The sequence below is a fragment of the Bidens hawaiensis genome, unplaced genomic scaffold (genome assembly GCF_021521415.1).
Source record: "Bidens hawaiensis isolate Kalapana, Puna unplaced genomic scaffold, B.hawaiensis_p1.1 tig00000820_1, whole genome shotgun sequence".
In the NCBI taxonomy this organism is placed as follows: Eukaryota; Viridiplantae; Streptophyta; class Magnoliopsida; order Asterales; family Asteraceae; genus Bidens; species Bidens hawaiensis.
The window spans coordinates 4,400,300-4,471,844 of NW_027491048.1; the positions used below are offsets into that span (position 1 = coordinate 4,400,300).

A 71,545-nucleotide genomic window follows, 5' to 3' on the forward strand; every position below is an offset into this window, starting at 1 on the left:
ATCACCAATTCGATCAGGTACCACATGTAACCTTTCGGGCCATTTTGGGACTGTTTGTAAGCTCAGTTTATTGTGGTTTAAGTTAGGCACGACCACACACGGTCTCAATGGGGTGTACCACACAGAATCGGGCTCGGTCCCATCATCGCATTTTGTCGGGTAGTTATCTGGTGCATCCAGCTGTTTGTAACAGTTTTTGTCTGATGATTTCTGCCAAACTGCTATGTCACCTTTCTTGTTATATATTTTAAAGCACATTGATGTTAAAAGTTTTTCTAGTTTCTCGTAATCCGACTTTTGATCGTCTACTGTTGTGTTCCAACCTTGCCATCGCTTCTCGTAGTTTATCGGTGGGCCAGAAAGGACCCAAAAGCCTCCTGGTCTTAGAATTCTGTGTACTTCTAGAAGGTAAATTCCACCTGAAAACGTCATTCAACAAATCAATCAAGAATATAAGAACGAGTTAATTCGGGCTATATTTTAAGTTTTAACTCAAATATGTCAAATCATAAAAGTTATCTGAAAGGGGAACGGGTCAAACAAGACAAACGCGAGCCACAAGTCTTTCCCGTACAACTTAAAAATCATCTTTTTACTCAAGTACTAATTTTGTAAGTATATAGTTTTTGTGACTAAAATAACACATTTTAATCTGACCCGTTATCCTATCCGCATACCAAACCCCGTTCACCCCCCCCCCCTCCCCCCAAAACGACACATTTTGTCATCTCTACCATAACATCACTAGTGTGAAGATTTGACAAAAAAATATACCAAATTCTGCCCACGGGATTAGGCATCGCGAGCAATGTGCCATATCGAATGAATTCGAGGGGAACGGAAGACGCTGCGTGGATATGATTCCAAGAATTGCGGGTATCCCTCGTTCCAATGCAAACTGGACTTGGGCCTCATGGTTATCTCTCGGGGCAAGAGAAACGGTTAGGATGCGACGATCAAGCAAGTCACCTCCCCAACTAGCAACCTAGAAAATATTAACTTTCAAAATTCAAGTTCTACAATACTAAAACTTAAACCAATTTAGTTACGATTAATTTTAGGAAACTTACACCACAACCGGTATCAATGGCGGTACGAACAGTTCCATCTTTCATTCCCGGGATTAAATTTTGCATTAGATCAACATACGCGCTAACGCCATTGGGGAACATAGTACCACCACCCGGAAAGTAGAACTTTTCTCCTTCTTTCCTTAGCCAATGCTGGTTTGACTTCTGTTTGTTGATCCAGTCATACGGGACATTCCTAAAAATTGTTAAATATACAAACATTAGGCAAAAGGACAACAAGTTGATTAGAAGTAGAAATTTTAAACAAAATATGGATGTAATTGTATCTCATCTCAAAACATGTTAAGTTAATAAAAATTAGCTTGAAGAGAAACAGGTCATATACTCAAATGGGTCAACCAAGATTGACAGAAAGAGATACAAAAGATTGAAACTTTACCTATACCAACATTCGTCTTTGCTCTTTGGCCACCTGATCGGCTCCTTGTAGCCATCGGGTGGCGGTATCAAACACTCTTTCCTATCAAACACAGGCGGACAATGGCGTTCCATAAACGTAAGCCTATGCCGCCCGTATTTCATCCATCTCTGATAGACACAAACAATCACATTAATCATTAATCACACAATTCAGCCACAAAACAAAGCAAAATTTATAATTTTGACCAAGCAAAGAAACATGATAACTGATAAAGATTTTCCAACTTCAAAAGTATGTACCTTTGGATCGGTGCAGGGCGTGTAGTCTTGCAAGTCAGCACTGCATTCGGGAAAAGAAACCGATTTCACCTGGATGATCCCGGAATCTATGGGGTCAACTGGTTTAGAAACCTGGTCAGCAGAAATAACTTTGTTCTTCTCAGAACAAAAGATCCCACCAAGATAGAATGAGAGCCCACATACAACCACAAGCATTATTCCTAAAGGCACCACCCTTGAACTTTTTTCAGGTTGTCTTCCAGACTTATTTTCATCTTTATACTTCATTTCTTGCCCTTATAAATTGATGCACAATCTGTCACACAAAGTTCAAAATTTGTAAGAAAATATGCAACGGGCTGGCAGCTCGTGTTTTAACGCGATTAACACGTGTAATATTTAAACAACTCGTTTAACACTTGGCTTTGTGGTTTTAGCAAAAAGATATGTATCAAACATGTACCAAATTTTGCAAAGCATTTTAATTAAAACAAAAACATTCAACTTAATTGTCATAACTGTTTTCAAGACTTACCTAAACAAGAAAGATTTTTGAGACAAACCTAGTTCAAGGACAGATCTTGATGATCAAAAAAACAAAAGTCAAAGTCAAAATAGACAAAATTAAAAAAATATATAAAAAAATAAAAAGAAAAAAAAAACAGGAAATTAGTGCAGATGTGGTGGCATGATAAATGGAAAAATCAAGATCATTTGTCAAACTCTGGTGCCAATACAAAATTTCCAATTTCCCCAATGAATAGTCATAATTTTGATTTTTAGGTTCAATTTTCATGAACTCTGGTTAAGGCCCCCCTTAAGATTGTGCCTTAAGGAAAAAGAAACTGGTTCAATTCACACTTTTATTATTATTATTATTATTATTATTATTATTATTATTATTATTATTATTATATTTTTTTTTATTTTTTTTACAATAAAACAGAGTAAAGTTCCAATATTCTTTGATCGCCAAACAACCAACCAATTTCCACTTTTATTCTTCTCAAATATCAACAATTCATCAAACATGAAACAATTTACTAATAAAGATTAAAACATAACATAATTCCAAACAAACCCCACTTCTAATTTAGCTAAAAAAAAACAAAACATCAATTCAATTCATCTAAATATTTCATAAAAATCCAATCTTTTTGCATAAAATTAAAAACCCATCTTTTATATCGGATCTACAACACGAAAAACAATTGGGTATCGAAAAAGATTTGGGTTTCGGGTAAAGATTGAATAGCTGATGAGCTGAGAAAAACTGGGTTGAAATTGGATTACCTGTGATGACGTATGCAATTGATTCTCCGAGAATTAATGAACAGATTTTATGAAGCCTTGACGACGAACACGGATCCTGTAAATTGGAACCCGAGTTCAAAGAGAGAGAGAGTGAACAGAGGATGGTAAAGGAATATATATATATACGGCAACATGCAATATATAATATATAATAATATAAATATTATATATGATTTATGATACTATATAGAAAAAAAGTATATATGGTATGTGAATATTTGATATTAAAGTTACAACATATTAGTTTTTTTTCTTTTTCAAATGTTTATTTTATTTTATTTTTTACATTTTAAAAGTTAAAATTATCATCACATAAAGTAAAAGGATAGCTTATGTATTTAGTATGGAGAAATTAGGGAAATTTATTTTTATCGGTTTATCGGATCGGCTTTTGATTATTTGAATTATTCAAATTTAAATATTTTAAAACTGAATTCGAACTCGAACTCGATTAAGATAGAAAAAGTTTGAATATTTTTTTACGAAATCTTTGTTTATTAAATAAAATTACGAGGTCACTACAAAACGATTACAATAAAGTAGCAGGCAAACGAGCAACAAGCTGCGCCGCACCTTTTTTTTTCTTTTGAATTTTGAGCAAAAGTTAAAAAATATCAAGATAACAAATTAAAAGTAGAATTTAAAAATAAATATATGTGCGTCATAAACAAATTTGTTTATTTTATTATTATTATTTGATCACTATGTTCACATATGTCATAGGCGTGGTCAGGTACACATAAACACATGTTTTCCCAGGCTCGTACTTTTGTCGATGTTAAATACAAAGTAAAGTAAAAAAAATAAAGTCATTAATTTCGGTCATGTATGAAACAAACTAATTATTAATTAAGTATATTTTATTATAATAAATATTAACAATAACTGGTTTCATTTAAATTTATATTATTATTTTAAAATATGTTTAACTTCAGTATTTTTTAAATATTATTATGGATAGTTGGATGCCATCAATCAAGTATCTAAATTTCACGTTCTTTGTTAGGACAAAATAAAAATATTAATTTCAAAAAGATATGTTCCTATTATGGAATATTTTATTTAATCTTACCAATCAATCGCGTATCTAATAGATTGGTTTAGTGACAAAGTATATGACTTTCAGTCAAAAGATTAGTGTTATAAATTTTAATATCACTTGAGCATGGAGTAAAAAAATGACAGTTCAACAAAAAATCTAAAAATGTTTCTTAAATTTTAATACTCGTTGACAAAAATCATTAACAAAGTTCCTGTTTTGCTATGATATAATAATGAAAAGAGTAAAATTAAATCATCTATAGAATGAACTTTTGGCATTAATCAAGAAGATTGAATAAGTAAAATGATAATTCATAATTTATAATGATTTATTACTTGTTTTATGATGCATTTATCTTTTCAGATTTGTTGAGATTTATTGGAGTTATGCACCAACTTTTATTAGAATTTCTAGTTTTATTTTCAGGATTATTCTATATTTTTTTAAGTTTATCTTTATGTTTACTGAACTTATTATGTAACCTCTAAATATAAAATAACATGTAAACATAAAAATAAAAATAAAACATGAAATTTTAAAAATCCTAACAAATCTGGAAAAAAGAAAATTAAATAGAAGTAAACAGATCACAACAAACTGTGAATTGTCATTACGCTTCTTAATCAAGATTTAATTAACTTCACATGGTAACCAAAGGAATTATATATGTGGTTTTCAGCTGTATCTCATTTTAATTATCTATTATAATATTGAAAATAATAACAGTAATAGTAACAATACTAATATATAATAATAAAAATGGTTTTTTTTTTAAAAAAAAAACAGATCTATAATAATTGAGCAAATAAAGTCATTCTCACTTTAATTGGTGGTAAGACGGTGAATGTGTAAAATAGAAGCTCAATGATTCAACCATTTTAGAGTGTAACATTTAGCTAGTTATAAAAAATAAAATAAAATAAAATAAAAATTTGAGCATAAAGTTGAATGTTCTTTGCTTCTTACTTTCATGCATGGCCATATCTCTTGGCTCCCGTTTGGGATCAAACTTTATAGCAATTAGCAAGGTCACAACTGGATAAAGATAGTTACTTTTGTGACTAGCAGTGTGTGAAATATCAAATAGACGTTTGCCTAATAGTGAAAATAAATATGAGAATGATAGATATGGGTCAATTGGGTAGTTTTCATCTATGTCTTAGGGGGTGTTTGGGATTCCTTATTTTCATCAACTTATAATTTATAAACTTTTTGAAAATTTAATAAGGGGTATAAGTTGTTTGGCAAACCATAAAACCTTATGGATTTTAACTTTTGGATAAAGCAAAATAAAGGAGTTTTGAAAAATTAGGAATGTGTAACTTATTAACTTAATGGGTTTGAATTACTTATTACACCCCTCTAACCCTCAAAACTCGTTACACTCCTTTTAAAAAAGAATGTCCTTTTTAGTCATTTTGGTTTCTCTCAACACATGAGCTAATCCAAACATATTTTTAAACATTTCTTTTAAAAAATTCATAAGTTAATAAATTCTTTTAGCAAAAAGTTCTTTTTCACTTAAATAAGCAATCCCAAACACACCCTTAAATCAAGTAGCGCAGACTACAATTAAAAAAGTATCGTCTCTATTAGTCGGGAAGGCATTAATACTAATTAAGGTGAATTCATCGGTGATTAGCCGTCGAAAATATGATCATGGCTAATTTGAATTGTGACAAATTACTGACAAATATTATAACGGATCACCGTCTCACTGACCTAATTAGTGACAATCACAAACAACTTTTGTATTGCCGTTTACTACCGTCTATAGACATTTTTCCCGATAAATTACTGAGGATCCATTAATGACATAAATTGGGTTTCATGATTTCAGCTTATTTGGCGTAACTTATAGCATGAGTTTAGTTAACCTGAAATTTCTATGACCGTGTTGTGTTTTCACTTTGCACTTATACTAATTTCAGAGAAAATACAAATTTTAATTAAGTAAACAATAATTGTAAACAAGTAAGACGGTAAAAACCAACAATTGAATTACCTTGTACAAATTATTGGCAATATTGGAAATAATTATCAATTTAACAAAAAATTAAGAAAAAGAAAAAATTAACCTGTGAAAGGGTAGCCACTTTTAATGGTTTCACCGATTAAAATCGAACCGTATTAACGGGTCGAATATAATATAATATAAGTACCTAATATTTGACTCCATGCAATTTAAAATTATTATTGTTTAACGTGCCGACAAGTAAATGGCACCACCCGGTTTTATATATACATTTAAGTATTTAACTGAATTGATGATTTATTGAATCTTATTCCTCAACTACCTCCCGTTACCATAACTACTAGTTTAGGCACTACGTTTAATAATTACCCATACAATCAATAGGCTTGGTCATGAAGAAGAGTGAGGGAATTAACTTAATTAACTAAACTAACAATTAATGATTTATATGTATAGGTATAACTTTATTGTTTCAAGTCTTACGCCCCTTAACCAACTGAGCTACACGGCGGGGACATGTATAACTTTATCACCTAAAGACATGGTGATCATGAACATCAAGGTTTCACCTGTAAGAATGAAGACGCGACAGACTTACGTAAGATCACGTCGTCTTTCTAAGTCTCAAACACACCGATGGGGTGGGAATATACAAAGCTTTGGATATGTTCAATGAGTATGATCAAATGGCGGATTGTACTTTGGTAAACGATTTTCACAACTTGATAATAGTAAATGGAATAAATAAAGAGCTTAAGTGAATGTTAACTAATCAACTCCCCGATCCTTTAATTGAGAATTTTCTTCACTTATAGTTTCCTTAAATGGTAGGGATCACCAAGTACAACGTCTCACTAGGCATGCAAAGATGGTGATTACCTTCTTAAACACACTGCATCAAGATCATATGTCTTTACAAGTTTTCAAACATTCGCTACTTCAAAATAATGAGCTCCCTGGAACAATATATCAAGATTGTGCGTCCTCATAACAATCATCACACTATATCAAGATAGTGTTCCTAATCTAAAATTTCTAAATGCATGTCACACCGGGCCTAAGGGCCTTGAGGTATGACCAAAAGTTTGAACCACTTTTGTGTATTAATCAAAGTTTAATTACGCAACGAAAAATATTTGATTAAAATATTAATTTATACAACAAGAACTTAAATATCCTCAATTTGTTTACAACTTCTTTTGTTCAAAATGAGTTACAAGGATTAAGTCTTCAAATTTTGTTGAGCCATAAACTATTGTTAATGTCTAAGGATCTTCAATCTTCCTTCGGTATCTAGGAAAGATTTATATAAAAATAAATCAATTATCCAATTATTTCCTTGACTTTCTAGGTTGTAAGCTATGTTCTTGATTGTTGGAAAATTCTTTTGAATATATGTCAGCTAACGTTAGTGAATAACGCTGAGTTGACTCAAAAGAATTTTCATAAACCATTCTGTCACAACACAAACAGTTTCCAACAACTTAATAGATTCCATTATAAGTGATTGCAACTAAATATACACACAGAACCACACGGAACCATCACGAGGCATTCCTTATATTCTGTGGCCAACATGACTGTATATGCCTTACCATATATGTAAATATCTAGGCGCGTGTGTATTCTAGTCTGACTGCTTAATAATTAGCTACGTTGTATCAACAATGTTTTAAGGATTATATCAATTCTTTGCAAATCTTTTCTCACCCTTAAAAACGGATAAACATCCATAGTTTTAAAAGAGCAACACTTGTAAAAGATTGGGCGTGTTCATCTTATTATTAGTATTTAATAATTTTGGTATTTCACTTGACACTTGATTATATTCCTTGATCTAATGTCACAATTAGTTAATACTTGGATAACTTACATGATCTAGTCTCAGACCTTTACATCGGGTTTTATAGTTTCAAACCTTTCTTTAAAACGTTAACCTTGTTTTCTAGTTTAAAACTATTTTGTATTTTCAATAAATATTACTTGGGAGATTATCCCATAGCTAGACACCCTAGACTTTTAGCCTTCTGTTTGACTAGTCTTTTTATTGAAAAAAAAAAACGTTTCTTCATCATAAAGAAATGTGTGTTTAGCAAAACTTTTATGTGATAAACTAGTGAAGATAGTTTAAACTTTCAAAGGTATAACTATAACCCCATCTAAGGTATTAGTTTAGATAAGAAATTCACATAAACATGGTGCATCTTAATGAGTAAAGTTTAGAAGAATGTTTAATGATTTAACACATGACTGTCATTTGCCGAACAACCCCAAAGAGGTAATAAGAACTTTGAACCGTGTATAAATTGACACTGAAACAAACATTAAAGACTGTTAACGCTTTGGTTTTTGTTATTATATGGACTAGAGTCATGATCAAGCTTACAACCCTAAAATATGCGGCAAGTATTAATTCGATCAAGCCTATAATCATAGAGGAGCACCGGACTCCTTGAAATCTTAAATGTTGCTTGGGGCCATGTAGATGCCTTCAAAAAATATCAAATCAAGCCCATAAATCCATAATCATAGATGATACTAGAGGTGCACAAATCGGGTATTATGAAAAACCGGGTTCGGGTATAGAACCAGGTTCAGGTATGATCGGGTATTCAAAAATCGGGTATTAACAATAATCGGGTCGGGTTCAGGTAGGGTATTGGCTTGAAAAACCATACCCTGTGTACCGGGTTCGGGTAGGGTATTGAACCGGGTCTTCAATACCCGGGTATTTGAAGACCCTATTTCCGGTATTGAAAAAAAACCCGTTTTATGGTTTTGAATACCCTATTTTCCGGGTATTAAAAAAACTCATTTTCTACAGTTTTCTTCTATTAACGGGCCTGCTTTATTTTTTTATCATAACTCCATTTTTTTTGCATACAAACTTCAAAGTTCATTCAAACATACATAAACAACTAAACAATGATACAAAAAACCATATATTTTATGTGTTTTCAGTTGTTGTTTGGTATATCAAAAGGTGTTGCTCTAAACAAGTATTTATATCATATACGTGCTCCAAAAAAGATTCGTTGGAGAACGACTATAGATCTGTGGACAGCCACACAAAAACATGTGCACAAACACTAATATCCTGGCATGCAAAAAATCCGGTTTGGGTATGCAAAAAACCCGGGTTTCGGTATAACTAGAACCGGGTTTCGGGTATAGTTTAAACCGGGTTTCGGGTATACCTAGAACCGGGTTTCGTGTATTATCGGGTTTAGATCGGGTACGGGTTCGGGTTTGGGTTCGGGTTTCAACATTGAAAGTCATACCCTATCCGTACCCTACGGGTAGGGTCGGGTTCGGGTTCGGGTATTAAAAACCCGGGTTTTAGAAAAACCGGTTCCGGGTTTTTTTTTCAGGTCCGATTTCGGGTTCGGGTTTTTTGTGCACATCTAGATGATACCTTTTAATGTAGCTTGAACAAAAGGCAACCCTCATTTACATTTTACACAATGAAACACACAAAACCATGTTTTCAACTTAAATTTTTTTTTGTTACCATGAGGCTTAGTAACTTTCTTTCCCCTCATATGAATTGATGATGTCATTCATTCTTCTTCTCCTCCTCTTATACAAACATTTAAAACATGATTAGAATTTGTTAAATGACGGTAGAAAATTATAAATTAAACCTAAACATCATTGTTAATTCAAAAACTAACTATTGTGATTCAGTCTGATTTCTTTGTCGTTGCCCTCATCATGATCTTCTCTGGCACACACCGCCATTGACGCTCCTATTTGCTCTGCCTTTCCATCTCTCCATTGTCGAATTTTGTGATTTTGACGCTCCATCTTGATTTAGAGTTTTGTTAACGGTAACTACATGCTTGCATTCATAACAATAGAAATATTCATAAAATATTTTGATTTTTTAATTTTAAAATTTTCCATAACCTCACTTCCCTCGGTTAAAACAAAAACAATTATAAAAGTTCTAGCAAAATAATTAATTTTACAAGTAAAATAATAACAATACCTTGACTTTGTATATGTACATGTTCACACCGTTTCAACCTTGCACCACAATAGCGACATTTTATTAAATAAATACATTAAAATAAATAAACAAAACAGTTGCAATTTTAAATTGTCGAGTCCTGAAGCATATACACCCTAGATCAATCGATTATATAACTATTTATCGTTTCATAACATATAGTTGTCTGCGAATTTAATAGTATAAAGAAGGATTTAACGGAAACATACCATGTCGTACACCCTCACTAACATCTTTTTATATACTTTTGTTTGTTTCTAATAAAATATTCTATCATTTTCACAAGTGTAGCCGATGAGATGCTCATGTTATATACGATATTATAGAGAAAACCATTTTAATCCCATAAAATACAAAACTAAGCATCTTATGAGAATCTATATCTATACTCTCTAATAAAAAGTTATAAGTTTTGTCACTTGTATCTCCTACATTAAATTTCACATTTTTTAATAAAAGTATAATAGCAAAATAATATATAGTTATCATTCTTAAAATTTATGTTTCAAAATTTGTTAATTTAATATTTACTTTCTGTTTTTTTTTTCCAAATATTTGATATTTATAATTATTTTTTACTTTAAAATTGTTTTTACGACTTTTGTACAACGACTGTATTAATAGTGTTTAACGGGTTTATTGTTTCTTGTATACTGATTATTTATTAAATATTGTATTTTCAAGAACTACCCGTGTAATACACGGGCCTGAAACTAGTAGTTAAATATATCTTGTAAGATATAAAAAAAACATAAAAATGAAGTGCTTCACCACCTCAGGAAAATTCAAATTATCTCACCCTAAAGTCAATTTTATTGATTTTTTTTTGTCAAATCTATTAATGTCCTTGCACCTAACTATTTTTTTCGCCAAAATTTATTTTATGGTTTTTCTTTAACAATTTGTCTTGTAAAAACTATTCATATCCAATAAAATTGTTCATCTCTTAGAGCATTTAGTTTTAGAAGATATTTAAACACCTTTGTATGAAGTATATGAAATCGCTTGGTTAGTTGTTTGATGTTGGTGTGATTGTTTATCAAAATCATATGAAATTTTAGAAACTATTGTGTAATTAAACAATATTTACTTGTGTTTAGAAATATCTAATGTTGAAATACATATCAAGCTAAAAATACAACGCAAAAACTAAAAGGCTTTTCTCATTTTATAATATTTTATACTTTAAGCACGAATATAAAGTTGTGTTCTCAAACCCCCAATTCTTAATGCCGAACATTGAAGATTGAAGTTCACGCTACATTGAAGTTTACACTTGATTGCCAAATGTCGCATGTTGATTCTTCTTTGAAGAAACAGGTATTCTTTAATTTGCTTACCAATCATTGAATATTTGAATGACAAACAAATGATTATGAAAAGGTCATACCGAGTTGGTGAGCTGTCCATGTACGAAACAATGTGCCTGTATATGAATTTTAAGTCACCAGATACAAATAGATGCGGATGGCTTCTTAATTTCTTGTATTTTTTTCTGTCTTTGACAATTTTCAAGTTATTCTTACAATGGTTAATTTCATTTCGCTTGTCATCTTTTTATAGTAAACACCATCTTAATAAAAAATATATAATCTAAACGTTTATGGTCAGTTAGATGGTTTATAACACATGAAGAAGACATAATACTTGATCCCGATCCATCTTCGATTCTGAAGAAACACTAATCGACCCCGGGCAGATTACGGATAATCTGGGGGTTAAATAGATGTTTCCCACGAGGGGTTATGTCCGGCAAAGATGGTTCTTCTGGTGACCTGCAAAACAGACACCGTGAGCTCGTCACTGAGAAGGGGGGGTACCTCCTTGTGACCACCCTCCGGCGTGAGAATCAGACTATATTGCTCTTGAATATAAGTGTATATTAAGAGATTGCTAGAGAAGATAAGATGTGATAAGGTAATGTAATGTAATGTGTCCATACCATTCCAAGGTGTTGGAGTATTTATTGCCGAAGGTAGGTTTCCAAGAAGGTACAGCCAGCTGAATAGTATTCCTGTTCTGCCAACTGTGGGCTACGCACATGCCATGCTGGCAGTTGGTGGGTAGGCAGCGGCTGATAGGGATCAGGCCGGCTGTGTACTATTCCTTTTCCACCAACTGCAGGCTATGCACGTGCTACGACAGGTTGGTGAGTAGGCAGCGGCTAATAGTGACAGGGGTTGGTGAGTAGGCAGCGGCTGATAGTGACCAGGCCGGCTGTGTACTATTCCTTTGTCACAGTGAGCTGTCGCTGCTTTGGTCGGACATTTTGTCCATACCTCGTCAGGTACAGTACAAAAGGTCCTCCAGTAGCGTACGGACTGGCTCATTTGGGCGGGAGTATTCCCGGCTTTGGGCGGGAGTGTTCCCGGCTTGCTCACTCCTTCTTCAGGTGACATTACTGAATTATTTAAGAGTTAAGTGCCTTGTGCGTGTAGCCTTGCTGCGCAGGTAGCCTTCCCTGATGGCTTGTATCCGCAGCTGCGGGAACAGGCGGGGTACTTCACCATTGGGAGGCTTTTCCTGCGGGAACAGCTTGCGTACTGCGCGTAAGGACGTCACGTCTCTGAGCATGGTGGGTCATGCGGATCCAGTTGGTTTCTGCGCAGACGTCCCTCTTCAAGGTGAGTCTTGCGAGTTTAGCCTTTGCGCAGACGTCCCTGTTAAAGGTGAGTCTTGCGGGTTCAACTGCGCAGACGTCCCTCTTTGAGGTGAGTCTTGCGGGTCCAACTGGGCTCTGCTGGGACCTACCTCTTCAGATTCCAATCTTAATGAGATAAAATCGACCACGAGTATAGTTTTGATTTTGATGCAAATAATTAAGGGGACTTATGGTTTGAAATATAAACAAGTCAAGTTGAACTTGATAAATATCTCAAGTTGATTTTGTTCAAATCATTTGCGTTTTTTTTTAACTTTTTATGGTGTTTTTTTGAACGATCAATGAATAAAACCGGGCTACCCAAGTAACCAAATGGTAAAATGTGACCCTATACACCGGGGATCGCAGACAACTCTGGTTACTGGTAGCCTAAGCCGGTTGTTCCAAGAAAACCCGTCGCCCAAAGGTCAACTATGGTAAAACCTGGTTAAGATCATATTCAAACTTGAGACCTTACAACCTCTAACCTAAAGTCGTTTATTCCACCCTAATGACAATCGAGCAAAAGCATATTAGGAAAAAAATCAATAAATGTTACATTAAATATTAATATTAATGATACATTATAAAAAAAAGTCATAAAAAATTCCGGATTTTCTAATATAATGAATATAGACTTCTCTCTTTAATCTTTTTTTAATGTTATGAGATTTCAATTTCCCAGGGATAATGGAGTAAAGTCCACTTTCATATATTCCTTCAAATAAACTAATCATTTATAAGAAACTCAAATGTGTATTCTACGGATCGCATTCAATATTTTTATTTAAAAATTAATCATGTTTTTGTAGAATTCCAAAGTTAACTTCTAAGTTATGTCCTAGGATATCTCTTAAAGTAATGAACGAATTACTTAGTCGGGACCATATTGATGTACGGATTAATTTCAGTTTGTAGTATATATAACATCTAAAATATACAAACTTTTATAGGTGATACATGCGGGCAACATTAGTGATCAAGTTGTGGATAACTGGATAATTTTTTTTTTAATGGGCAAACATGATTTATTTAAATGCAACAGAACACTAAAATAAATTGTGGTAAACTAGCTTAGCGGAATCTTTTTTTTTCCCCATGAAATTCATAATTATGCGAATGACACGTTAATGTTGCGACCGTGTCTCTTCTTATACAAGCATAACTTTTTGGAATGTTTAGCATATGATATAGTAGGTTCTATTCATAGCACCATAGGTGTTGAGAATGACTTTTGATTTTATGCATAAATCATATTTATAAAAGCATTGTACTAACTTGGATTAGTTGGATCCATCGCTACTTAATCGCAATTTATTATTAAATCGAGTTCTTAAGTTTTGTTGTGATTATTATTAAAGCGAACTTAATAATAAAAAATAATATATAAGTTGAGAACCAAGAGATATTATATGTGACGCGGAAATAATAGCTCGTATCTCTATATGAATACCAACTTTAACAATGAAGAGCGATATGAAAGAAAAAAGAAATATAGTATCATCATACCTTCCTCTCAACCTCTATGTGTATGTAAACATGTTGGATCTAGTTTAGAAGCAGGGGCATCCCAGAATACCCCTCAACTTTTTTGGCGAGGTGTAAAATTAGTGTAAGATTTTTTTCTCGTTTTATGTATTCGAATACCTCTAAGCAAATATTATGACACCCCTAATTCCAAAAAACTTTTATAATACCCTTGAAATTTTCTTCTAGACGCGTCACTGCATTTCATATTTCTATATGTATGCGTCTTACACTCTTACTCATCTTAGACTAGTGCAAAAAAAACCCAGATTAACACCCAACCGAAGAATAATAATAACTATTATCTATAAGACCAAGTATATTGGGGTGGTGTCTCCGACCACCTCACTCACTATTGCAACAATCTCATCGTCTATCCATTACAACATAGCATACCAAGGGCAACAACCCCATTGATCTATGATTGGGTACCGACACGAAATGCAATGGGTTTGGGACCAGCTCATATCTAACTAATCAAATCATTTTTTTCATAATTTTATATCAAAAAAGATAAAATAATAATTTGGTGTGTCAGTTAAACTATTACCCGTTTTTAATGTAAAAATTAGGGAGAATCTTTATGTCTACGTGACAGCGACATTGCAGAGAGTTATTTACCTTTTAATTAAACTATTATAATCTAACTACAAGTTTTTCATATGTCAAAGTATATATTAAAAAAAAACTAAAATGATACGACATTAACATTACAACGTTGTTTGGATAGAACCGTTTTGCATTTAATTTGAAGATATGGGAGTATTAATTAGAGTGAGATTTTGGGTGGGTCGATGCATCAATCTCAACGACATCATGTGATTTTCACGGATAGAGATGTTACCTTATTTTGATAAAAAGGACCATTCTTTTCTTTTCTTTTCTTTTCTTTCCTTTTTGTTGCATCATTTCTTCTTAAACAAGGAACGTTTTATTAACATAATTTTGAATATGACTTATGTTTTCCTTTATAAGTAACCAATGTACTTTTACTTCTTTATATATTTTCAATGCGATCTTTCAATTACTATTTGTTTGACAATGCACCAATTTTATATAAAGTTACCTTTTCTATCCATTTATACCTTATCGTTTGCTTAGTTACGAATCATGCTACCGCCCTCATCACTTTGGTGGAGTGGTTACGGTGCGACGGAGGGTTTTCCTATAGGTTTCCTTCATAAAGAGATCTTGTGGTCGAGTCCTGAAAGAGAGAATTTTGTTAGTTTTCATACAAAGTGTTAAAAGAAACAAATCATATGATTATTTAAGGCACTATAATTATTCTTTACTCTTCGAGACTTTATGATTTTTTAAGTTGATCTGTTTATTAAAATTTACTTACTTTAGTACTAAATAAATATAAATAATAAACCAGTGTTACAACAGATTAAAACAGAAATTATGATATGACTTTTAGGTCAAGACATAACAACAATACGACACGATAATATCTAGGTTTTTTGTTTACTTAACCCAGATAGATAGAGAAAACAATATACTCTTCCGAAAAATAAATATATAATTTAATTTATATTTTCAACCAAACATATATAGTTAGAGTTGCACATAAAAATGGGTTGGGACCTGAAACCGGATTGAAAGCGATCCAAAAAATAGCAAAACTAGTTGAAACTAGAGGTGTACAAAACCGTTTTAAACCCAACCCAAACTGGTTTATAAACCGAACCGGTTTGGTCAATGACTGGTCAAAACCGGTTTGACTCAAACCGGTTCGGTTTATAAACCGGTTTGGAAGCAGGGTAGGCCGACCTGGTCACACCGGTTCGGTTCGGTTTATAAACTGGTTTCAAACCGATTTTCCTCAAACCGGTTCGGTTTTAAAACCGGTTTGATAGATTTGAAGGGGAACCGGTCATGAAACTGACGGTTTGGGTCGTTTGGAAACCGATTTGGGTGAAACCGGTTTTAAACCCAAACTGGTTCAGTTCGGTTTGCCTAAAACCGGTCCCAAACCGGTTTTTTTTACACCTCTAGTTGAAACTGATCCGACCCGTTGCTTTAAATTTATAACGAAAACAATTTGGAAACCAATTTGAAACAATTAAAATCGGTTTGGAACTGCTGAAACCAGCTGGTTTGGCCGAAAATCAGGAACATGATGGATGACCCAGATGTCCCGGGTTCGAATCCTGATTCCGACCGGATTTTACCAGAGTATTAAAACCTGTCGTGCCTTAGGGCGGGGTGAGCCAACTGGGTTTTATCGGGATCACCAAGTCAAACTCGGATGCCAGCGTGGATCCCAATCATGTCAACATAGTTGGCCTGAGTGGGGTGGCGGGGCGCGACGTGTTTGCGTAGTGAGATAACTTAATTGTGAAAGTCAATAATCGAAAAAAAAAAAGTTGTTTGGGTCAGGCCCAAAAGGTGAGCCTAAGCCCAAGCCCACATACCATTTTAGTTTAGAAGCCTCTGAACCGGCTGACGAGCACACACAACGAAAACAATGGCGACTTCATCTTCTTCAACGTCTGCTGATATGGCGGATTCTGCTCAATCACTTATTAAGCAGGTCCACTTCTTATTATTACTCGCTAATCTCTATAAGAAATTGTTAATTATGATGCTTTGATAGGGTTTGAGTGTGTAATGATTTGGTTTGTATTGTAAACAGGTAAGAAGTCATGAGGTTTCAATAGCTGAACTCTCTGCACTCTCTTCCTCTCGTGTAAGAATTTATTATTTAATTTATAATCTCTCATATGTGTTTTTCATTATTACTTAATTACATTATTTGTTGCCCTATCGAATCGATAGTTTTTTAATTATTTACAGATGAAAACCGAAAATAATGTAATTAGATTGTTTTTTATCAAGGTTAAGTATCAAATTTTAATGGATTCTTAGAAAGGTAGGGGTCGAGCTCGAGATCGGATCGATAAAAAGCTTGAAACAGGCGAGCTTGGACGAATACACCGTGGTGGCCGGACTCAATACGTATAAACTTTTTCATTAACTAGGGTGAGCGGGCTCAAAATTTTAGGACGAAAATTTATGTACGTATAAAAGTTTTCGGACGAAAACGCATAAATTTACACTACTGAGCAAAAAAACGTGGGTGACCGGAGCCACCCGGGCCACAATACAAGCTTCCCCCTTGATAGGCTCGTTTAAGGTTTTTTTTTTTCAAACTATATGAAAAAAAACTAAGATTTTTTTGAATTAATTAGCAAATAATAAAAAAGCCGAGCTCGAGCTTGAAAAAACGACTCACGAGTTGAGCTCTTGTAAGTCAAAACGAACTAAGCTCGAGCCTAGTTGAGTCCGAGCATAGGCTCAAGTGGCGAAGCTTGGACGAATACACTGTGGTGGCTGGACTCAATGCGTATAAAATTTTTCATAAACTAGGGTGACCGGGCTCAAAATTTTGCGGACGAAAACGAGTAAAATTATGTACGTATAAAAGTTTTCGGACGAAAATGCATAAATTTACACTACTGAGCAAAAAAAAGGGGTTGAACGGAGCCACCCGGGCCACAATACAAGCTTCCCTCTTAATAGGCTCGTTTAAGTTTATTTTTTCTCAAAATATATGAGAAAAACCAAGATTGTTTTTGAATTAATTAGCAAATAATAAAAGAGCCGAGCTCGAGCTTGAAAAAACGACTCACGAGTTGAGCTTGAGCTCTTGTAACTTGTAAGTCAAAATGAACTAAGCTCGAGCCTAGTTGAGTCTGAGCTCGGCCTGGATTGTTTGCACCCCTAGGCCCATACCTCGTGTATAAAACAACAGTTTTAAGGAACCCTTTGTTTTCATCATTCATCAAATTTAACCTTGTTTGATTGTTTCATATAGCCATATCCTGTGTTTTCTTTCTTGTTGTCATTATATGCAATATACAGAATTACAGAAAACTGACGGTGTTTCTTGACCACAGAACGTTTATCATAAAAATGGCAACATATTCTTCCGAACAAGTATTCAACAGGCAACTGCATCAGAAAAGAGTAAATTCTTCTCTTTTGCAATCATATGCAAATGGTTTTAGATTATTTTGTAATATCGAGTCGTTTTTATGTTTGTTTCTTTGCCAGAACAACTTGATACACTCAAAGCAAAGCTGCAAAAACTTAATCATGCTAATTAAAACCCGACCTGCTCGTTTGTCTTTCAAGTTTCATATGTGAAGACACTGGATTTTCTTCAAATTACAAGTGCCCCAATCTCACACTTGGAATCAAATGATGTAGCATTATAATGTTGTAATTTTTTTAAAATTTTGGTCGACTGACTTGTCATTGTCTATCATGTCTTATGAGTTATGGACACAATGTTTAATGGGAGTTTTCTACACAACAAATAATTACTCGTTCTCCGTACTCGTGTGAATAAAGCTAAATTAAAATTAAAGAGTAAACCTGCAATTGTAAGGTGGAAAGTTCACTCATAAAGCGCATATAATATCAATACACCAGTTCTGCAGTCAACACTAATTTAAGCCTGTAAACTGCAGTTTGGGGTATTGGTAAAGCACAGTTTATCTTTTTTCAAAATCTTGCCTCTTTAACTTCACTTCTTTGCATCCCAACCCCATATAATGCTAAACGGGCGCACCCATTGTTATTTGCTCGATTTAGATCGTTTACAACCTTTTGGATCATTTTTTAAGTTAGTTTTCAAGAAGAAAAATGTTAGCAGTATTAGTTAAAAAGGATAGAAGTATTAGTATGCATTTTTTTCTTCTCGTTTTCTTATAAAGTAGTGTTTTTGAGTGTTTCATTCTATCTAGTGCTAGATTTGAGGAGTCATAGTTAAAAATCGAGTTCATTCTACTAGTAGTTATATGAATGAGATTTTTACTGTGTATGATTGTTGTTGTATTGTTGAAGCTATGTTCACGTTCAACAAGTAAGCTGCCTTTTACTTTCTGTGTAAATGACAATTTAGTAGTTTACACCGAAAACCGGTTAAATCAAGCACTAATGTTGTATGTTTGTGAGCTTCTTGGTTTCTTGTAGGTTGGAATAATTATCTTTTGGTTTGGCTTTTTAGGTTAAAACTCATGGTAGTTTATGTATGATACTTTATGTTTTTGTTTGATATATATTGTAGACATGTTTGATAGTGTTTATGTTTTTGTTTGATTTATATTGTAAACTGGTTTATGTATAATAGATTATGTTTTGGTTTTGTGGTGATTTATATTGTAAACTGGTTTTATGTGAAAAAAATATTTTTTTATAAAAGATTTAAATAAATTAATCGTTTACCATTTTTTGATTTATATTATAAACTGTTAAGTTTATTAATGGATTAAAAAAAATTAATTGTTTATATTTTTTTAATTTGTCTAATTTTGTATATAAATTCTACTTTTGATTTTTATTTGACATTCAAATTACTATACACCTGCAAACTGAGCATCTTTATTATGAGGGAAAAAATGTCCCATAAGTTAAAAAAGAATTCATCTCTATCATTAAAAGATGAGAGAAATAAATGCTTGGTCTAGAAGTTGTATTTGACGCTTAAATGTATCCAAATTATAATGACTAAAATGCCCTTCAAGTTAAAAGAATAAATTAAGAGAGTTTATCAGGCGGAATTAAATGACAAGACTCAACTATTCGATGCAAATGGTAATTTCACCAAACACAACGATGAAAAATGAACTTTTAACTCTGATATTTTTAAAAGATTAAGATGTCTATAAATATAGTCCTCAATCTCAGTCGATTCAGGCACAGACTAATATAGGCTAAACTTGTCAAAAAGGAAAACGCCAAAAGGGAACAAACCCACATGCGCGTGCCATGAAGCAGACAGTTCCAAAATGTCACCTAGATGGAGGTACACATGAGACCACCATTAGTACCAGAGTTGTGTAGGAATAAGCACCAACAGGGTAGCGCCACTTGTGCACCAGGTATACACGGCCTCCACAATCTTCACTATGACGGCCGCAAAAGGGACAACCCGTATATTTACATGACATGTGGCCTAATAAACATTCCTTATATCCGGTTACAAATAGAAGACTTCATCAAACGTTAAAGGAATCCGCTCTCTCTCTCTCTCTCTCTCTCCTCTCTCCTTATTACTTACAACTTACCATACTGATTCTCACGTTAGAGGGTGTTTACAGAAAGACTCTTTTGAACGAGGCTAACGGCGTTGCTCGTTTTGCATATCACTGTAGACCCGTACACGAAAACAGGGTTCTTGGTTCACCGTTCTCTATGAAAACACCGGTTTAGTCATATATAATGAGGTCTTTACTTTTATTTTACGTTGGGCACGAATATACGTGCCTAACCAAAACTCATATCCAAAATCCAATACCCAAATAAGAATTTGGTTCCACTAAAAGCTAGATTCCCCAAATCATATCACTTCATGTTTATTAGGTTGAGTACTCAAATATACCAATGACGTTTTGCATATATCTTCTATAGTTAGTGAACTATATTTAAAGAAAAAACAAGAAAAGAAAAGAAAAAACATAGATACTTCTCAAAACCAGCCAAATTACCAAAATGCTTTTATTCTTCTATACACAACATATAGCTAATACTTACACATATATTAGTGTAATGTAATTGCAAGTATATATTTCGATCTAATAATCTAGCTCAACAAGCTATGGGGAATTTTCTCAGTTGCTTCACTACCAATATTGAAGAAATCGAACGTTTCCCCGTTGATACAGACTTCAAGTTTGCTTCTCCGTTACCTTCTTGGCCACCAGGTTATCTTCTAGTTAACTTATAATTATTCTAATGAATTTTGTTCTTAATTATTATTCCTAAACAGGTGAAGGTTTTGCAAATGGAACCATTGATCTAGGAGGAGGACTCCAAGTTCGTCAAATAACATCTTTCACCAAAATATGGTCTAGTTCTAGTGGTGGATCAGATGATAACGGTGCAGCTTTCTTTGAGCCAAATCCAATCCTAGACGGGTTTTCAATGCTAGGATGTTGTTGTCAATCTAATGCAACCCCACTTTTCGGTTGGGTTCTTGTGGGAAAAGATGTATCCGGTGGAATCCTAGCTAGTCTGGTAGATTATACTCTAGTTTTAACTGTTGATCATTCTTGCTACATTTGGTTGCCAACACCACCAGATGGATATTATCCGGTGGGTTATGCAATCACTTCTTTCGTCAGAAAAGCCTCCACTTGATAACATTCGGTGTGTTCGTGCTGACTTGACCGACGAATGTGAAACCGATGTTTTATTATGGGGTGCGGATGATGGTGTTAGAGTTTATAGCTCGAGACCGAAAACTAGAGGTGCACAAGCCCAAGGGGTTTGTGTAGGTACATTTAGAGTTCAAGATGAAAACAATAGTTATTCTATCTTATCTTGTCTTAAAAATAATAACTTTAATATGTTAACATCATCAATGCCTAACTTGGCACAAGTCAAGGCCTTGGTTCAAGAATACTCTCCAAGACTCTATTTTCATCCTAGTGAAACATACTTTTCATCTTCAACAACATGGTATTTTAGCAATGGGGCCTTATTGTATCACGTTGAAGACGAGTCTAACCCTGTTCCTGTTGAACCCACAGGCTCAAACCTACCTCAAGGTGGTTCGGATGATGGCACGTACTGGCTTGACCTTCCAAGTGATGAGACACAAAGGGAGAGAGTCAAGAAAGGAGACCTACAAAGTTGTGAGGTTTATATCCATGTTAAACCTATGTTGGGTGCAACATTTAGTGATATAGTCATATGGGTTTTTTACCCATTTAATGGAGCTGCAACGGCCAAAGTAGGTCTCATTGATATTCCTCTAGGGAAGATAGGAGAACATATAGGCGACTGGGAACATATGACTATGAGAATCAGCAACTTTAACGGTGTTTTATATCGTGTTTATTTTTCACAGCATAGTGGAGGAACGTGGATAGATACCACATCCCTTGAGTTCCAGAATGGAACTAACAATTTTACAGGGTATTCCTCGTTGCATGGCCATGCAATGTACCATGTCCCTGGAGTTGTGTTCCAAGGAACAGATGTTGTTGGGATAAGAAATGATACGACAAAAAGTGACATGTTAATAGATGTAAGATACGCGTACTCAATCATGGCGGCTGAATATATTGGTTCTACAACCGAGCCACCATGGTTAAACTATATGAGAAAATGGGGTCCAAAAATAACGTATGACATTGGTGTCGAGCTTCAGAAATTGAAAAACTCATTGGGAATTCTAGATTCTGCTATCGAGAGCTTGTTGGAGATTCTACCAAATGAAGTTTATGAAGAGGATGGACCAACCGGACCCAAAGCGAAAGAATATTGGGATGAGGATGAACGATGAGCAATGCTATTCGTATATTATAACTTGTGATGTTAGTATGCTCCAAATAATGTTTCTTTTCCATTGATATGAAGATTATATCAATGGAAAAGATTAGATTAGATTGTATTTAGTTTCCTTTTTTATGAAGATTATTTGTAAAACTTACCTTGTTTTCATATTCTATATTCACTATAAAAAAATCTTATAAAATATATTGTTGAAAATGTTATATTTTAATTTACGGTAATATTATTCGAGGTTTTATAAAAATGTGACCATGATATGATAACATGTGGTAGTATAGGGTATTTAAAAGAATTAAAGAACTAGTCTAAGATGAATTTTGTGACTTTTATCCCAAGTACTATACATATTTTGACTGTATTAAAGTAAATTTATTTAACCGGCCATATTCGTTTCGTTTTAAATCCTAAATAGTTGTTATGTAATGAGGCTAAGGCTTCAGAATTACTTAATTGTGTCTAAACTCTAAAGGATCATGTATAGTTAATTTATAATAGTATTAGAATCGTAGAAGTAAACACCTATCTCTAGAAACGTGTGGAATAAAAATGTGGCTATTACTACAAATTAATGTATTGTGTTAAGAATTTGAATGGTACGAACTAAGTAGGGTCCGTTGATGTGTCTTTTTTTTAATGGTCAACTAAGTAACGCTGGATACCTCGTACGCGGTCCCCAATGGCTAAAGGTAGCCCAAGCCGGCCACTAGTCCGGACGAACGGAGCCCCTAGCGGTCCACCTGTTGAGGGATTCACCGGATAAAACCCGACCCCCACGCCCGCCAAACGGCACGACAGCGAGGAGCCGGTAAAACCGGGTGAGATCAGGACTCGAACCCTGGCAAGCCAGGGTCATCCCTCATATCTCTCATATAAGTTGGTGATAGTGAAGTTTGATCCCCCTACCTTTCACTTATAAAGTGAGTGCGACCAAGTTATCCGTTGATGTGTCTATATCGATGAATAAACATGGTTACGCGTTAAAATGAGGAAAAAAGATTAATATATTAAAATACCAATATAAAAGCATGTCTAATAAAAAAATAAAAAGTGACAACTGATTAAATAAAATAAAAGGATAATAAAAAAGAAAATGGTTAAAATGTTAAATCAACAAATCAAGGCATGTGATAAGTGTCGTCACATATGCACCGCACAATAGAGTGGCTAAAATCATTAATGTTAAAATCTATATTTTTATATATATAATTTAACTAAAAAATATTTAAAACATAAGAGTTGCTTATCTATAAAATAAATAAATAAATAAAAACCTTGAATCTGATTCCTCATATCGATCTTTATTTAATTATAAACAACATGTATTTATTTTTTTTAATTATATTTTCTCTTTCTTTCAGTGAGATCAGATCTTTTATCTTAGCGATTGAGGCGATGTAAAAAGACATCTACCCAAAGCTAAAATAATTTGAGTTAAAAAGACTTAGCAAAAGTCTTCAAAAAATCATGATGAAAACAACTCCAAAATCGTTTAAAAATATGAAATTATACCCATCCGGACCTGGAGAACGGTCCCAGGCACACTCCCAAACCACGTCCTTGATTTCCGAAATGGAGAAAGGAGAAATCAACCCCTTCGCTTCCGAGTCGTTCAATCTCTTTAAGTAGCTAGTTTCCAACATTGGTGTATACCGCATTGGTTCGTCAAAACATTTTAGCCAAAAAACTGAACACCTAATTCTATCTAACATAAGGTCACGCAACATCCTAGCCTTTTATTTAAGGTCACGATATTTTGACTTTTCGAATGCTTTCATCCCCTATACAAGCCACCCTTTGTTCCAATTATACTTCATTCAACGACTTTCTCTCCCCAACCGACTCAAACAAACAAATAGCCTCCTTATTATCCTCGTATTCCCCTTCTTGACCGATGCGAACCCGCTTCAACCACTATCTAACACGGGACTTTAGCCACTTTAGTTTAGTGGTCATAGCCAAGTCTATAGGACCAAAATAACATATTAGACTCTGCCCACATAAACTCCACAAAACCGTCTAGATCAAGCCAAGAGTTATAAAATCGGATCGAAATATGCCCAAAATCTCTCGCTACCAAAGAGAGTAAAAGCAGTATGTGATCCGAACAATCTTTGGCTAAAAGGGTCAAAGAAGCAAATGGCCAATTGTCCAATAAATATTTACACACTTTGAATAGAGTTATTAGTTAAATCTTTTTGGTTTTTGAAATTAAAATAACCTTTTAGTTAGAGCACATATAGTGATTAGTTAATTAATGGTAGACTAATTATTAATTAACATAGTTAGACCTTTTTATTACTTTGACAACTAAATATTGTATACAATATAAATATAAGGATTGAATAATTGATATCTTATTTCACTCTCAAAGTCTCAAACCACCTTATACATAATATCAATGTTATTTTGTTAATTAAATAATTCAGTGTTATTTTGTCATGATTTGTTTTTTGTATTATTATATAAATTTTAAATTTATGTTTTATTCGTATTAGTATTTTCTAGGATATTATGTGTAGGATGTTTAAAATTAAGATTGACTCAAAAGCATTATTCATATTTAATATAGTTATATACGGCATTTAAGAAAATGATATACACAAACACGTACACGCATGTTGTTCGTAATATGCCATTTTCGAGAGACATGTATTCCTTTTTCTATATTCTATATACCTCATTTGTACAAAGTTAAAGTATGATTGTGATGTAACTTATAACTTTTTGTATTAATATTTAATAACTAAAATTTTAAATCACTTTATTAAACAAAGTTGTTTACTTGCCTACACGGTATAATGAATTAATAATGACCTAGCCCACACGTGACATGTTGGTGTGCAAATATTTGTATTCAAACTGCGTCGATAGTTAAAGAATAAAATTAGTTACTATTTTTTTTTATGTACAACGGAATCAATAAAACAAGTTATGTTTAAGCAAACGATTAAGTAAAGCTTGTATGAGAGAAATTGTAAAGTCAAAAGTTGTCATGACTGTTACATATGAGTCCTTATATATTATACCACTAGGTTAGGTACCCGTGTAGAACACGGGTTAAAATAAATAAATTTATTTAAATAATAACACAATGTAAAATATAAAAAATATGTTCAACATATAAAAAAATATAATATATAATTGAATAAATTACACAATACACAGTATGGAAATAAAAAATTGCAAATTCATAAATCTCTAAATATTTTTTTGTATACAATATTTGTAACTTTATCATTCATATTAAAATTGTTAGTTTCACGTTATTTTTGTTTCAACTATATATAATAGAACACATAACTGGCCATATGTTAAAACATATTGTCTCATAAACAAACAAATTATCTAAAGCAATCGGCATTGTCTTTTATTAATCTTCATTGAGAACCAAACATAAAGTGAAAATTTCTTTTTTTGAAATTTGAAATTAATTATTTTATCTAAATCAATTTGAAAATTCATTGTTTATAAAAACTTAATATTAATAGCTAGTACAATATATTAAAAACTAAATAATATATACTTAAAATATATACTTAAAATAATATATATTAAAGCAAATTGGACTTGTAAATATATACTTAAAATAAAATTCCATAATTAAAGCAAATTGTCAAAAAAAACATGAAGTTAACAAAAGTCATGGTTTAGAATCAAGTAACCCTTGAGCACTCATCAATAGTCTTAAACTTGTTCTCATTTACCCTTTGTATTTGTAACATTAAAATATATTACAGGCTTCCTCTTAGGTTCATTCCATTGTTGCTGCAAACGTAAATGCAAATAGTCAACGGTCTTCGTGTTTAGTCTTCTCTTTGACTTTTAAGGTCAAATACATTATATAGTTTCCAGCTTTAATTAATATGATTATCTTTAAATTTAGACAAGTCCACAATGATTTTACTTAATATAGTTGAAAGTACAAAGGTCAACTTTTACCTCTATAACAGCAGCCAAACTCAAAATCGTTGCTTCACACCAAGGCCGTCCTATTAGTTGTAGCCCTGTTGAAAGTCCCTGCTTATCATAACCAACCTAGGCGGACGCAGACAACAACATAAGACATGAGGAGTGGTTACGTTTATCATTTACATACACACTTACAGGGACAGAAATGGCCGGGAATCCAAGAACATTTGCTGTCAATCCATATTTCATTAGGCTAGCTGAACAACACACACATATAATAATAATTAAACTCACATTCCATTTTGTTTGTATAAATAACAGATACATCTTTTCTTAAGTTAACTATGCAACTGTAACCTCCAGATCCGATTCACCACAAGCAAGTGCACTCGGGTGAATCTTAGGTGCAGTCATGCTGGACAATAACACAATTAGATCATGAAAACAATCAACATATACATACATACATATAGTAGCTGCTGAGCTTATCATACCCTGTTGAAGGGGTCACAATAATGTCCACCTTCTTGAAGATTTCCATGTGGTAATACATTAATCTCCGTCTGTAGCATATTAAATTATAATTATTTCTTTAGCTATAGAAATCATAATAAAGAATTTTTTTTTACCTAAGACGTTGGGCAGCAACATAGTCTGAGCCTGTGAATGACTGAATAACTGCCAAATTTATACGACTATCAAATGCAAGTTTCTGAAAGTTCCTGCATGAAAAACAAACAACCTGTCATTCACCAAAAGTCCATTTTTAATGTTTATAGAATTCTGAAATCGTTTTACTTGTAAATTAAGACTACTATAGTAACATTAAAAATTATATTTCTCATTAAACTCAAAACGATTCTAATAAAGTTGTGATTAACATGTTTGTAATTATACATAACAAAACACACATACCTTTCTAGGAATCGAGGCATTAATGAGCACAGGGCTTCACTACCATATGAAACGATATGTGCTATGCGCATCTTTTGAAGCTCTGGTATAGTAATCTCTACTATCTTGGACCACAGAGAAAGCAAATTATTGCAAGCTAGAAGAAGTAACATTTAAGTAGATATATAGACTTACTTCACACCCATGCATCTCTGATAATGAAGTAAGAACTTGTCCACATACACCAGATACGTCAGGCGAGTTTACATCATCAAACCACTGAAAGAGTGGTACACATAGACATATTTAGTACTCTTTAAGACCTTATTAGGTAAAAGTATAAAACTGTGTCCGTTTCAACTCAATTATATATCTTAACACAGTAATCGGCGAGGCATGGATTATTTGAGGACACGCCGGAGCAATTAAGAACTATACCTTAGTCGCTGTAGCAATCGGCGAGGCATGGATTATGATGATAAGACGTAACGAATCTTCTAGTGCTGGATCGAGAAGAAGAAAGATTTGAACTTGTTTTTCATTTTTTGTAGTTTATTAATTATAATATATGACTTTAATAATCCTTTTATATATATTAACTAATTTTTAAAAATTTAAAGAAGATGGAACCTCTAAAAGAAGTGCTGACATATGAAAAGATTAACAAACCTGAGCTTGCTGAGGCAAAAGTTCCTTTGTTTCTTCGGGCTTTGCAAACTCTTCCTCGGTTTGAGGTTCACAATTTGCATATGAAAGAAGTTGTTTTAAGGATGCAATGGTTTTTTTAGCGCTTCACATTCAATTATCTTGCAAAAATCAAAAATATTGATACATCAGAAAACAAAGAATATCAAAAGGCAACAGAAATCTGCAATGGACGTTTAAAATTGTACCTTTTGGTTGAGCTGTTCTTGTATTAGTCGATGCTCCTTGGTTTTCACCTGTTAATCAAAATGATATAACATCTATGCAATAATAATAAACATAATCATCGAAATTCACAAAATTGAAGAACATTTGGTTAAAACAACAAATAAATAATCGACCCTAAAAAGAATAAGGAACACGATTTAGAGTTTATATCAAAACAAAAATAAAGATAAAAGGCACATATCGAACGTAATTTCATACATTATGAAATCGAAGAATAAACAATGGTGAGATGTTGCTTGTTAATCAATTCATGCCTAAATACATACTGAAATCGATTTAGGGTTTATATAAATAATTAACGAACACCGAATCATATGAGAAAGCAAGGACTATAACATACCAGCCTGAGGTCCAAAGACTGGTGTACCAAAAGGGTTGTCGGCGGGACCAGTGGTGGAATCAGGTGAGAAAAAGGGGGTGGCAGTGGCGGTTGCGGCTGCAACATCGGAGACGAAGGTAGCTGAAGAATGATTTAACAGATGAATCGGACCAGTGTAAAATCCGGTGAGAAAAAAGGGGTGGCGGTGGCGGGTGCAGCTGCAACACCGGAGACAAAGTAATTAAGCTGGAGGATGATTTAGGGTTTGTATGAAAGAAGGCGTTCAGATTGAATCGGGCCTGTTATAGGAAATGGGTTTGTAAATGGATATTGGTGAGAAGCGGGAATGGGAGACCGATGATGGGTTAAATGAATGACATGTGGCATAAAGAAAGGTTTATTTATTTAGTAGTATAGATTAGCCTACACATTAAATTCCGTCAAAATAGTCATATTATCTGGGTCATAAATGACAAAGATTAAAACTGAAATATAAATTTCGACCAATACTCTAGACTAGCTTGACTAAATAAGTTGTTTATTTATTTAGTTATAACCCTTTTATTCGCCTTTTTTTCAACCTTCCCATTGATCCAAATACAAGTCGACAATTTGATTAATATGACTTGCATCATTTTCTTACTATTTCTAGTGGTAATATTATGCATTTAGCATTGAGATATACATTATTTTTTTGGTTGAACATCTACTTTTACACGTTTACTTAATTTACTTGACTAATTTCTATTATCATTCTTTTGTAAATGATAATTTCTAGCACCTCCTTTCAAACGTGTCATGTCACGTCGACGTGACACATTTGAAAGAGTGTATTGAAAATGCTCTAAAAGTAAACATGTAACCACATGAGTGATTGGATTCTAACATACAATATGCTAAGAAAATGTTTATATGTTTTATCTTATCAAAATTAAAGTGTAAGGCCTCGTTACCGGTAGCCCTACTTTGATGTTGGATTTACTCATAAACACAGTTTTAAATATCAGAGTTAATTAAAACTTTCGCGGAATAACATAAAACATCAATAGCCATTACAAACATTCATAACTTGTCTTTAAAACATAACTTAGATATGACTTTTAGTTCAAAACATGACAAATAGATCTTCAGATCCCAACTTCTTTATTCTACCGCCATGTGTCCCCGTTCAAGCCAGCTGCCTCATTCTACTCACTTGCGTGCATACTAAAAGTCAGCTACGCTGAGTGAGTTCTAGTTAATCACATAACATACAATACGTACACTTACCTTCCATTATGCATCCGAAGACACATAATAATTACGTTACTATTTTACTTTCATTACATAACTTCATATATACATACATACATCCATACATACATACATACATACATACTTTATTACTTTCATACTATATATTTACTGTCTATTCTGTCTCATATATTATTAGAGTCCGATCCCTTCCTTTTCTATCTCATATATTATTAGGGTCTGATCCCTCTTTCCTTTGTCTATCTCATATATTATTAGGGTCTGATCCCTCTTTACTTCTCTATCTCAGATATTATTAGGGTCTGATCCCTCTTTACTTCTCTATCTCATATATTATTAGGGTCTGATCCATTTATTCTCTATCTCAGATATTATTAGGGTCTAATCCCTTACTTCTTCATCTTCCTACATTCTGTCATTACGTACTCGTAACATACATAACATTCTTTACTCTTTCATACACGTTCATACATGCATCTATCATACACACCCATCTATCATATACATACCTCCCTTGTCAATACATGCAATATCCGAAGATCGTTCACGTACCGACAAGCTTTCGATCACATTCAAGATAGACATAAATAACATATAAATCATACATGGCATACACTTATCATTTAAGGTAAGTGTATTAACTATCACATCGAGTATGCACACAGCCCCCAAAAACATGACAAGGAAATGGGGCTAGAAACTCACCTGAATGCGGTTACGTTCACCATTAATAGTTATTCCCTTCTTGAGCTGTGCACGGCTAACTGTATAATATTTACATGTATCAATTAACTATTACTACTCATATCGTATTTCTATATTTATATAACCCACGACGAACGGGGGTCCGGGGGCAGCCCCCTGGCTAGGGTTAAGCTGCCAGGTCAGCTTGGAAAAATTTTATTTTCATTAACTGTCTTAACACATTTTTCATTAGGATTTTAATTTATTTTTCTAATTCGCTATCTCATTCACTATAACGAATTAAGACTAATTCGTTACTGATTCATCACCTTACATGCCTGATTCGTTAGTTGATTCGTCCTTCTAGTTCGTTAGCTTAACATAACGAATGAGGAGTAACGAATCAACTGATTCGTTATCTAAATATAACGAATTGGTCATTAACGAATCTCCTGATCCGCTGTTTGGTTCGCTATCTTATTATAACGAATTGACCAGTAGCGAATGACCTAGTTCGCTGTTGTAATCACAACGAATTGCGAATCACCTGATTCGTTATGTTAGCGTAACGAATTGGCTCCGTCTTATCCAACCTTGACGAATTAGCCTATATACTTATCCAGACTTTGACTCAAGAGTCTAAGTCAAAATCGTCAAGAACAATAACAGTCAACAGACCTTAGATATGCGATTAAACCTTCGTTTCTTAACCAAATAACACGATTTTGGTATCAACGGATTCGGAATTACAGCGCCCACAAACCCTAACCCGTAGTTCGTCCAAATACTCGTGTTTAAAGGGTGCAACTTAGGCATATAGGTTACGGATTCTTTTAGGTTATCGATTAACATATCAAACGTTAATGGATTTCAGTATTACTTGTTGTGTCTGATTCGTTTTCAACATACAATAACAGATATGTGATTTCCCAAGCCAACCCGAACCTAAACGAACGATTTCTAATTATAAACGTATCTTAAACGAGTCGAACTACGGGCACGGTTAAGCCTTGACGTTGTTTTGGTTCTTCACGACGATCTAGCACCAACGGGATCGGGTTTCCACCTTCGAATCTCGGCTCGGGTTATAGGATAGTGTTTGTGTGTGTTTTCCATTGTGTAGGCTATGGTGTAGAGAATGGATAAACATGGGAAGGTTTAGGGTTTAAGAGTATTTATACTCCCTTAAGCCCATAGACCTAAGGCCCATTCCATTTCTTATTTTCCATCTTCTAAAGTCCAAGCCCAACCGTGTACAATTTGTTAACTAAACTGATAACGACACAATATAAAATAAACGACATTTATTTTATTATTATAATCAAAAGTAGGATGTTAAATAAATGTTCCATAAATCAATGATTGCATCATAATTAGTATGTTTATATAGTTCCCACCAATACCAAGATGTTCATAGGTATACTAATCAAAGAAAATTATACATGATAGAAAAAAATACTCAAGAAATTACATCAATAAAAACACAATCATAAGCATATATACTAAAAGCAAGTTAGATAAGTTGTTTGTATATCTACAAGATCAAATTCAAAAGATTTGGCAAGATTTTACTCATCTTTAAGATGCATATAATCACCTAAATGCCCTCCTACTTTCAATACCAAAATGTGCATAAATTTATCCTGATTTGCACTACAATTTTGGGCCAAAATATACAGATTTTAACAAATCTAATGCCACATATACAGAATATGCCAACTTGCTCAAGACAGTTGACCTTAGTTGGCCGATGAAGGAGATGAAGCAAACACAGAATACTGCATACTTTCATCAGCAAGTGATCTCAATCTCTCAAGTTCAGGCATAACTTCTTTCCCGAGATCGGGCCGGTCTTTCTGTCTCAACTCAGTACAAAGAAGAGACAGCTTAGCAAAGCACAATGCCTCGTCAACGGGCCAATCAGGCACCCCCGGGTCCAACAACTCAGCAAAAGTCCCATCCTTTATAGCCTGGTCAACAATGTGAGTCAAACCCATTGGCGGTTTAGCCGTAATCAACTGCAAAAACATAACCCCTAATGAATAAACATCTGATTTCACACCCAACATTCCTGTCTGCTGGTACTCGGGATCTATATAACAAAACGTCCCGGCTGCAGACGTCATTAGGGACTGAGTCACTGAGTCTTGAACCGAGGGTGGCAACAGTCTTGCTAACCCAACATCGGATATTTTACTAACAAAGTTCCGGTCAAGCAAAATGTTAGCCGGTTTGAGGTCACGGTGCACGATCGGGTCGGGCTTTGTCTGATGAAGAAAAAGAAGACCACTACATATTTCAGCTGCGATTCTGAACCGATGCTGCCACGAAAGTGGCGGGATTTTGTTTTTCCTAAAAAGACAGTCTTCTAAGCTTCCGTTTTGCATGTACTCGTATACTAAACACCCGTATTCGGGACACGCTCCTAAAAGAAGAACCATGTGAGGATGTCGTATGCAACATAAAACTTCAACTTCTTGTTGAAACTGTGCTTTCCCTTCGGCTGCATCGGGCCGAAGGACTTTAACCGCAACCCGTGTGTGGTCTAAATGACATTTGTAAACCGGGCCATAACCACCTTCCCCGATTCTACACTCGGTCGAGAAGTACTCGGTTGCTTCTTCGATTTCTTCAATTGTGTATCGTCTGTACCGGGAATCGTATAGCGAGAAAGACGTCTCTGCGTTGGCTTTTCTTTGGGTCTCGGTTGATTTTGTGTTTTCATTTTCAGATTCTTCGGCTACACGTAAATCTTCTGCCTTTTGTTCTTCCGCTAGCTTCCATTTTTGTAGTTCCATAGCCTGGACATGAATAAGTTAGTTACTTTTTCTGTCACTTTTACCCGAAACCCAACTCGAAAAAATCCGCACCTGACCCCGAACTAACCCAACCCAAAAAACCCGAACCCAAGAAAAGACAAACCAGAACCGAAGTAATTTGGGTTGGTTATTGGGTCCAAATTATTGGTTCCGGGTCAACCCGAAAAACTCGAATGAACTTTTAGTTTTAAAACCAAAAAAAATAGGCATATATCGAATGTTGTCATTCCACCTATTATGGATAGACTGTTTATTGTTTATTAATATTTTCGATTTATGAATAAAAGCAAGCATAATCGAATACCCTAATCATGCCATATCGAAGACGATTATATTAGTTTTATTTATTATAGTTAGACTTTGTAAAATTTTACTCTTTTTTAAATCCTTTTACCATGTTATTTTGTTTTGTTATTGGTTATTTATGTTACGAGTGAAAAGAACATGTTAGCTTTTGTTTTAGTGTTGTAGTTTTTTTAATCTTTGTTTGTTTTTTAGGATACTCGAAACCCGATTAACCCAACCCAAAAAAACCCGAACCCGAACTATCCAAACTCAAAAAAAACTGTGAGAGATTTGGGTTGGGTTTCGGGTCTAGAATTTTAACTTTGAAAACCAAATAACCTGGCCCGAAAAAACCGAAACCCGAAAAACTAACCCGAAGAACACCCCTGCTTTTGAGGTAAAAGTCAAACTAACAGAAACTTAGTTAGTTAGTTAGTTAGTTAGTTAGTTAGTTACCTTTTGTCTTGCGGTTAGGGCTTCTCTACATGCTGTACTGTACATTTCCATGGTTCTTGAGAGTTCAAGTTTTAGCCTTCTCATTTCCGCCTCAACATCTTCCTGAAACCACCATAAGATTAATTATATAAGGAGTGTAATTTAAACCTGTGAACAAGAAACAAACAAACATGTTTAACACAATATCAAGAACGAATTAGTACCGCGCTTGATGATCTGGGAGGACTGTCGAACGTGGAAAACATGACATCAACCGATCTTCGGCCCTGATACGAGCTGTCAAAACCTTGGTTATCGAGTTCCGAGTAACTCATTCGTGAGTTTACGGGCGATAGTTCACTTTCAAATGGAGGTAATACATTGTCTACACTCATTCGACCCGAGCTCACAAAAGATATGTCGGACTCCGGTGGGGGTAGTTCTCCGTAAGATTTACCGTTTGGGCGTCTCCTACTAGTGAAAGGCGACCTGTTTTCAATAATATATGATTAGCTAAAAAGAAAACGATTCAAACAGGTCCATTTGACCCACCATTTTGTCACCTCTACTAAACAGTCTATTAATCTTTCTACAAATATATGCATGAAATAAGGGTTGTAAACGAACCGAATGTTCAGCAAACATTTCCTGAAGTGTTCAGCAGGGAGTTCGTTCATGTTCATTCGTTTAATAGATGAACAAACATGAACAAGAAATTCCATTTGGTTGATCATGAGCAGAGGTCGCGTTCATTCAATTGTGTTCATGAACATTTTGTAATGTGTCGTTTGTTCGTTCATTTATTTTTGTTTACGTTCATTAATGTTTGTTTGTTTGTTTATATCCAGTCATTTAAAGTTCTATATTTTATATTCTTCATATTTAGTTTGATATCCTAAATTCCTAATATTTAAACTTTCTATTTCTATATTTTTATTAGTTTATTATCTTAACTTATTTATCAGATTATTTGTGTTCGTTTGTTCGTCTATAAAATTAACAAACGAACAAAAATGAACACGAACAAGAAATTCCATTCGGTTTTTGTTCATGAACCTGTTTGTAAATTTGTTCAATAAATGCTTAACGGACAACATGAACAAGGTCTCGTTCGGTTTAGTTCAGTTCGTTAACAGCCCTATATGTCATGAAATGTTTAGTTGTCATAATCACATACTTGAAAGACGAGTTTGTTGAACGCCTGGGGAAAGATGAGTCTATAGACATCCTGGGCATGGGCATCACTGATGGACAAGAAATTTAAAGAAAACATTATCATGTAACTAAAAACTACAACTTAAAACGAAAACGTAAAACTATATAAAGAAGTTTGGTACTTGGCAGTGTTTTCTCGGACAAAGCATTGGATGGCATGCTGCTCGGTTCAGGTGGCCCCAGGGTACGAAGTGGAGACTCGTATGGCGGTCGACGTGATGCGGCTTTTGTGGCGGAAATCTTTCCTTTAGAAATGACATAAACCGTACAGAAACTAGGTACGGTTTTTAATATTGTCCCGGGAACATCTCTTGCTTTGAATCTCCTGATTGAAAATATTATAATGGTGTTTAGTTTTTGGATTAATAATACTCATAGTTGTTAAGAACTTAACATCATATGATTCATGAACGCACATACTTGAGAAGACCGCCTTTGGAGGGGGTTCCGATTATTAAAACTTCTACTATGGAACGTGTGACAAAGTCGACTAGTCCTTTGACAACATCGGTATCTTCTAGCAACACGTCTCGTGATCGTATCTGTTTAATGAGGCAAAAAGTAAAAAGGTTAATAATATATAAATTGTGACATTTGGTTGAGATTAAGATGCAAGTGAATAAGACTAACATCTTTTCTCGTACAAAAACATCTGAACGGGAGGAACAACTCTCGGAGTTGTGCATCGGAGTCTATCAAAAATGAATCTTCAATAAAATCAGAACTCCTAGTCGGTTCTGCACAACATTTGAAACCAGAACTGTTACATATAAATTATTATTCCCCAAACACTACTTAATAACAAAAATCTTCATACCCCAATAATAACAATAAACTGACACCAAAAATTAATCATTGGAATTCATAGTATAACAAATGACCCACCCTAAATGAAAGAAACCCAACTGATGTAGGATTAACCAATAATCTATATGTATGCATGTATGTATATGTCTAGAGAGAGAGAGATATTACTTTGTGATAAAGAAAATGATTGTTTGATCCTAACATGAATCAAATACACGGTCTGGCCCTTACGAACAAGATTATCGACAGTCCATTTTAATGCACCTTGGCTTCCTTTATCTCGGTCGATTGCAACTGCAACTGTTTTATTGTTCATATTTTATTATTTCATACCCGCCAAAAACAGATGAAATTCCCACAAATCTTTATATGCATTCAACGCAAAAACTTGTTTGATTGGATAAATTGCACCTCTTTGAACCTGTAGGTGGTGTATTTTTTTCTTTTTGACATTTTGTTTGTTTTTTTTCGAAATTTTACATTTCTTGTTTCTTCTTTCGATTTCATCCCTGCAAAAATTCCCTTCCACTAGAGAGCTCCACCTTTTGAGGGGTAATGTTTGTTTTTGTTTAAAGATAACCCTACAAAAATCTAATTCGTTAATCATGTTTATTTATAAAGCATTATGATAATTTGTTGTTTTTAGACCTCCTATGATCACTTGGTTTTATGTTATATAACAAACTTGATTAGGAAACAATACAATGGTGTCTATATATAGAGACCATAAAAGGAAAGATATATACATATACATACACAATGACCTATAGAAGGGGCAACTAACAAACTATACAAAGGGAAAAGACGATAATGCCCCTCCACAATCAACACCGAAAATCTGTCTAATACGCGGTTTTGATGGGTCGACCCATCAACTGCTCACTCCTAGCATCAAAGCGTCGTATTCTCTTACTTTTTCTCCATGAATTATCATCAATAGAGTAGATAAATATTTGTAAGGGTCCGCTAACTCTTTTGACAGGTTTGTTTTTGTTATGTTTTCTTTTATCTTTTTATGTTCATGTAAGTTCTTCAAATAGACGATAATTATTTGTAATTGTTTTCTAATCAAATGGTTTATGCAGGGAATATTACTACAGGCAATGGCATACCTTCTTTTTATAAAAGATTTTAGCTTGCTTTTCTTGTTTTTCTAGTGCATTTTGTTCTTAAAGAAGGTATACTTGTAGAAAAAAATGAAAAATAAATAAATATGGAGTCCACATTCTTAACTTCGTATGAATGTGGAGGTGGAAATCTCAAACTGTTTACTAGTAAATAATTGATTTGTGATTTATTTTGTGCCAAATGGGTTAAATCAGTAAAATCAAAATATTTAGTTAAAAGGGAAACGTGTTGAATCTCAAATCTCATCCAAGTTGTATTTTTACAAACTTGATAAATCATTTTATTAAAAATCTTAGCTTATTATTGTTAATTTGTTATGAACTTATTATATGGTTTCTGCAATCATATCTAACACATTAAGTATCAGTAAAGTTTTTTAAGAAAAAAGTAAATGTTTTTTCGGGTTAAGCCGACCCGACCCGTTTCAACCCGAACTACGATTGGTCTTTTAAATAAAATCTGTTTAGCACATGGCCACATGCTTAAAGTACCACTCTGATGACTTAATGTAGTAGCTACTTAAGTTTGACATCATACTACTTGTCATGAACAACTTTAGCTATGAAGAAAACACAATTGCCTTTAAACACAAAATTCTTGTTTATTTTTTTATCAAATGAATACTATGACTGGCGATTTGAAAATGTATACTGATCTAGGTTTTATTTTCACTGAAAACATAAGACACTTAAATTTTCAATTTTTAAAGTTTAAACCTTTACTGGGAACTTTGGTGTATCTATTATATTAAATTGATGCTGAAAACACCAAAACGTATGTTATTACTACACTAGAAACAAGCTTAGATCATCTATGCAAGAAGCAAGGTTTTTGAAGCAGACATTTATGCAGTAACAGGTATTATGGTGCAATCAATTCTAATATCTCAATGATCTTCTAAAAACAAAAGTAGCAATGACAATAAAATAGTTTCTTTCAAATGCGACAGCAATACTCACCTTATGGCTTATTCTGTAATTCTGTTGTCCCTTGTTCAAAACTTTTGGAACTTTAATGTATGGTTCTCTGTTACCAAGTCTTAAGCCATCACACGTGTTACAAAATAAAAACAAGCACAAAAGTAATCAAATAGTACCTGTCACGAAAGCTTCCCGATTCATTATATCTATAAAACAATAGAGAATATTTGTATCTTAAACCTGACATGGAGAATGGTACATGTACATGCTGTATAACATAGCTTGAAATCCTCATACACTAATTGAGTAATTGTTTAAAATTTCCCAAAAAATAAACTGAAGTGTTATAGTCAAATAATAACAAATTAGATTAAGTTGAAGACTATCCACTTGGCAGTATATAAATTCTACTTCTGTTAATATCATATGATCATATTGTGGTTCAATTAGTATATTACTAAGATAGGGAAACATTTATATCCATTGATTACATAAACGTTGCAAAATCAAATAGCAACAAGCACTGATTTCTAACAACTAGGCTTAGCGCGTGTCCATTTGAGGCTCACTCAAGCTAGCATGACCCTTGTGTGCAGCGACTGAGTCTGAGCGAGTCCGTCTGGGCCTCCGCCCAAATTTGGCCTTTGGAAGCGTTAGATTTTTTTAATTTATTTGTTTTTGTTAAAAGAATGACATATTATCTCACGTGTATAACTACGGGTTATATCTAAGATAGACTCCTCAAACCTTTATGAGACCGTACTCCCTTGATGTGCGAAAATCAGATAGAATTCGTAAACCATCACCCCCTGTTGAGTTCGAACCTGGATTAAAGTCCTGATTTGTTCCTTCATCCAAATAAGAATCGAACATGCATCTCCACTGTAAGAATAACCAACTAGCCACTAGACCAAATTCACGAGACTGAAAGCGTTAGATAGAATATATAGTTATTTAATTTAAATTATTTTTTGTAGAGCTTTTTGAAATTCACCTTTCATAATAATCAAGGAACCATTTTCTTTAAGTTACCAACCCACATGAACCACATTATCTTGCCATCTTTAACGCTAAATAAAATTACCTATCACCATCACATATGTTTTCTTTATATTATCTAATGTGAAAATCACCCAAGGCCTGTTCGCTTTAGGAATGACAGTGAAACCCAAAATCAACACAACTCGGACGGGTACTACCCGATCCATTAGGGTTTGGGACAAGTTTGGGATTTGCTTTGAAATTTTCGTGAGTTTGGGACATGTTTGAGATTTGTCATATCCCTGACTGCCCGACCCCGATTAATCGATATCATTATAATATAATTACTAAATGTATTAATCTATATATGATAATGTGAAATTTTGATCATGAGTTCCCATATCTAATACTTATAACCTTTTTATATATTTATTTTAGAGCATTAGTTTTAGATAACCCTAACTATGCCCTAATGGTAAATAATAATCTCAACTTTACACTTGACTAGAAGCAGTCCTAAGTAAATGTGTGATTTTTTTCCAATGAACCGCGACTAACAGAGTTAACCATTGTTAGTTTGATGCTTGTGTGGTACGCCGTACGCCTAGTTGTCAATAAACATGCATGTGTCAATGACCATCTATACGTTATCTTTTCTCCCTATGTAAAAAAAATAAAACTTGAGGGGGCAGCTAACACATTATGAAACCATCCATAAATCAAATTCAAAAGACGCTCCTCCGTTAAAATGTGACCGTTGTGTAATATTAATAAAGGAGAGAGAGAGAGAGAGAGATCAGATCCTCCGCCTCCAATTCCCATCCATTCCCGTTACTCTTTCATCTCCAGTTTTCTCTCTCGCTCTCATGGCAATCGCTTCAGAAACGCCGATTCCACAAAAGGTACATTACATACATCACTCATTCTCAATCAATCAATTCATTTCTTATTATTATTATTATCCGGATGATTTAGGTTAGGGTTTGTCATTTCCGTTAGCGTTTCACGTGTATGTATGTTAACTTCGATTGTATCCTACATCTTAGGCTGTATTTGTTATTTTTTCTAATTTCTGAGAATGAAATTGAAATGAATTTGAATTTGGACGATTGAGAATGGAGATTAGAAACTTGTACCTTCTGTTTGAGTTATGAAGTTGATGTGGTGATCTGGTTGTTATGATGTAATTATTGATTTCTAGGGTTTGTAAATGCAGGTTTCGACTGAGGCGGCATCTGAAAAGAAGAGGTGGACACTTACCGATTTCGACATTGGGAAGCCACTTGGAAGGGGAAAGTTTGGTCATGTTTATATTGCTAGAGAAAAGAGGGTTAGTATTAACCTATCATGGAAAATTTTTAGTTTGTTTTATGTTATTGATTGTTTTTGCTAATCTTATTAATTGGTTATGAATTATGTATTACATATAAACGAGATTTGTGCTTTTTGATACAGAGCAACCACATTGTTGCACTGAAGGTGCTCTTCAAAAGCCAACTTAAGCAATCCCAAGTGGAACACCAACTTCGCCGGGAAGTCGAAATCCAAAGCCATCTTAGACACCCTAATATCCTCAGACTCTATGGCTACTTCTATGATCAGGTATACATTCTGTTTTAGTTGTTTATTTTGTTGTCTTTTAAGAGTCTGAAAACATATAGTCTATCAAACACAAACAACAATTTAATGATTTATACAGAAAAGAGTCTACTTGATTTTGGAATATGCTGCCAAAGGAGAACTCTACAAGGAGCTGCAAAGATGCAAACACTTCAGTGAACGACGTGCTGCTACTGTAAGTCTTTCGTGTTTCCTCAAGTTTTGTCAGTTTATATAATTATGGTTAACTAATATTAATCTTATTAATCTTGTTTGTGATAGTATGTTGCTTCGTTAGCGCGTGCTCTGATATATTGTCATGGGAAGCATGTTATTCATAGAGATATTAAACCAGAGAATCTCTTGATTGGTGCACAGGTAACCTTGGTTAATCACATTTTTATGTTTTATTAATATATCATTTTCAGTTTTGTGTTTGACAAGCTTGATATCTCTTTCAGGGTGAGTTAAAGATTGCTGATTTTGGTTGGTCTGTGCATACATTTAGTCGCAGACAGACCATGTGTGGTACCCTGGATTATCTCCCGCCAGAAATGGGTACAGCAAACTTATATAAATATATAAATATACTAAAGTTATATCATTAAGCTGTTTTTTGTTCTGATCTAATTGTTGTTGAATTACAGTGGAGAGTGCTGAACATGATGCAAGTGTAGATATATGGAGTCTTGGTATTCTTTGCTATGAATTCCTGTATGGTGTTCCTCCCTTTGAAGCCAAAGAACACTCTGACACATATAGAAGGTAATGCAGTTTGTTAAACAATGAAATGGCTGTTGTATTACATGTCAAAACCTGTATTTGGTACGGGTCAAAACAGGTTGTGTTGACCTGAAATATTTGTTCTGCAGGATTTTGCTAGTGGATTTGAAGTTTCCTCCAAAACCAGTAGTTTCATCAGCAGCCAAAGATCTAATCAGTCAGGTTATTCACATCACATTTGTGCTCGTTTGTATTTAAAATTTTAAAATCTGGAAGATGTTTACAAAATTTTTGTTAACTAAAACACAGATGCTTGTTAGAGAAAGTTCAAAGCGAATGCCTTTACACAAGCTTCTCGAGCATCCATGGATAGTTCAGAATGCGGACCCATCAGGTGTCTACAAGGTTTAATCATCATCATGTTCGTTACCAATTAATTCACTGCCTATACCGAAGGGGGAGCAAGTTATATATATATTTATTTTCTTCTTAACAATGTTTGCTTGTTGTATCTGTTTTGAATATTGTGTTGCTTGTTAATGGGGAAATCAGGAGTATGAATAATGCAATGCAATTCATAGGATCCAAGTTAAGTTTTATTGAATTAAAAGAATTACCAAACACATCAGAGTTGTGTTTAGCAACGGCATTTTAATAATGGTCTTAAATTATCAAAAGGACGGGGGTGCAGCTTCGTGCTCGAATTGCCAAACATTATCAACTTATCAAAAGGTGAAAACACGACTAGTGTGAGAATGAGGGTGTTGTTCTCGTCTAGTTTGTGCTCGTTTACAGAGTCTCATAAATGTTTTAATAAATTAAAACTGCATAACACATAAGACCTTTTGATATGATGAGAGCTTTTCTCCCGTTGTCAAAATCGCAACCATATACAGTCTCATAATTGGTGCTACTAAAAGTCAACGGGATTTGTATCCATTACACGTATACAATGTTTTTTTGGCGTGGTGGTATCGATGAAGATATTTGTTTGAGTTTACTATCTGTGTATATACCGAATGAGGTTACATAGCTAAATTTGTACATTCAGCACTCAATGTTATCACGTAACCACATCCCCTTCAACGTCTACTTTTATCTATTACATAAAACTCAACAGTTACAACTAAAAATATCAACAACTAATAATTATAATTTAAAATATCTTGTTAAGACGGTCAAGTTGTGGATGAATACGGGATGGCAGTAGTTATTATCAAAACACGGATCTTTGTAAGTTACAACTAAAAATATCAACAACTGATAATTATAATTTAAAATAGCTCGACACGCTTCAAGTTGAGATGGTTTTTATGGACAACACAATGACATGTTAGTTTTTATCAAGGATTGTTACCTGTGGTATATTTATACATAATTATATACTAATAAAAGTATGTTACATATAATAATAAATCTATAAATACAAGAAGGTCCCAACATCTGGAGTTCTCCTTGAAGCTGTCAAAAATTATGTTCGTTGTATTATATATAAATGTAGTATAAACAAATCATAAAAACCTATTAATTGTTTAGTTATAACTTGTCAGTTTAAAATTTTGTAAGCAGAATATGATGTTCTATTATGATGATACGGTCATACAGATATCAATTTCATATTAATTTTAAAACTTTAATTGCAAAAAATAATTAGTTTAGATAAATATTGTCTGAATTAGAAATTAATAAGATTGGCCTATTAGCTCAGTTGGTTAGAGCGTCGTGCTAATAACGCGAAGGTCGCAGGTTCGAGACCTGCATTGGCCAATATATTTTTAACAGTCCTAAATCATATTTTTTTTTTGTCTAATACATTTGGATTGCATTGGTGGTATTTAATGGGGGACCTGTAGTCTAGGACGATAGTCAAAATAAACAACACGTAAAACATAACTTTACGCAACTCCTAATAATGGCCATAATTTGTTTTTGAACAACAATAATGGTCATAATTACTACGATAAATAAAAACGTAACTTGTTAAAGATATTTATTTTATTAAAAAAATATTTTTAAATAGTGATAGACTGCTAGCCCAGTTGTTATAAGAACTAGGTTTTTTCGAGAGGTTGGCAGTTTGAATCAGAGCCAAAATAGAGGTTTTCACATGTCCGTGTTACGCTAAAGGGTTTCGACTATTGTGGCGACGCAAATGGTATCAAGTGACATTAAGAGAGAAGGCTCTTCCGAGAAAGCAAGAAGGACCCAAGAACAATGGATTATTCCTTTTAAAAGAAACTATCTCAGGGTTCTAAAGTAGGATTGGCTGCATCTTTGTAAGCTAACATGTTACCATTCAATTATACAGTAGACTATCACAATTTTAAAAATAAAATAACAACATTATATAATAATATAATAACCAGATGTAAAATTTAAAAGGGGTGTGTTATTTATACACCCTTTATAGGGTGTATATAAAGATAATATGTGTGTCAAGAGGGTGTGAATAACCATTGTCATTTAAAATGAGTCAAATGACACAATTTTCCAAAAGGAGAAAAGGTTAGGCTGTTGTGGAGTGTAGCAGCTATAGCTGCAATACATCAGTATAGGGTTTATTATGGATTTTAGACTGGAACCAATAGTCCAATACAACGTCACCAGCCACTTCGGAAATCAATCGTTGTTTAACATATGGAAGTCATTCATTTGCTTAAATTTATGAAAGTTTTTATTATTAAGTTTTTATTTTGTTTTTTAATAGAGTTTGAAACGACCTTCAATATCCCAATATCCTAGTTAATTTTATTGAGACGAGATTTCAATCGTTTATATTAATTTTGGCTTAAGAAAGAAACCCATCATCATAGGAAAACCCTATTAAGTTATTTCCACTTTAGTAGATGATAAGGTGGTTAAAATATAAAATAAAAGGTTTTAAATTCAAACTCTATATAATACAAAAATTTAATCGTTAAAAAAAAAGAAAAAGGAAACCCCATTAAGTTTCAAAACTAAGAACATATACCATAATGTCTATTAATAAAAGTGAGTTAAAACTCGTTCAATTCAATTATCTAACTAGTGAACGTCATATGCTCGCCTAGTCTCAACCCTCTCATCATCATCTGATGCCGTATAAACTGAATAATGATTGGGGCATGATTCAAACTAGAGTTACACAAGTCTTTCCCTTACCACTCCACTAGAAGCTTATTGGTTTTAAAATTTATCTAAGGATGTTGCTAAAAGTACCTCTTTCCATCATTTATACTAAACATAACCCTCGCTCAAGTTTTACATAATTTTGATTCAAACTTTTGTTAAAAAGCAATATTTCTTAAAATAAACCGTTTGTATTAACTAAATATAAGTTTCTTTTTTAGTAATTGTTTTATTTTTTTAAAGAGTGTTTTTCAATTTGTTTTTAGATATAGTTTGTATTATTTAAAACAAATTTTATTAATTAAACATAAAAAGAAATAGGTGTATTTATGTAATAAACTACATAAATTTTATAAACTAAGAATAAAATATATAATATTATGTAATAATTAATATTTTAATATAGAAATACTGTAAACACAATATATCAAATAAAACTGTTAAAAGAACTGAAACTTCATAAGAGAGAGTATGGAGCATGACAAGTGAGAGAAAGGGCACGTTTAGCCAGATTATCATGCATCTAAATGTAAAAGGAAAAATTCCCAAAATAGTCCTAAGTTAGAGAGAGATTCCAAAAATAGTCCCAAAAAATTAAAAATTCCCAAAATAGTCCAAGGAAAATCATCTCCGGCGACACAAAGGTATTCGCGACGTGAGATTTGGTTAATCAGTCACATTATGACACGTGTAAAGGTGACGTGAGATTTACAATAAAATTTGTCTTCCCAGATACTTTTCAAGCCAAAATCGTCTCCATAGAGATCATGGTTTTCTAATGAAATTTATCAGGCCCGTGAGTTTCAAAAGTCATGGTTTTTCGTGTTTTTTTAAAATTCATCTCCTCAGATACATTTCAGGTGAATTTCATCTTTATTTGCATAAAAAGAAGAGTTGTCAGAATTGATGAATTTTGTTACAAATCTTTGCAATTCGATGATTTTAGATGTAAGGTCATCTTTTTTATTTGTGCATAAAAAGAATAGATGAATTTCGTTACATATATATAGTATTCGATGGTTTTTAAATGAAAATCATATTTTTTTGCATTGAAAGGAGAGTTGTCAGATCCGATGAGTTTTGTTACAAATATATGGATTCGATGGTTTTAATATGAAACTCATCTTTTTGTGATCATTGGTCCCACGTTGTTAGATCCCCTAACTTTTCGATACTGGATCCGATGGTTTTTTGTATAAAAACATATTTTCCGGCATGATTGGGCCCACGTTGTTAGATCCGATGATTTTTATTAGAAAAATATTTGATCCGATGTTTTTTTAATTGAAATCTATGGTCAACGTTGTGTTTCGTATATAAATCATCTAGGACGATAAGTTTTATGAGAAACTAGTTTGGATGCCTAGGTTACAAAGTGTTTGTACTATCCAACGGAATTTAACATAAAAGTGTTGTCAAAGACATATTTGACCAGAAATTGTATCTCTTAAAACTAGTTATACAATTAAAAATACAATTGTATCCTCCTTCTGGCCGAGAACAAAGTCAGTAACAAGAACATCAGTAGGCTTTGGCCTTATTTTATCGGCCGTCACAAACTCTCTAAGAAACCCGGAATGATCATCTTCAAACAGGGTACGGAACTGAACGATATAGGTCTTCTTTCCAACCCGTGACATTATATTGCCATTATAAAACGAACCGACGAACCCATAACCCATATTTACAACTTCAATCCTATCATCTCTCTTAAATTTCATTATTTTACAAATGATTTTTGTTGAAGTGGGAGAATATATAAGGGAAAACATAATATAACAAATGATTTTTTGTTGAAGTGGGTTAACATACACATTTATCGGATTTATTAAATTTTAATGAAAATTATCTAAGGAGATAAAATTCATTGGTGAATTATCGTTTTTTAAACTTTTTTGGAAATTTATCGTTTTTTTTTACTTTTTTGAAAATCACCTAACAAGACTAAATTCACAGGAAAAGTAACGTTTTTTTTGCAATTTTTTTTAAAATTTCTCGTAGAAGATGAAATTCACCTGAAATACGTTTGAGGAGATGAATTTCAAAAAAACGCCAATTTCATCTTTTTTTGAAAACTCACGGGTCCGATAAATTTCATTCGAAAACCACGGTTTCTGTGGAGATAATTTTGACTTGAAAAGTATTTGGAAAGACATATTTCATTGTAAATCTCACGTTGCTATTACACGTGTCATATATATATATGTATGTATATCAACAACACAACACTATTTTAGGAATCTTTCTATAAGTTTGGACTATTTTGAAAATTTTCCCAATGTAAAAACATTTGGTTGAAAAGAAAATGTAAATATAAAAACATGTGGGGACATGTAAATAAAAAGATGAAAGGTGGTGCAGAGAAGAGAGTAGAGTAGGGTAGAGCAGAGGAAGGCGGCGGGCTGTCGTGTTTGTGGTGGTTGGATAATTGAGTCAGACGTAATTGCATCATCAATGCAACCATTATTATTATTATTATTATTATTATTACACCCTCTTTCTTTCTTTCTTTCTTTAACCACCACCACCACCTCACTCCACCAGTTTTGTTTCTTCCTCCGGACAAGATGAAGTTCATGAAGCTAGGTTCTAAACCTGACGCATTCCAATCCGATCACGACTCAAATTCCGTCAGGTATATATACATATGTATGTATATTAACAACACAACACTTTTTTTACTTTCTTCTACCATCATTACACAATGTGTATGTTTATATATATATAATATTTCAGGTGTGTTTCATCCGAATTGGTGACTGATTTTACCGTCGTAGTTGATGAAGTAAAATTTCATCTCCACAAGGTAATTATTATAGAAATTACATTTGAACATTTTGAATAATTTTTTTTTTAACGGTACCACAATGATACCTATCACTATTTGTTTTTTTTATGTTTTTGGTATACCGTATACCAAAAACATAAAAAAACAAATACCTGTACCGATTGTGTTCGGTCAGTGTTGGTTCAGTATGGTACCAGTATATCATAAAAAATACTCATCCTTAAAATCCACAAGTGTAATTTTAGGAATAAGGATGAGTATTCTTACGGCCATACTGAACCAATACCGACTGAACACAAAACACATTTGTATCGGTATCGGTATTTTTGTTGTTTCATGTTTCGGTATTTGTACCAGTTTCGGTATTTTCAATGGTACCGGTACCGTACTGATTTGTACCTGCCTCATCCAAGTTGATTTTTTGTTGTACTGAAGAATTTAGTTTGTTATGTAGTTTCCGCTTTTGTCGAAGAGCAACCGCTTGCAGAAGCTGGCGATAATCGCAAGCGAAGACAACCCCGACATTCGTCTTGTTGATTTTCCCGGAGGGCCCAAAGTTTTCGAGATATGCGCGAAATTCTGTTACGGAATAACGGTTTCTGTTAGTCCATATAACGTCGTGGCAGTTCGATGCGCGGCTGCGTACCTTGAGATGACCGAGGATATCGATCGAGGCAACTTAATACTCAAACTCGATGTGTTTTTTCGATCGAGCATTCTTAGTAGCTGGAAGGACTCCATTATCGCCCTGCAAACCACCACTGCGCTTCGGGAACTGTCTGAAGATATTGAGATCACACAGAGGTGCGTTGAAGCCATTGCGTTGAAAACTGGTATTGATCCGAAGTTGGTTAACTGGTCGTATACGTGTAATCGTAAACTTGATGTGATTAGTAAAGTTCCAGAGATTGGATTCGTCCCGAAGGATTGGTGGATTGAGGATTTGTGTGAATTGGATATTGATGTGTATAAACGAGTTATGTTTGTTGTGATTTTGAAGAAACAAGTGGACGGTGATGTTATTGGGGAGGCGTTGAAGACGTATTGTTTGCGGTGGTTACCGGAGATTAATGATGGATTTGAGTTAGATGAGCATGTTGTAAAGTATAAATCGTTGATCGAAGCGATTATTAGCTTATTAACTCAGGAAACGCGAGTCGGTTGTTCGTGTAGTTTTCTGTTGAAACTGCTCAAGGTCTCGGTTCTCGTTGGAGTTGATCGGTTGCTTCGTCAGGGTTTGATTAGAGATATTAGTTTGAAGCTTGACGAAGCATCGGTTCGTGATCTATTGATTCCGGCTGAGCATCCTCAAGCCATGGCTTATGACGTTGAACTCGTGCAGGACCTTGTGGATCGGTTTCTCGATAGGAAGAATGTTGAAGATAATGAGAAGAATGATTTGATTTTAGTTAACCCAAGACGGTGCAAGGTTATCGGTCATTTGATCGATGGATATCTAGCAGAAATTGCGTGTGATCGGAATGTACCACTTTCTGTTTTTATTAAATTATCACGGTCAATCCCTGATGCTGCTAGACCGGTGCATGACGGGATCTATGGGGCCGTTGATGTTTACTTGAACGAACACCCAATGCTGAGCAAAGTTGAAAAGAAGCAGTTGTGTGAGTTTATCGATGTTAAAAGGTTGTCGTCACACGCATCAGCGCACGCTGCACAGAACGACCGTCTTCCGCTGCGAACAGTGGTGCAAATCCTGTTCCACGAGCAGGTTCGAGCCACTACTGCGATGAAAGATGCAGCAGTGGCTCGAACCAACCGGGTTCAGGAACAGGATTGGGGAATTAAAATGCCTCTAAGATCAAAGTCGCTCAGAACACCTTCACGAGTGAAACTAAACGATGGTGACGTGAAGGAGGTGGCTACTGGTGGTAGCATGCGGTTGCTGCCGGCAAGTTCACGACGGTTTTTGGATAGGTTTTGGGTGGTGGGTAAGGGGCACGGGGAGAGCAAGAGCACCGGGACGTCTGGTAGTTCACAATCCAAGTCTTCGAGTTCATCGTCAAGAAAACAACAAAGGTATTCTATTTCTTGAGTTAATCTAAGAAAAAAACATAAGTTGGACCCTCGGAACTGTATGATGAACTCGACTAAAAGTTCTGGTTACGCCAGTGATTAAACTTTCGAGACCATGAATGTGTTTCAAAACAAATGCTATGTGCTTAACTGTTTATAGAGAAGCATAAGTAATTTAGGTGTAGGAAAATCTTCAACTTGTTTATTTTTCTGTGTTTTAATAATTGGGTTCTATTTATATTTTCATTGTGTGTTTGTGAGTACTTTTTAAGGGGCATGTTGTTAAATGTTATCATACAACTTTGTATGTTATGTTTTTATATGTTTGTATTTGTATTTGAGTATATTCTATAAAATGATGATTGTGTTTGTTTTCTGGCAAATCATTTAAGGAAATTCTGAATTCAAATCCTTATTACTCGTTAAATCTTAACACGTTTCCTTTCAAACGAAAATACGACTTTTAAAGGATTTATAATAATAAGTTAATATATTAACAAAAGTGATTTACATGTTAAAAGCTGACCCATGACCTTTACAAAAGAAGCTTGGTACATAACCAAAACCCGAGCTTTGACATCAAATTCGACCGATCTTGAAAGTTATTTACTCCATTCTTTCGGGTGCGTCAAAGTGTATATATATATATATATATATATATCACACGTTAGCGTTAACAAAAACTACATTAAAATCCTTTTAAAAGATAGGCGGGCGAGAAACGACTACATGAATGATGAATCTATCTTAGATAGCAATGTTGTGTAATCTATTGTAAAATCTTGAGTTTCAACATATATAGGTCATTTCTATTTAAATGAGTTAGGATGTCATACACAGTTACAACTTTGCCCTACCAAATTTTCTTTCAAATTCTGAAGTATTATTGCTAGTCCCATTTAATCTGTCACACATATTCACATGCATGGTTTGATTTCAAAATTTGAAACTAAAACCATGCACCAGTCGAACTTAATGACAGACTATTTACACGATACACGCACAATACGCAAACCAATTTAAACATATTGCGATAATAATCGATCTTAACCAAAATGTTTACAAATCATTAGTGATGATCATGATTTTCTACTTACTTTCGGTTTAGGTTCAAGACCATGATGAACCTATCCGAGTAACTATTGCTAAATAGAATGTAACTAACCCTGCTTTAAAATCTTAACACAAAAGTATCCCGGGTCGATGGCCCAGTGACATCTCTTAAACACCCAAAATTCCTAGGTCCGAGACTCGAGAAGTAAAAGAAATTTGCCTTGAAAAATTGAACCCTTTTCAAAACGAACAATGAACTAGAAATCCATAAAAGAAACTCCAGACAAAGATGCATGTCTTTATTACAAAAAACCGGGTTAATACACACTGGTTTTAAGCAATCATAATAACAAAGCTCAAACATCCAAAACATTCATAAACACGACACTTAAAACACACATAAACAAAGAAAAACATTCCACAACTCCATAACTTTTCCAAGAACAAAACCGAAACTCGGTTCAAGAAACATATCAAGAATGAGCATAGCGCACGTAAATACGCCTCTGAACCGGCCCTCTACAAGAAGGGCAGTCCTTCATCCCTTGCTTTTCATGTATCTCATTGCATGTTTTACACACAACTTGATGCGCACACGGGAGAAAAACAACAGACATCTCCTCTGATAAGCACATAACACACTCACGTTCCCGCTTCACACCATGAAAATCATCGACCATTTTGGAGAAAAAAGTCGGTTGAGACTCATGTCGAGAAACTGGGGTTTTAACTTCGGTTAATTTACCAGCATAGCTTCCATCAACCCCGGCCTTTAAAGCAGCTATCTTTAAAGAATCGGTTTTTAAACTCAACATAGAGATTTCCTTTTCAAGCTTTTTTATATCTTCCTTATATCTTTGAAGATTGTTATCCGCCTTTAATCTTGTTAGATCCTCCCTTAACTTAGCTGTAGATTCGGCCTCTAACCGTCCTATCCTATATGAAGTCGCTTGACTAATCAGTTCTTCTTTCGCCTTTTCTTCCTGTTTCCACCGCGCCTGCAATATTTAGTCAAAGTTATTGACTTTTTTTTACCAAATTAAACAAACTAAATACAATAATAAGTCTATTAAAAGTTGAAACATTACCTCAACTTGCTCTTGTTGTTCTTTAGCTAATTCAAGATCTCGTTTTAACTGAGATGCCTTACGTCTCTCGGTTAAAAGCTCCTCATGAAACAAGGTTTTAACTTTCTCCCATGACTGAAACTGGGTCAACGTCTTTTTCTCTCTCTTTGACACCTCTTCACAGCTGGCAGCTGACTCAGCAGCCCGTACATTTGCAGCCTCCATCTCACGCCTCAAGCTAGAATTCTCCAACTTCAGCCTACGAACCGCAGAATTCGCTCGGTCCACCTGTCCACTAGCTTTACACAAAGCATTCTCCATTTCAGTTAGCTTCTTCATCGTATTATCTTCCAACGTTTGTTTTTCCCTTTTTAACCTCTCAACTTCTTCCTTTTCTAATCTAAGCGTTTTCAACTCAACCTTATCTTTACCGAGCCTACGAGCCACTTGCATAACCTTCTGGTTCGCCCACTCGGTCCACTCTTGCATCTGGTTTTGAAGCTCATGCACCCTCGGAACCAGCTTCATAACTATCTCATCTTTTGTAGTATGCGGGGTCCACTGCCTAAAGCTAGGTTTGGAAACATTTTGTTTTGGTGGGGCCGAAAGAGATAATTCGGTTCCAGCTAATGCAGGAGGGTTATCGGGTTTTGGAGACACAGAAATGCTATTATTAACCGTTTCGGTTAGATTTTCATGAGGCGAACCAGAGCCGACTCCCTTATTCAGTTTCAGAGAAAGATTTTTAAGATTGATACCGGTCGATTCTGATACAGACTTTAGTTTCTTATCTAGAAGTAAGCCACCAAAGTTTGTGAGTTTTCCTGATCTTAAAACGCCTTTAGAAGTATACGTACGGTAGCTTTTTTCCAAATGAACCGACTTCTGTCTAATTATTGATTCTCTTTTATTAATTCCAATAATCTTTCTACCACTTGCAGCTTTTTCTTCATGGTTTTGAGACGAAGGACTGAAAGATTTACCAACCGTTCTATGTGCAGAATCATGGTTTTCTTTTTCTGAAGAAAATTTATCCAATACAAACGGAGATTTTGGTTTTGGTTGATGAACTTCTGCCTTAAACGTCCTTACAGGTGGTTCTGAAGGGATATTATTGGTATTTTGAGGACTTACAGTACTACCGGCTTCTTTTTTTGGATGTGTTTCTAACGAATCATCACCGACTAAACTACTTAAAGACTCACTATCCACTGTGCAAGCATTTGACACATTCATGTCAGATACCAACAAGCACCACATTGCATCACCAGTGCTAAAAAAGGGTCTGACTTCACGAACCAAACACACCAATTCAGCTAATATGTATTTCTCCATTTGCTGCAAATCTTCAAAGTGATGGTCCGTTGACGAGTCAACTTCTTGACCATTTTTCAGAAAAACCAAAGTATTGTTGACTATATCGGTTACAGCATCTTTACATCCATAACAAAGACCGGACCTCAAAATAGCCTTAGTAGCAACTTCCTCTGTGTAACCAAACGAAACAATTTTCTTAATCGCACTTTTGAAAATCGTATCCAAGTTCGCCAACACAAGCTCTTCCAACTGAGACTCCGTAAGATCACTCCAATCCGCATCATGAAACCCATCACTCGTTTCCACCTCCGGCGCATTATGACTCGACCCTAACCCTACCGAACACGACAGACCTAAGTCAAGGCCAACAGAATTCCCCCCCTCACAACCGAAACCACACATATCACACTCGTTCGAGTGTTCGTGACTCACGAAACCTTCAGCGGTAAACTCATAACCCAAACACTCGGTTTGAGAAACCGTTTGGTTCGGATCCGTCACAGGCAACGGATCCGCCCTAAACTTTCTCTTATTCCTACTCTTTTCTTGCACCATCGTAACCGGTGACACATGACTCGAACCACTTCCACCACTACCATTACACGGTTTCGCAACAAGCGACGCCATTTATCACAGCTGAATAACATCACAAACATCCCCAATAAACTTCACAACTAATTAAACAATCAACAATAATAAAAAACTTAAAAACTTTAAAACAACAATTGTGCATTTTGACTTTGACTGTTAAAAAACCCCAAATTTGTCTTCAATTAGCACACCAATTACTAAATTAATAATCTTTAAGCTATACCCACTAATCAATTCATCTAAAACTGCAGAAAACACAATAAACAGAACCCGAATCAACAATCAATCACTCGGGTTTTCGCAACCGACAATTAACAAAAAGGGTGATTCCGATTCATTGGATCGCAAAGATCAATTCAATCAATCAAGAAATCGATACAATGAAAAGGGTCTACAACAACAATAATGATAATAATAATCAAATGAGAAATTGAAGTCCGATGAAGATCCCTAACAAATAGATACATACATACATACATACATATATAAGCAAATAATAAAGATTGAAATGGTACCTTATGACGATCGATATCACACCGATTGCAGCTTGTTTGTGAGGGTTCTCAGCAAATAAATCAAAGGTTCAATTTTTAATGTTTCTCTCTCCTTGGAATGAAATGATGCTTGGAAATGTTGTGAATATTATTTTACATGAAACAATCAACTATTTATGTTTCTCTTTAATGAAAAGGTTTTAATTTTAATCTTTTGGGTCAATGTAAGATCAAAATTAAAAGAAAAAAAATCAAGACATTAATTAAATGACACATATAGAAGATATTTTTTACACTAATTATCTTTTCATCAAATATCATTGATAAAACGTAAGTTTTAATAAAGAAATTCGATATACGATATATACGTGACCCGGACTTGTGCATTCGTAGTAATATTCTCGTATCTAATATATAAGGTTTAGACGTATTTGTAAATAAATTTCACTGACTCATTTATGAATATGTAGACGTGTAGGGTTACCGACCCATATGAATAAGTGATACTTTATTGATGAGAGTGAGCATATTAGAGCATTCTCATCTCATCCAATAATTTAATTAAAATTCTAACTTTTTAAAAGGGTTCTGCTAGGAACACTCAATGGAAATTAAAAACACTCACCCCATTCTTCATGGATTGGTCAATCTGCCGAGGATAGCTCTTAAAAGTCGTGTCTTTTTGTCTTTGTATTGTTTTTTGTTTTTGTTTTTTTGTACTCTTTTCTTTTCTTTTATATATTTTATTTTGTTTGTTTTTGCTTTTGTATTAGTAATCTTTAAAAAAAAACTTTTTAAAATATTTTCATATTAAACCAAGTTTCGGGTAAAACCGAGTAAAAGTCAAATTTCTCATTTTAACGAGCTAGTCACTGTTCAAGCCACCAAAAATATTCCCTAAATTTTGTAACTTATGTTTCATTTTATATTATTTAAATTTTTAAGTTTGTTGTGTGTTGGAACCAAGATTGAGCGGATTTAAATTCGCTTAAACCCGAGTTTGAGACTTTAATTAATAAAAATTCTCAAACTTGATTAAGCTACTGATTTTATTGAAGTAATTCATATATTTAAATAGACTTGTTTGACGAGTTTAAATTATACGAGGATATAAAATGAATTAAACAAAATTAAATACTCATAAATACAAGATTTTATTAATAAGAAAGTTTTGAATTACATTCTTGAGTTAGGTAAACATAAACGAATATAAATACGAATCCGAGATGTTATAACGACGGTAGAATGACGACGACGATGATGCTGGGGATAAGCCCACCACACGCAGACGAGACGACGATGCGGGTGGTGCTGCATTTTAGATTTATTTTTGTATGTTGTTTCTTTTTTTTCTAACTCGTTGTTATGTATTTGATATTATTATATAAATTTTGTTTAGTTTATTTTGTTTCGTTTCAATTTTAAAATTGTTTTTTCGTTGTAATTTTAAAACCGATGGAATGAAAACAAAAAATTATTGAAAATATATAAAAATTGGTTACACCCCACTAACACAAAATAAGACAAACAAAATCAAGAAATAAAAAAAAAAGACAACAAAAGAAAAAAAACAATAAAATAATAAAAAAAAGACAACAAAAGAACAAATAAAACACATTTTTTCAAAACACCACACCAGTATGCCATGGATTGCCCAATCCGTCATATATAGGTTGGGTGTTTTGGAAAAACCTTGGGTGTCTCTAGCAAACCTCTTTCAAAAAAAATTTTACACAACCTATATTTTTTTATCTTTATCTTACTCACAAACAATTATTTTATTATATTTCTCGTTTGAATACAGCCACAACAATTTAAATAATGATGAATAGTAACTTTTTGTATATAAAAAGTTGGTGTAGCAACTTTTTATAATTTATGGTTTGAGTAAACAAAAGATGGATGAGATGGAATTAGTTTTTAGTATAAATTTTTTTAAAATTTAAATATGGGGAAAGGATGAAGAATGGGATGATATCACAAGATTAATTGTTTTTTTGTTTGGTTGGTAAGATTAAATATGTGACATGTGAGTGATGTGTATCATTATCAAAATGCCAGAGCTTATCTAATGTCACTTGATTGCCTCTTGCTTTCATAATGCACAATAAAACAAATAGTGTTTAGTTGCTCTTGTTATGTAAATGATCTAGTCTTCTTTTCATTTTAAAGAAAAGTAAAGTTGCATTTCTAAAGTCTCTTAATGTCTTTACTACTGTAGTGTACGGAGAAAATACACTATGGTCAAACGTTTATATAGTGTACCCACTTCAACCAACATTCACCAGGGCTGCATTTTTAACATTTGAGTGAATCTATTACAATTATCAACCAAATATATTATCGAAACTAGATTCTGATTTTGTATCACCTTGGAAAATTTGTGCCCATAATGTCAACTTTGGAAGTTGAGCGGCCAAAATGTCATTTAGTCAAAGTAAATATTAGGACCTAGAATGAAAAATAGTGGGAAAACGGGCAGTGAACCACTACCAATTCAATAACGGTACGCTATCTATGGGAAAGGAATGAACCTGGTGCTGAATGTAACAATTCGGGTTTTCTATATTTTTTTATAACCGTTACCCGACCCACTTATATGTTTGGCTATCATATCAATAAAAATACCGCATTTATCGAGTTATTTAATTATTATAATATTATTGTTTAATTATTTATTTAATATATATATATATATAGCTTTCAAGATGTTGCAAATTTAACCCTAAACTAAACTATTATCTAAATATGTTTCCCTCCTTATGTTACAGGGACTAAAGCACAAATTATATTATTATTATTATTATTATTATAACCCACCAAATCCGTTTACCCGAGATCCGAACCCAAACCCGAGACCCAATTTATGAGCCCGTATACCCAATTTGATAGCTTGGACCTCAATTCTCGTCACAAACTTGGTAATTGAATCACAATACAGGTTATACATTCCAATTGCGACCTCACTGACGTTCTAATTTGGTTAATTGATCAAAAATTGATTCTTTCTTCCTAATATACTAGCCGACACTAACTCGTTCGTGTTATACAAGTTATTGTGTACCATAATACAATTAAACCCACAGTTATAATCCCAAAACCCTCGCTGTCATAACCCCTATACTTAATTGATTTATCATATTCGTTTGTTTGGTGTTCTTGATTCCAACTTGGCCGTTCTCTGTTATTCATAATTGACCATCATAAAACATATTTCGAGTTAATCGTTTACTATATTGTGCTCGTCTTTGGCCAATTAACAATAAACCTAACATAAATTTGATTAACAATAACTGATTTACTCAATTGTTAATTTTAGGGTTTATGTATAATTGGGAATTTTTACTGTGTATTTATAATAAACTGGATTGAAGTTATAACCAGGCTAGCCACCAGCCCAGTTGGCTAGGGGTTTCAAAACCGGATATCCGAAGTTTTGGATATCCGAACTTCGGATATCCGGACCTTTCATGGATTTCACTATGCGAATGGATATCTGAAGTTTGGATATCCGAAATTTCGGATATCTGATCGGACAGTGAATCAGATATCCGAAAATTAAAAAAAAGGAAAAAAACAAAATATGTTTTTAACTTACAACATCTCAAGAACCCTAGTTTTCCAGTCCAACTAACTAACCACAAATTGTTCAAGATAAAAACAACCCATTGTTTCAAACTAAACAATCTTCTTAAACAAACATCTTGAGAATTAAAAACAACTTATGGTGACCGACGACGTCATAGAGATGGCACGGATGACGGTCGTAGAGATGGCATGGATGACGTTAGATGAGGGCCAAAGCCTATACATGGTACGATGACGGTGCCTTGCGGTGGTGACGTCTCAAAGGCGGTGTATTGTGGTGGCCGGTGGGAGTCTGGAAAGGTTGAAACAGAACAAAGATGAAGAGTTGGAGAATGTAGATGTAGATATGTAGGAAGTGGTGGCTGTGTAACTGTGTTATGACACGTGACTATTTACAAAAGTATGTTTTCAACTTCGTAACTATTATTATGGTATATAAAATAAAATTAAAAAAATATAATTTTTAATATTTCGGATAACCGAACTATCCGAAAAATCCCAAAAATACTATCCGATTCCGAATCCAAATTTTCGGATATCCGGGGTCGGATATCCGAATTTTTGAGTATCTGAAATTTCGGATAATTCGGATACGGATTCGGATTCAGATACTTTTGAACACCCATACAGTTGGCTAGTGCACCTATGGTTAAATCTTGGTGGACGGCTGGTCGCGGCTTCGAACCCCCTGCCCGTCTTTTTGATATATTTTTGGTAATTTTTGCTATTTAATCAATTTTTAAATAATAATAACAATATTAAATGATAAATAAATTATAATTTATAAAAACCGACAACATTACGTGTTGTTTTTCCACATCTTTGTTAAAAACCCCCATATATGTATATGTATGTACATATACGTATAAATATTGGATCATTTCAGAAATTTTTTTACAGCAAGAAGTGCGATGAGTGAAGGTGTAACTCCATTAATCTCTAATTCATTCCATTTCTTATGTGTAGGTGTGTTGTGTAGGTGTGTATGTACGTGTGTAGGTACATATGTTTGTATATGTGTATGTATATTTGTATGTGTGTAGGTACGTAGGTTTCAATGTGGCTCTGTACATTTGTATGTGTATAGGTAGGTTTGAATGTGTATTAAGACATAAATACAATCAACCTACATACATGTAGGTAACATCATAAGCAAGAGAGTGAAAAATTAGGGATTAATGGAGTTACACATTCACTTCTCGCTGTAATATCACTTCTCGCAAGATCCATCCCCCGTATACGTATATATATATATATATATATATATATATATATATATATATATATATATATATAAAGATATTATAATTGTTTAAATCTAAATATTAAAGATTTATATAAATAAAAATTGGTTATAAATATTAATGTTATCTAAATGATTAAATTAACTTTTTATACATATATATTATACATATGTATTTTACATAATAATTTTATATATAATCTTAAATATATTAATTAAAATATGCTACATGTTAGAAATCATCATGTAACACCGCGTAATTTACCCTAGAACAAAGATGCCAAAAATACTAACTTTATAAGTTTAGGGACCAAACTTGGAAATTCTGAAAAATCCATCCATCGCGATACGCGATGGGACGAGTCTTAAGCCCATCGTTTAGCGCTACGGACTTGCACAAAGACCCAGATTTGGGCAGCTTAGCGATACGCGATGGCTCAATCCATAAGACCATCACGTAGCGCGATGACTAGGTTAAGTAACCGTGGACACGTGTCCAACCACGTGTCAACACGTGGCACGATATGACATGCCACGTGTCACAACCATATAAGGTGACATCATTTTGCGACGTCGTGATACGTGACGGGCTAAGGGGAAAACCCATCGAGTATTGCGATGGGTCACGAAAACGCCTATAAAAAGGGGGTGACGGGTTTGAGGTCTTCTCATCCCAAAATCACACTCCATTTCACATAGTTAAGTTAGAGAGACGTGCCCGATTTCCGTAACAAACCGATGTGCCATTTCCTCAAAGTTTGTGCAAGTAACGAAGTTATAATCAAGTAGCAATCAATTAAGCGAGTTGATCAAGATCCTACCATCAAGTTTTCTTAGTATTATCATTCCAAGTATCCATACTAAGGTAGCAATCAATTAACCTTGAAAGTATTTCATAAACGAGTTTTCATAAACGTTACTTCATAGCAAAGTAATGTTAACCAAAGATATATTTTGAAAGACATGTAGTAAACTGTAAGGGTGATATCACTAGTAGTAAGTTTCTTGCCTAAGGAAAAGTAATTCGTACAAATCTCAATAAACCGAGGGACCGGTTTACTTACATGGAGAAACTTACCAACGTGTTATAACCTATTAAGCCAAAGCATGCTACATCAAACGTCACATAAAAACTAAGTGTTTTCATTCACAAACAAAGATAAACGATTTCAAGGTTAGCTTAGCAATCGTAGCTTAATCAAAGAAACACCATTCAAAATATTTATACAAACATATTTATGTATAGGTTAAATATCATTCTCAATCATTCACAGTCAAGGTTTCAAACGCACACCGATGGTACAGGTGAATACGTTAACCTTTACGAATCAGTCAAAACATATTTATACTCGATAAGATGAACGGGTGTTTGTCTTAAAGAGTCAGTCAACGTTTACATGAGAATACGTGATCTCTAAAACGTTATAATACAAAGTAGAATATAAAAACAACTCAGACCAATTACACATGTGTCTGGATCTATACGTAACTATTCAGCCTAAACAGTCAAAGGCTACGTGGACGCGGGCTAATAGTCATAACTAATTCTTCATTAAGGGTTACGTGGCTCGGGGAATACTTTTGTGTGTGTAGGGTAGTGGTACAAATCCCAGAAGTAGAAATACTTCTGCTGAGTGTACATAAAACTATATTTGTATTGCAATTGTTATTCAATTATTTTGGAGTCATACGTGTTCACCAGCACATAGCTAACGTATTTTTCCAACCCATTGCAGGTAATTAAGCATAAGTAGCAATAGCAAGGATTGAAGTCTTAATGAAGATAGAAGAGCGTTACAAGATGACTCCGTTTTTTATAAACTAAATCCTTGTAATATAAACACATATTTTGTAAACCGAATACTTAGGTATTTAACTCTCAAGTAAATTTTCAATGTAAATTAATATTATATTCAACCTAAAGGTCTTCCGCTAAAATTAACCCATAAACTCTGATATATTTACAAAACATGTACCAACTTGTGGTCACACGCCTAGGCCCTAAGTTGGGGTGTGACACATCATCATCATCATCAACGTACTCAGTAAATCCCACCAATTACAAAGCTATGGTAGCATCTGAGGAGGGTAAGATGTAGACAGCCTTACCTCTACCCCGTAGGAATAGAGAGGTTGCTTCCAGTGAGATCCCCGGCTCGAACATGTTATAAATCTATAAATTAATAAATAAATCTAAGTAATATATTTGTTATAATAACTAACCATCAAAATTCCCAACTCTTTTTCAAACCGTCAATTAATTATATTTACGCACTTATTCTTTATTAAGTTATTCGTCAGAGCTTGATTTACCGTTATCGTTCTTATCATATTATTATCTTTTGCTCATTTGATAAGGTGAGCATCTCACTCCCCTCTTTACTCATTTCCAGTTGTTTTGGGGACATATGCGTTATTAGATATTTTTATATTATATAATATTCAATTGCAGCTGTTAAATCATTTGTGTATATCAATTTATGTCTAACGTGTTATTTGATTATTTGCTCTATTTGATTTGCATTCGGAGAGGTCCATCGCAATCTCATAAATAGTATGATCATACGATTGTCGTAGTAGCCAATGCCCACTTCGCAAGGCAACGATTTTACCGGCAACTTATTTAATTGCTCATTTTGTTACATAGCTTATCTCACAGGAAACAATTTGCATTCTTCTTTATTTATTATATGTTTCACTTAACTGGTGTTGTACTCACTCAACCTCGTGTTGACAAAACTATTTGTATTTTTAACGCATATGCAGGTCACCGTGTGATTTGATTAATCGGGATCTGTTGAAGAAACTTAGGGCTTATTGTGCTAGAGAAGAGATATCAAGATTTAAATCTGAATTGAACTATCTATTTCTTATTTGTTTTAATTATGGATGATGTATTTTGCTTATTTGGATATTGTTGGAATAATTGAATTTAATTAATAGATATTGCCATTTTAATTATTGCATATTAAGAGCTGTGAGCAATCAGCTCGCGCCCCGACATTTCTGCCTTAGGTTGGGGTGTGACACTGAAACGTGACATATGATGAATAACTGGTTTCTGATGTGTGTTAGGTGACTCAACATGGTGGCGGATCGTTATGCCACCTGTGACAGTCCGCTAGTGTAACATCACGTAAATTTCGAGTTAAAAATGACAACTTTCAAAGTCAAGGGACTAATTCTGCCAAATTTCAAACTTCAGGGACTAAAATGAAAATTCTGTTTTCTTGTCCTCTCGCGATACGCGACGGGACAAAAGGACAAGCCCATCGCGTATCGCGAAGGGCTTGGTCAAAAGCTTCTGGAAGGGTCAACAGCGATACGCGATCGCTGTTGAACCAACGTCATCGCGTATCGCGATGACGTGGTCTGACTGGTTGTGACACGTGTGCCACGTCTCAGCCAGTGGCATGAGGTCACGCCATGTGTCACCACGTGGCACAACGTCTACCACGTGGCAAGCCTACATGGTGACTCGCCAACCCTATAAATAGGAGGCTCGCGAAGGGACACCAGATTTTCCTATAAATAGGAGACTCCGGGTTTGTGCTTCTCACACCTCAAACCACACATATTTCTCTCTCTAAAACATCTCACTAACATACCTCGAAGTTCGTGCCGATTCCTCGATACACGTACCCCCGATTTCTCGATATTCGTGCCACTACTCGACGACGTTCAAAAGGAGAAGGTGTTATAATCCCAACGTCCCGACAATCAACTCGAAGTGTACGACGTGAAGTATAGTGTCTCGATAAGCGTGCCAAGAGAAGGTGCTAATCAAGAAAGATAAGTGAAAACAAAGTGGCGACGAAGTGCTGCTCGATTGTATAGGATTTATTAAGCCAAGAAAAGGTAGGCATGATGCTCGAATAAAATAATAATAAACTATTGAAAAGGCTTAATACCCTAAGTCGAGGTTATACTTAAAACCTCGATACATAAGAGAAATTATAACAAAGAAATGAAAAGAAAGAAATTAAGAATATTTATATGAATAATATATATATATATATATATATATATATATATATATATATATAAATGTGTGTAATTCTTTGTTACAAATATTATTTAAGTATAATGAGTATTCTTAAATAATAAAGAAGAAAGGTATACGTCTCTTAAAGAAGAAGAAACGTAGGGTTTTATGAATAAGATATTTATAGGTTATCTTATAAAGAAATATATTTTAAAGGTTTAAAAAGAAAAGAAAAGAGATTACTTTATAAACTAAAGGTTTTAAAGTAAATCGAGGTGGCAATTATAAAACTAAGACTAAAGGTCTTAAGCCAGATTGTATATCCGACTAATAAAAAGTTATACTCGTACTATAGGTGCGAGATAGCAAGGTAAAGACCCTCGTACGGTGTTGGAAGCCGATCCCAATCAAAAGGTGAATACGCCCTACTTTTACAAACTTGTTTACAAACGAGTCAACTTGTTATATGAAAAACTTTACATGAGACTAAGTGTCTCTAAAAACATTATGAATAAGAGTAATAGCCTAGCCCTCAGGCTGTAGTATACGTTTGTCTGGATCCTTACATATGTGGTAAAATGCGGTGGGCATATCGCACCACGCTTGGTCACGACCCCCAGCCACGATGGGCCAGACCTAAGTACGTTCGAGTGAGACTGACCATGTGTATATTTATGGTACCTAAGTATGTCGAAACGCTGCGGTGTTTTGCTGGGGTGACCTAGTGTAGAGACTCAAATTTATAATGATATTGTTTTAACTTGATTATTCCTAATCCAAGATGGGCCGAGGCTTACGTGGTCTTGAGGGGTAATTAAGTAACGAAAATATTTTTAGCGTCAGCATATTCACCAGCATTCGTTGCTGACGTATTTTTCTAATATTTTGCAAGTAATCAAGATTAACGCTTGTGAAGGCGAAGGGCTCAAGAATCCGATGGCTAGGATATTTTGTTAAACTTAATTATAACTAATGGTGGTTTTGTAAACATATAAACAAGTAAACTTAAATGAGACTTTTGTCTCATCTTTTGTAATGTAAATATTTACAACTTTAATCCACATGTTTTATAAACCTTCCGCTAACAACACGTAACTCTGATTTATTTTCAAATGTGGTACCAACTGTTAATCACACTTCTAGGCCTAAGATGGGGGTGTGACAGGTTGGTATCAGAGCCATCGATCTTAGCGAATTGGGTATCATAAAACAATACCCAAGCTTCGATCCAAGCATAGGAAAATATATTTACTTGCTTATTTGAATAGGAATAACATTGGTTGGTAACCCTTTCTTTCCCTCTCTACATTCTAAACCACCCATAAAAGATGTCTTACGAGAAATTAATGGAGTATTATGATCGTGAAGCAAAAAGAGCAAGAAAGTACTACAATTTCCCAAAAGACGCCATGAGTAAAGATTACTTCAAAGCATTTTTCAATTCCTATATGGATCACAATCAAAGCAAGCCAAATCAGTATCCCGACATCGAGCAAAGTCCAATCTACCATCTAGATAACACTCCACATCAAGTATACCAAGCACCAAGGCACTCAAGCTACTATCCATCAAACTTACCAATGTATCACCCATCGGAGATACCAACATATCAACCAATGGAGACTCCACCATACTACCCGTCACAAGATCCAACATATGTGCCGCCAAATCCGCATCCGTCATACTATTTTCTCACTAACAAGCAAGTAAAGGAGGAACCCAAATCTCCTTCATCCGATTGGATACAATGCCACTCAGATCAGCGAAGGTGGCATACCGGAAATTCTACCATGGATGCTGTTGACTCCCACCTCAATAATGGAGGACCCTCTCGCAAACCTAAAATGAGGGTAATAATGCCATATGAAAGTTTCCGAATGTCCCCACTTGTGAAGGATACTGCTCAACATATGGAAGAGGTGGAACCTGAGGAGGAGGAGGAGGAAGAACCTGAGGAAGAAGAAGAGGACCCCGAGGAGGAGTACCCAGAAGAAGAGGAAACGAAAGAAGATCCAGAAGAAGAATGCCCCGACAATCCGAATGAAATCACAACACCAGTTGAAAAGCCATTCTCTCACACAAGCTATGGTTCAGTCGATCCCTACATGCAATTTCTCCAAGAACTAAAAGGCAAAGCATCATCAAGCATTCCACCATACCAAGGGGAAATTCCATCAATTGAAGACCAAGCTAATGAGATTCATGAGCAAAACGAGGCTGCCAAAACTTTCTTCAACTATAAATCCGATGTGACTGTATCACCATGCCCAGATCCAAGGAACCATTATGATGTTGTTATGATGGGGTACCGTGATCCACCACCTCGCTACGGTTATCCCAATGACATCCCTCAGTCACAGGAGGAGCATCTCGATCGAGCCCTACATGAGACAGACGACCTTCGGAAGAAGATAGCCACTGATGGGAAGAAAAAGAAGAAGATGGGAGAGACACTTCTTCGCAAGTGCAACAAGTTAACGAGGGTTGTGAAGAAATTCATGAAATATTGAGATGATGATGGTGTGTTTTCAAGAAATGAAGTTTATGTGTTAAGATAGTTTGTGTGCTATGTGTAACATATGTTGTAATAAAGAATAAGGATAGGTGAATATATATATCTAGTGAACGATATATATAATGTTGTAAAATAATATATATATAATTTTTATGATATATATGTGTGTAAAATAAATAAAATTTGTATTTAAGAAATGAAGTTATTTAATTTCAGATAAAAAGTTGATAAAGAAAAGACAAAATGTCCCAACAAAGTAACAAGATAGAGAATAAACGAAAAGAGGAGGAAATAAGAAAAGAAAAAGGGAAGGGTCCTGAAAATAAACAAGACGAACCTATCCCTGAAAAGTATATGAGTCAAATTCAACGAATGATCAAAGATGCTGTTAGGGAAGAATCTGCAGCTAGATCTCAATCTAGACAAACTAAACATTCCCAATCTGTTAATCCTTCTCGAAAATCCGTAAAATCTAGACCTAAACCATCTCATGAGGAATGTGTTCATGAATCGAATGCCGATAGTGGAATCCATCGAGAGTTTAAAAAGTTGAAGATTGAAGGATGTTCGTTTAAAGATTTCAAGTACTATGGACCGAAAGAATTCCATGGTGACAAAGGAGCCATCACAACCGTGAGGTGGCTTGAAGAAATGGAGACAATTGTCATAACAAGCAAGTGTTCTGAACAAGAAAAGATTCAATATTCTGCCCTTATGTTCAAAGGAGAAGCACTTGAATGGTGGAACACGTTGATTATGAGTAGAGGAAGAGAAGTGATGTATAATCTAACTTGGAATGAGTTTAAAGAATTGTTGATGGCAAAGGTTTGTCCAATGCACGAGACCGACCAAATCCAAACCAAATTTTTGAATCACAAGGTCGTTGGAACAAACCTTCGTGAGTACAACACAAAATTTCACGAATACTGTCGATTGGTTCCCTAGCTGGTTACCCCTGAATCCAACAAAGTGACACGTTATATTACCACGAGAGATTCATGACATTGTAAGGTCTCACTTGCCGCAAACCGCAGACTCCGCGATGGAATTGGCCGGTTATTTGATGGGCGGAATGATCCGCAACAAGGAAGAGGATAAAAAGGTTGTAACAACGCATGACCCGAATAAAGAAGGAAATACCCGTTTCAAGGGTAAAGGAGTTGACCAACGAAGGTCCGACTTCAACCCCATCATTCCACAATGCAAAATCTGTAAGAAATATCATAGGGGTAGATGCCATTTAACTCCACAAGTCTGTGAATTGTGTCATAGAACCGGCCATGCAACGGCCGATTGTTGGAAGAAAAAGATGACCTGTTATAACTGCAAAGAAATGGGACATCTTAACTTTGAATGCCCAAAAAAAAACCCGCGACTGGTGGTGCGGGTGGTAGTGGTCAAGAGAATGAGCCCAAGAAAGGCAATGCAAGAGTCTTCGTTCTTGATACCAAGAAAGCATCCGACATGCCGGAAACCATTACCGGTACGTTCCTAGTTAACAACACTTATGCTAGAGTCTTGTTTGATTCAGGTGCCAACTTAAGTTTTATAGATTATAACTTTTGTAGTATATTAAACGAACCCTTAATCAAACTTAATTAAACTCTAAGCGTCGAGACCACTAGTGGCGAAATTGTTAAAATCTCCGAAGCTCTAGAAAACGGAAAAACCTTATTAGCCGGTTATGTTATGCCTATCAAATTGCTACCTATGACTCTTGCGGGTTTTGATATTGTATTAGGTATGGATTGGTTATCCGATAACCATGCTCGTATTATCTGTAATAGCAAAACCATTGAACTTCAAGCCCCCGATAAACGAACCATTCGAGTTGAAGAGGACAAAGACGCTGGCAAAGTTAGCATAATTTCCATGATTAGGGCTAACAAATGTTTAATCAAGGATGCTTAGCATTAATGGCCTACGTCACTGAAGAATCAAAGTCAAAAGAGATAAAGGACGTACCTGTCATCTCTAACTTTTCTGATGCTTTTCCTGATGAACTTCCCGGAATCCCTCCTGATCGTGAAGTAGAGTTTAGGAACGATCTTATTCCCGGTACTGCTCCGATCGCAAAGGCACCATATCGTCTCGCTCCGACCGAGATGAAGGATTTAAAGAAACAAATCGATGAGCTGCTTGAGAAAGGTTTCATTCGACCGAGTTCTTCACCATGGGGAGCGCCAATCTTATTCGTCAAGAAGATGGATGGATCTATGCGTATGTGTATCGATTATCGTGCGTTAAACAAAGTCATAATCAAGAACCGTTATCCACTCCCTCGAATCGATGATCTTTTTGACCAACTTCAAGGTGCTAGCTTCTTTTCTAAAATCGATCTTCGTTCTGGCTATCACCAACTCAAAGTTCAATCCGAAGATATCCCGAAAACTGCATTCCGAACAAGGTATGGACATTATGAGTTCACGGTCATGCCGTTCGGACTTACTAATGCTCCAGCCGCGTTCATGGACATGATGAATCGTATCTGCAAGCCTTACTTGGATAAATTTGTGATCGTATTCATCGACGACATATTAATTTATTCTAAGTCTAAGGATGATCATGAAGTCCATCTTCGAACTCTGCTCGAAATTCTTAGAACCGAGAAGTTGTATGCTAAATTTTCCAAATGCGAATTCTGGTTACACGAAGTACAATTTCTTGGTCATATCATCACGTCAACGGTATTCAAGTCGATCCCGCTAAGATTGAAGCTATCTCTAAGTGGGAGATCCCGAAATCGCCAACTGAGATCAGAAGTTTCTTAGGTTTGGCCGGCTACTACCGTAGGTTCATTGAAAATTTCTCTCGTATAGCCGTTCTCCTAACCTCCTTAACTCGCAAGAACATCAAATATGAATGGGGAGCGAAGCAACAAGAGGCGTTCGATATATTTAAATAAAACTCACCCAAGCACCTATACTGGCCTTGCCAGAAGGTACTGAGGATTTTGTTGTCTTTAGTGATGCGTCCCATTCCGGTATGGGATGTGTACTAATTCAACGCAAGAAAGTAATCGCCTACGCCTCTCGTCAACTCAAATTACACGAAAAGAACTATACAACTCACGACCTAGAGTTAGGCACCATAATCTTTGCACTTAAGATATGGAGGCACTATCTCTATGGAGTAAGATTTACCGTGTACACTGATCATAAAAGCTTGAAGCATATCTTTGATCAAAAAGAGCTTAACATGCGCCAACGACGATGGATGGAAACTCTCAACGACTATGATTGCGAGATTGTTTACCATGAAGGCAAAGCTAACGTTGTAGCTGATGCCTTAAGTAGCAAGGAACATGAAAAGCCCAAAAGAGTCCGAGCGTTGCGTCTAGAACTTCAAATCGATTTACTTGAGCAAATCAAATCTGTCCAAACTCAAGCGATCAATGAAAACCAAATCTCCGACGAAAAACGCAACGACACCATTGACTCGTTAGTCAAAGGTGATGATGATATCCTTAGAATGGGAAACCTGATTTGGGTACCAATCGTTGGAGACTTACGTGAGAAAATCATGAATGAAGCTCATAAATCCAAGTACATGATGCACCCCGGTAGTGACAAAATGTATCAAAATCTTAAACCAAACTAATGGTGGAATGGAATGAAAAGAGATATTGCTTCGCATGTGGCAAAATGTTTAACTTGTTTGAAAGTCAAGGCTGAACACCAAAAGCCTTCGGGATTGCTCCAACAACCCGAACTTCCAGTGTGGAAATGGGAGTTAATAACCATGGATTTTATAACCAAACTCCCAAAGACGACTCGTCAACATAATGCTATATGGGTAATTGTGGACCGCTTAACAAAGTCCGCACACTTTATACCTATTAATGAGTCATATTCAATGGATAAATTAGCGCGTATCTATGTGAACAACATCGTTGCTTTGCATGGAATTCCATTGTCTATAATCTCTGATCGAAATAGTCGTTTTACGTCTCACTTTTGGAAAAGCTTCCAACAAGCGTTAGGCACAAAGCTCAACCTTAGCACCGCCTATCATCCACAAACTGATGGGCAAAGCGAAAGGACAATTCAAACGTTGGAAAACATGCTCCGCTCTTGTATGATTGACTTAGGTGGAAGTTGGGATGACCACTTACCCCTAATGGAATTCTCGTATAATAATAGCTATCACACAAGTATTCAAGCCGCACCATTCGAAGCGTTATATGGTCGGAAATGTGGAACGCCCGTGTGTTGGTCTGAAACTGGAGACAACCAATTGTATGGACCCGAAATAGTCCAAGAAACCACCGACAAAGTCCTTCAAATCCGAGAACAACTTAAGACGGCACGTGACCGCCAAAAGAGTTACGCCGACGTCCGCCGTAAGCCGTTAGAGTTCAATGTGGGTGACAAAGTTCTTTTAAAAGTCTCGCAATGGAAAGGCGTAGTTCGCTTCGGCAAGAAAGAAAAGCTAAGTCCTCGATTCGTTGGACCCTTCGAGGTACTTGAACAAATTGGTACTGTTGCATACCTTTTGCAACTACCCGAGGAAATGCAAGGGATACATGACATATTTCATGTTTCGAATCTGCAAAAATGTCTTGCCGATGAATCTCTTTCCATGCCGTTAAAAGATGTAGAATTAATGAGAACTTAAAATTCATTGAAAGACCAATACAAATATAAGATTCGAAAACAAAGAAACTCAAAAGACGAACCTTGAAAATTGTAAAAGTAAAATGGGACTCACGAAGAGGGCCCAAGTATACATGGGAAATAGAAACGGAAATGAGAAAGAAATACACTCACTTGTTCTTATAAAGCAATCTTGAGGACGAGATTTATTTCAAGGTGGGGAGGATGTAACATCACGTAAATTTCGAGTTAAAAATGACAACTTTCAAAGTCAAGGGACTAAATCTGCCAAATTCCAAACTCCAGGGACTAAAATGAAAATTCTGTTTTCTTGTCCTATCGCGATATGCGACGGGACAAAAGGACAAGCCCATCGCGTATCGCGAAGGGCTTGGTCAAAAGCTTCTGGAAGGGTCAACAACGATATGCGATCGCTGTTGAACCAACGTCATCGCGTATCGCGATGACGTGGTCTGACAGGTTGTGACACGTGTGCCACGTGTCAGCCAGTGGCACGAGGTCACGCCACATGTCACCACGTGGCACAGCGTCTGCCACGTGGCAAGCCTACATGGTGACTCGCCAACCCTATATCGCGATACGCGATAGGGTTATCTGGTGCCCATCGCGTATCGCGAAAGGACACCAGATTTGCCTATAAATAGGAGGCTCCGGGTTTGTGCTTCTCACACCTCAAACCACACATATTTCTCTCTCTTAAACATCTCACTAACATAACTCGAAGTTCGTGCCGATTCCTCGATCAACGTACCCCCGATTCCTCGATAAACGTACTCCCGATTTCTCGAAATTCGTGCCACCACCCGACGACGTTCAAAAGGAGAAGGTGTTATAATCCCGACGTCCCGACAATCAACTCGAAGTGTATAACGTGAAGTATGGTGTCTTGATAAGCGTGCCAAGAGAAGGTGCTAATCAAGAAAGATAAGAGAAAACAAAGTGGCGACGAAGTGCTGCTCGATTGTATAGGATTTATTAAGCCAAGAAAAGGTAGGCATGATGCCCGAATAAAATAATAATAAAATATTGAAAAGGCTTAATACCCTAAGACAAGGTTATACTCGATACCTCGAGACATAAGAGAAATTATAACAAAGAAAGGAAAGAAAGAAATTAAGAATATTTATATGAATATATATAAATGTGTGTAATTCTTTGTTATAAATATTATTTAAGTATAATTAGTATTTTTAAATAATAAAGAAGAAAGATATACGTTTCTTAAAGAAGAAGAAACGTAGGGATTTATGAATAAGATATCTATAGGTTATCTTAAAAAGAAAGATATTTTAAACTAAAGGTTTAAAAAGAAAAGAAAAGAGATTACTTTATAAACTAAAGGTTTTAAAGTAAATCGAGGTGACGATTATAAAACTAAGACTAAAGGTCTTAAGCCGGATTGTATATCCGACTAATAAAAAGTTATACCCGTACTATAGGTGCGAGATAGCAAGGGAAAGACCCTCGGACGGTGTTGGAAGCCGATCCCAATCAAAAGGTGAATACGCCCAACTTTTACAAACTTGTTTTCAAAACGAGTCAACTTGTTATATGAAAAACTTTACATGAGACTAGGTGTCTCTAAAAACTATATGAATAAGAGTAAAATCCTAGCCCTCAGGCTGTAGTATACGCTTGTCTGGATCCTTACATATGTGGTAAAATGCGGTGGGCACATCGCACCACGCTTGGT

The 71,545-nt window shown here is 34.8% G+C and overlaps 6 protein-coding genes, 1 long non-coding RNA gene, 1 other non-coding gene and 1 pseudogene across 10 annotated transcripts in view; 5 read left to right on the plus strand and 4 right to left on the minus strand.

The window, feature by feature from the left end:
- LOC143542812 (putative methyltransferase PMT21) overlaps nucleotides 1–3,159 on the minus strand; it is a 3,924-nt gene extending 765 nt beyond the window's left edge. The window contains exons 1-6 of the mRNA XM_077035306.1: nucleotides 3,024–3,159; nucleotides 1,752–2,046; nucleotides 1,471–1,619; nucleotides 1,071–1,266; nucleotides 775–985; nucleotides 1–419 (exon numbers count right to left, since the gene is read on the minus strand). The exon at nucleotides 1–419 is cut by the window's left edge and continues 257 nt beyond it. Of these exons, the coding sequence (XP_076891421.1) occupies nucleotides 1–419; nucleotides 775–985; nucleotides 1,071–1,266; nucleotides 1,471–1,619; nucleotides 1,752–2,018 (1,242 nt within the window). The 5' untranslated portion in view covers nucleotides 2,019–2,046; nucleotides 3,024–3,159. The remainder of the gene's footprint in view (nucleotides 420–774; nucleotides 986–1,070; nucleotides 1,267–1,470; nucleotides 1,620–1,751; nucleotides 2,047–3,023) is intronic.
- Nucleotides 3,160–16,640: 13,481 nt separating this feature from the next.
- LOC143540512 (uncharacterized) lies at nucleotides 16,641–18,895 on the plus strand. The gene is made up of 4 exons (XR_013136604.1): nucleotides 16,641–16,777; nucleotides 16,880–16,933; nucleotides 18,144–18,213; nucleotides 18,301–18,895. It is a non-coding gene; the product is annotated as an uncharacterized LOC143540512 (long non-coding RNA).
- A 1,931-nt stretch (nucleotides 18,896–20,826) lies between these two features.
- On the plus strand, nucleotides 20,827–22,580 carry LOC143540520 (hypothetical protein At1g04090-like; annotated as a pseudogene). The gene is made up of 2 exons (XR_013136607.1): nucleotides 20,827–20,954; nucleotides 21,020–22,580. The product of XR_013136607.1 is annotated as a hypothetical protein At1g04090-like (transcript).
- Nucleotides 22,581–26,799: 4,219 nt separating this feature from the next.
- LOC143541603 (fatty acid amide hydrolase-like) lies at nucleotides 26,800–27,557 on the minus strand. The gene is made up of 4 exons (XM_077034387.1): nucleotides 27,373–27,557; nucleotides 27,087–27,179; nucleotides 26,952–27,020; nucleotides 26,800–26,872 (listed from the first exon to the last, which is right to left on the minus strand). The coding sequence occupies exons 1-4, from the start codon at nucleotides 27,522–27,524 to the stop codon at nucleotides 26,800–26,802; spliced, it is 387 nt and encodes a 128-aa protein (XP_076890502.1). The 5' UTR covers nucleotides 27,525–27,557.
- Nucleotides 27,558–32,213: 4,656 nt separating this feature from the next.
- Nucleotides 32,214–36,629, minus strand: LOC143541611 (U-box domain-containing protein 35-like). Its single transcript, XM_077034390.1, has 8 exons — nucleotides 36,271–36,629; nucleotides 35,926–36,068; nucleotides 35,716–35,837; nucleotides 35,418–35,620; nucleotides 35,258–35,324; nucleotides 34,305–34,581; nucleotides 34,102–34,203; nucleotides 32,214–33,342 (listed from the first exon to the last, which is right to left on the minus strand). Exons 1-8 carry the CDS (start codon nucleotides 36,416–36,418, stop codon nucleotides 32,281–32,283), a joined length of 2,124 nt encoding a protein of 707 aa, XP_076890505.1. The 5' UTR covers nucleotides 36,419–36,629; the 3' UTR covers nucleotides 32,214–32,280.
- A 3,328-nt stretch (nucleotides 36,630–39,957) lies between these two features.
- LOC143540531 (serine/threonine-protein kinase Aurora-1-like) lies at nucleotides 39,958–42,035 on the plus strand. The gene is made up of 9 exons (XM_077033563.1): nucleotides 39,958–40,033; nucleotides 40,348–40,461; nucleotides 40,587–40,733; nucleotides 40,831–40,926; nucleotides 41,013–41,108; nucleotides 41,192–41,288; nucleotides 41,378–41,495; nucleotides 41,603–41,675; nucleotides 41,763–42,035. The coding sequence occupies exons 1-9, from the start codon at nucleotides 39,998–40,000 to the stop codon at nucleotides 41,862–41,864; spliced, it is 879 nt and encodes a 292-aa protein (XP_076889678.1). The 5' UTR covers nucleotides 39,958–39,997; the 3' UTR covers nucleotides 41,865–42,035.
- Nucleotides 42,036–43,146: 1,111 nt separating this feature from the next.
- TRNAI-AAU (transfer RNA isoleucine (anticodon AAU)) lies at nucleotides 43,147–43,220 on the plus strand. Its single transcript has one exon. It is a non-coding gene; the product is annotated as a tRNA-Ile (tRNA).
- Nucleotides 43,221–47,105: 3,885 nt separating this feature from the next.
- LOC143540540 (phototropic-responsive NPH3 family protein NPY1-like) lies at nucleotides 47,106–49,414 on the plus strand. Its single transcript, XM_077033571.1, has 3 exons — nucleotides 47,106–47,196; nucleotides 47,298–47,367; nucleotides 47,804–49,414. Exons 1-3 carry the CDS (start codon nucleotides 47,129–47,131, stop codon nucleotides 49,400–49,402), a joined length of 1,737 nt encoding a protein of 578 aa, XP_076889686.1. The 5' UTR covers nucleotides 47,106–47,128; the 3' UTR covers nucleotides 49,403–49,414.
- Nucleotides 49,415–50,632: 1,218 nt separating this feature from the next.
- On the minus strand, nucleotides 50,633–53,974 carry LOC143542822 (putative E3 ubiquitin-protein ligase RF298). Of its 2 annotated transcripts, XM_077035316.1 has the most exons (3): nucleotides 53,927–53,974; nucleotides 51,525–53,456; nucleotides 50,633–51,434 (listed from the first exon to the last, which is right to left on the minus strand). In XM_077035316.1, exons 2-3 carry the CDS (start codon nucleotides 53,445–53,447, stop codon nucleotides 50,910–50,912), a joined length of 2,448 nt encoding a protein of 815 aa, XP_076891431.1. In that variant the 5' UTR covers nucleotides 53,448–53,456; nucleotides 53,927–53,974; the 3' UTR covers nucleotides 50,633–50,909. The 2 variants fall into 2 exon arrangements, with proteins under 2 accessions (XP_076891431.1, XP_076891435.1); XM_077035320.1 differs by lacking the exon at nucleotides 53,927–53,974 and having other exon boundaries at nucleotides 51,525–53,478.
- Between the last annotated feature and the right edge of the window lie 17,571 nt (nucleotides 53,975–71,545).

What these genes read in the sequence shown, in the direction of transcription:
- LOC143541603 (XM_077034387.1), bottom strand. Translation starts at nt 27,524, where the DNA reads ATGTTACTTCTTCTAGCTTGCAATAATTTGCTTTCTCTGTGGTCCAAG. An exon ending in ATGCCTCGATTCCTAGAAAG is followed by an intron (nt 27,180 to 27,372) that starts GTATGTGTGTTT and finishes TTTTTCATGCAG; the next exon opens with GAACTTTCAGAAACTTGCAT. An exon ending in ATTGTGACCCCTTCAACAGG is followed by an intron (nt 26,873 to 26,951) that starts GTATGATAAGCT and finishes GTTATTGTCCAG; the next exon opens with CATGACTGCACCTAAGATTC.
- LOC143541611 (XM_077034390.1), bottom strand. Translation starts at nt 36,418, where the DNA reads ATGAACAATAAAACAGTTGCAGTTGCAATCGACCGAGATAAAGGAAGC. An exon ending in GTTTTTGTACGAGAAAAGAT is followed by an intron (nt 35,838 to 35,925) that starts GTTAGTCTTATT and finishes CTCATTAAACAG; the next exon opens with ATACGATCACGAGACGTGTT. An exon ending in TCAACAAACTCGTCTTTCAA is followed by an intron (nt 34,582 to 35,257) that starts GTATGTGATTAT and finishes CTAATCATATAT; the next exon opens with TATTGAAAACAGGTCGCCTT.
- LOC143540531 (XM_077033563.1), top strand. Translation starts at nt 39,998, where the DNA reads ATGGCAATCGCTTCAGAAACGCCGATTCCACAAAAG. An exon ending in ATATTGCTAGAGAAAAGAGG is followed by an intron (nt 40,462 to 40,586) that starts GTTAGTATTAAC and finishes TTTTTGATACAG; the next exon opens with AGCAACCACATTGTTGCACT. An exon ending in ATGGCTACTTCTATGATCAG is followed by an intron (nt 40,734 to 40,830) that starts GTATACATTCTG and finishes TGATTTATACAG; the next exon opens with AAAAGAGTCTACTTGATTTT.
- LOC143540540 (XM_077033571.1), top strand. Translation starts at nt 47,129, where the DNA reads ATGAAGTTCATGAAGCTAGGTTCTAAACCTGACGCATTCCAATCCGAT. An exon ending in CACGACTCAAATTCCGTCAG is followed by an intron (nt 47,197 to 47,297) that starts GTATATATACAT and finishes ATAATATTTCAG; the next exon opens with GTGTGTTTCATCCGAATTGG. An exon ending in TAAAATTTCATCTCCACAAG is followed by an intron (nt 47,368 to 47,803) that starts GTAATTATTATA and finishes TTTGTTATGTAG; the next exon opens with TTTCCGCTTTTGTCGAAGAG.
- LOC143542822 (XM_077035316.1), bottom strand. Translation starts at nt 53,447, where the DNA reads ATGGCGTCGCTTGTTGCGAAACCGTGTAATGGTAGTGGTGGAAGTGGT. An exon ending in AACAACAAGAGCAAGTTGAG is followed by an intron (nt 51,435 to 51,524) that starts GTAATGTTTCAA and finishes TAAATATTGCAG; the next exon opens with GCGCGGTGGAAACAGGAAGA.